General features: G+C 40.7%; 5 protein-coding genes across 11 annotated transcripts in view; 4 read left to right on the top strand and 1 right to left on the bottom strand.

The window, feature by feature from the left end:
- fgf12b (fibroblast growth factor 12b) overlaps window positions 1-2,313 on the top strand; it is a 29,348-nt gene extending 27,035 nt beyond the window's left edge. For both annotated transcript variants that reach the window (XM_026943400.3, XM_026943399.3), the window contains exon 5: window positions 1-2,313. This exon is cut by the window's left edge and continues 1,621 nt beyond it. The gene's annotated coding sequence lies outside the window, so the exon portion shown is untranslated.
- Window positions 2,314-9,321: 7,008 nt separating this feature from the next.
- On the top strand, window positions 9,322-22,338 carry LOC113544533 (interleukin-1 receptor accessory protein). Its single transcript, XM_034310621.2, has 11 exons — window positions 9,322-9,464; window positions 11,698-11,783; window positions 14,422-14,698; window positions 14,937-15,111; window positions 15,922-16,090; window positions 16,416-16,484; window positions 17,314-17,446; window positions 17,612-17,760; window positions 19,183-19,326; window positions 19,512-19,655; window positions 20,351-22,338. The coding sequence occupies exons 1-11, from the start codon at window positions 9,448-9,450 to the stop codon at window positions 20,845-20,847; spliced, it is 1,860 nt and encodes a 619-aa protein (XP_034166512.2). The 5' UTR covers window positions 9,322-9,447; the 3' UTR covers window positions 20,848-22,338.
- A 2,943-nt stretch (window positions 22,339-25,281) lies between these two features.
- On the top strand, window positions 25,282-25,953 carry LOC128320240 (interleukin-1 receptor accessory protein-like). The gene has a single exon (XM_053239931.1). It carries the CDS (start codon window positions 25,319-25,321, stop codon window positions 25,796-25,798), a length of 480 nt encoding a protein of 159 aa, XP_053095906.1. The 5' UTR covers window positions 25,282-25,318; the 3' UTR covers window positions 25,799-25,953.
- A 15,866-nt stretch (window positions 25,954-41,819) lies between these two features.
- Window positions 41,820-53,090, top strand: LOC113544631 (T-lymphocyte activation antigen CD80). Of its 6 annotated transcripts, none has more exons than XM_026943545.3 (8): window positions 41,820-41,912; window positions 43,888-44,074; window positions 46,259-46,302; window positions 46,485-46,817; window positions 48,662-48,952; window positions 49,068-49,190; window positions 49,748-49,784; window positions 49,918-53,090. In XM_026943545.3, the coding sequence occupies exons 2-8, from the start codon at window positions 44,058-44,060 to the stop codon at window positions 49,934-49,936; spliced, it is 864 nt and encodes a 287-aa protein (XP_026799346.1). In that variant the 5' UTR covers window positions 41,820-41,912; window positions 43,888-44,057; the 3' UTR covers window positions 49,937-53,090. The 6 variants fall into 6 exon arrangements, with proteins under 6 accessions (XP_026799346.1, XP_026799343.1, XP_026799348.1 ...); XM_026943542.3 differs by having other exon boundaries at window positions 49,923-53,090; XM_026943547.3 differs by having other exon boundaries at window positions 50,029-53,090.
- A 165-nt stretch (window positions 53,091-53,255) lies between these two features.
- On the bottom strand, window positions 53,256-63,237 carry fzd4 (frizzled class receptor 4). Its single transcript, XM_026943604.3, has 2 exons — window positions 62,727-63,237; window positions 53,256-59,595 (listed from the first exon to the last, which is right to left on the bottom strand). Exons 1-2 carry the CDS (start codon window positions 63,042-63,044, stop codon window positions 58,228-58,230), a joined length of 1,686 nt encoding a protein of 561 aa, XP_026799405.2. The 5' UTR covers window positions 63,045-63,237; the 3' UTR covers window positions 53,256-58,227.
- Window positions 63,238-72,089: the final 8,852 nt, after the last annotated feature.

The raw sequence follows: 72,089 nt of genomic DNA on the forward strand, positions 1-72,089 counted from the left end.
TTGTCTGTAGTGTGTGTGATTGTGCCCTGTGATGAGTTCGCACCCTGTCCAGGGTGTCCCCCACCTTCTGCCCCGAGTCCCCTAGGATAGGCTTCCTGTGAGCCTGTGTAGGATAAGCGGTACAGAAAATAGATGGATGGATGGATGGTTTGCAGCACCCTAGTGGGCTGTGTTGGAACTGCAGGCTATTGTATGTTCTGTTATTGTATTTTCTGAGTACTTCTGAGAAACTGGTGAGTCATTACTGGGGTTTTATTGGCGCATCAGTCGGATTATTAACAGATGATTAGTATGCATGTTAACAAAGATGCAGCATGTGTTGGCTTGTTGGCTTTGATTACCAAAGTCGGTTGTGCGTTACCGGTGTTGTTGGTTGTTGTGTGCTGCATGTTGTAAGAGCTCTGGTGTGTATAATTTATTCTAATTTTTTAAATGCATTTTGAAAATGCTCTTCTGCACTTTTAAGCCTCTGAATTTCATGAAAATATTTGAGTCAGGCTGCCTTGTTTAAATCCTTGGAGAAGAGGTCTAATCCGCATTGTGTCAATCTGTCTGAATTCTTCTTATCTGACTTTTCACTCATCACATCTGTCTTTGTATCTGATCTATCTCTGTCTGACACCTCTGGGTATTTTTCATCCCACTATAACTCGTCTCACCCCGTCTAATCTCTCCAGTCCGATCTCTCTATCTTGTTATCAGACTTATCACTGTCTTATTGTTTTCTAATAAGTTGGATCTAATCTCTCTGTCTGATATCTCTGGATCTAACCTCTCTGTCTGATATCTCTGGATCTAATCTCTCTGTCTGATATCTATGAATCTAACCTCTCTGTCTGATCTCTCTGTCTTATCATTTACTATGTGGTCTCTTCATGTTTGTACCTAATTTCTCACCATCTAATCTCTGTCTGTCTCTCTCTCCGTTTATAGCCTTTTCATGTTTGATTTATGTTCCTAAGCTCTCACCGTTTATTCTCAGCTTTATCTCATCTCATTGTCCGATCTTTTTTACGTCCAATCTTTTTTCTAATTGTCTGATCTCTGCATAAGTTTCTAATATATAACTGTCTGATTTCTCAACAGTATATTGCTCTGCATGCATCTTTTCATGTTGTATGCCTTTTTGTATGATTTCCATGTGTGGTCTCTTTAAATCTGATCAAATTCGATTACTCTTGTGTCACTCTTTGTAATATTGCTACATCAGATTTTTTTGTCCCATCCTATTTTTGTCCTGTGTATCCTTCCATGCCTACCATCTTGTTTATCCCAACATCTATCCCAGTGTCTAAACTATCAGAGACTGGGATAGATGTTGGGATATCATTGCTTCTAAAGTCTACATATCCAATCCTTCTGTCTGTCTGATCGCCGGGGTTAATCTCTTTCAGTCTGATTTCTCTGTATCTGCTCTCTTCCTCTCTCATCCCAGCATGTCTGATCTATATTTGTCCATGAACTTTTTATCTGATGTCTCTAATTTCACTCACTGTCTGAATTCATTGCATCTAACCTTGTCTTGATCAGATCTCAATCTTCTGTCTAATCATTACAAATGACAGATCATAGATCGTGAGAGATTAGATATGCAGAAATTCCCATTATCTCTTTTTTTATGTATTCTGTCTGTCTAATCTTTCACACTGAGAGACCAGACATGTCAGGGATCAGACACATAGACCTCATAGTGTCTATCTAATCTCTCACTGCCTGATCTCTCTTTCTTTAGTGTCCGATCTCACTGTCTGATCTCTAATGATTGTAAAAACTCTATCTGGAGTGTGTTTTCCTGCCAAAAGCACAGACTGCCCTTTAGACACAACCACCCACCCAAACACACACACACACACACACACACACACACACTAAGCTTGAATCTGATTTGCCACTGAGGTCACGGCGCATCATCTTATTGGTTAGATGAAAGAGTCACTCAGCAGTCCTTAGCCAATGGGGGCGAATTTTGTGAGAAGTCTTCCATTAGGAGAGCAGCACCAGCATCACTTGCACAGGTCAGAGGTCAGAGGTTATCGGGTTGGTGGAGTCTAAATAAAGATGTTCGTCTGGGATTGAGGAAAAGTTTTAATGATTATCGACTGCCTGAAGCTGACGACTGTCTGTTCGCAAAGCCAGAATGTTGATTTCATTAGTTAGTGTTTGCACTTTAATTAATTAACACATTGAAGATGTGTAATGTATAAATGTTTTGTGTGTGTGTGTGTGTGTGTGTGTGCGCGTGTGTGTGTGTGCGCGTGCATGACGCTGACCATCAGGATGACCAGATCATTTACATTAAAATACTGAAACCAAGTGCATGTGTACCAGTGTTTGATTATACGCCCGCACCACACAAACAAAACAGACTTAGCTTGCTAGCTATGTTTTCTCTGGTAGCTTATGAGCTAGCAAATAAAAAAACAATTTCTTCTTAGCAGTAAGAATTTTACATTTTAAAATAACCTTTTTTCAGGTATTCTAGCAAGCATTTATAATAAACATTATGTGCTCTTCCTGCACATAATAGTTTATTAACTAGGTGGCTAGCAAAATAAACATTAGCTATGCTTCTTCCAGCAATATATTAGCTAGCTTTTTATTAGCCAGTCGATATATTGGTAGGTTAGCAGCCAGATGTCTTTTAAAACCCTTTAATATGTAAATTCATTCTGAGTTTCTGTGTGTGAGGTTTTAAGTTCAGTCTCTACGTAACTGCTACTGTTAGCAAAGTGTAGTGAAGATAGCTGAAAGTAGCCTGTTTGGTGACAACGGATGTTTTCTGACTGAGGAAAATTCCCAGTTCATAATTATGAATAATGAATGTTATATGAATGGACAATACAGAGTTAAAGGTACTTTAAATAAGTACACTTTCAATATAGAGGAATAAAATGCCTACTGCAAGCAAATTGCTTACTACAAAACAACATACAGCACAGAAAGTACTGAAAATAGATACTCCTGAGGAGTCTCAACCCACAAGTGTGTCAACTTCACCTCAGTCTATATATATATAATAGCAAAATATCAGCTAGCATTTAGGGAAGTTCCATCTTCAGAGGAAAGCTATGCTAGCTTAGTTAATGCTAGCACAACAGAGTAGCCCTAAAAGAAACCTTTTTCTCCTTTTTTGGGCCGAAATTGGATGACTTCATATTCAGTAAACCATCCCATAAATCAAAAAGTGTTTTCAATTTAGCCTCATTTGGGAAATTGAGGTGTTATTCTAGTTTTAGCTTGATTCAGAAATTTAAAAAAAAATAGCTGGGACTTTACTTTGTCCAGGGGCTTGTCCCCTTTTAGGGTGTGTTGAGCTAATTAGCCACCTCGATCCCCTTTTTTTCTGAGCATTTTGCCAAATATGGAACATCGTATTTATTTGTCATGAACAGCTCTGCAATAAATAAACCCATTCAGTTAAAGCCAAAGAAAGTTTTGACCAACTTACTGAGTTAGAAAATACTGTTGAGAGTTTTTTTTATATATATATATATATATAATTATACCACTGCTTGCTAACAACACATTTGGAGACAGCACTCAGGAACCAGAATTAATTTGTTTGGCTACCATGGTCAATGCTATGACAGTGTCAGTAACAGTGTTGTAGTATTCGAGACCAGATGGTCCATATTTTCACGGTCTTGTTCTTGTCATGGACTCAGGAGCATTTGGACCCGGGAGCATTTGGTCTCGACTACAACACTGGTAGTAATGTAGCTGTAGACTTCTGACTAGAATAATTCAATACGCACTGCTCATTTCATTTACTGACTTTACACAAACTTGAATTTCTCACCTTCATCCATACTGACAATACTGTCCACTAAAAGGTGGTATGCAAGAGCTCAAGAGCTCAAAAGCACAAAAGTTACAGGCTACAATGTAAATGCTACAATGAAAACTTCAAGGCTGCAATGTAAATTGTAAATGCAACACAGTTTACAAAAACAAGGCTTTTTACTAAAGCTTTCAGTGCATATCCAAATATATGACTAGGATCTTGAAGCATATTTTACAGGTCAGCTGCATAGTAAACAGCTGGGTTGTAAACAATAATGGACAAGTATGGACAGCCCAAAGAGCTATGAGACAGCACTATGTTCATAAACATGGATCCATGCCTGGAGAGACTAATATAAATCCCACACACGGATATTTGCGTTAGAAATGCTTTCACTACTCATGGAAGTGGACTAAGGGTAAGTAAATGCATTTGGTGAAAATTACTTCACAGTGGTCATAATCCAGATTCTGTCAAAATGAATAGACCACTTAATTAACTGTTAAAAGATTCATTTTCAAAAATGACATGTACGTAAATAAATGCTAGTTGTTAAAAGATGCTCTTCTAGTTGCTGATAAATACTAGTATATAATTTCTCCAAAACTTAAATGTGAGGAATTTCCTGTCATTACTCCCACTTTCTTATAGCTACACAGCTCTGGAAATTTGTGACCAGTCAGAGCAAAAAATACAACAGTCAGCAGAGATTTGGAAAAAAAAAATAAGTGGCTTTCAGTACTTTCTAGCTACTTCTTCTGATCTGACCTCACTGTACTTTAAAACTTTTAGGTTTTCAGATACACAGTTGGAGAAGTTGGCATGGTCTCTTCAAGCCATTCTCTATGAGTCTCTCATGAGATATGAAATCACAATGGAATCATGGTACTACACTTAACCCGATGCACAGTAAGAATTCTTGAAGATGTAAGCTAGTCCTGAGTGGAGTAGGTAGTCTGAAATAGACTTGGCCCGGATTATCTGTAGCAGTTTATTCCCGAGTGTGAACAGTCCATGGGAAGGGTAAGAGAGATTTCCTCCTGATGCTGCAGATCTTCCTTATACACTGTTTGGTGTAGATGTCCTCAATGGGAGGTAAATGGGACAAAGTGATGGACTGGGCAGACTTCACCAAGCAGTTCAGTGCATTCCTGTCAGATACGAAACAGAAACATGCACATTTCAGCCCTTTTTAGTCTTGTTAGGAAGTAGATGTAGGTGTTCAGGGTCCTTCATATACACTCCCAGGAACCTGACGTTGCTCACTGTTTCTATTGTTGCACCATCAATGAGTAGATAGATCTCAGTTAGTCGGGTCCTTCAGACGTCAACAATGATCTCTTTAGTCTTTAGTCTGACATTAAGTGAGAGATTATTGTCAAGCAAGCTGTGTCATTGCTGTTGGTGATGAGGCCCATAATAGAGGTGTTGTCAGAAAAGTTGATAATGTGTTTGCTGTGATGTTTGGCAACACAGTCATGAGTAAGCAGTGTATACAACCTGGGGTGGTTCCGGTGTTCATGGTGGTGGAATGGGATGATGGATCCTATGCTGGATCATGGCTTTCTGAGGCTTGCTGCTCAGGAAAGTACACTGAATAGCTCAGTCTGAGCGAGTGGAGCTTGTGGAACAGTGTATTTGTGATGTTGCATGCTGAGCTGAAGTTGGAACAGCATTCTAATGTAAGAGTCCTGTTTGCCCATGTGGGATGAGGCTAGGGGTTTAGCAGAAGATATGGCATCTGTAGAGACATGGTTTTGCCGTACACGTACTGGTGAGGATTACCAGTTGTTTGAAGCGCTTCATGACTACTGGGATGAGAGCAGCAGGTTGGTAATCATTCAGTTTCGGACATGTAAACGTCTTTGGAAGATGGTGGCTGATTTGAAGCAGGTGGGGACAAAAGTCTGCACCAAGGAGTTGCTGAAGATGTCTGTGAAGACTTCAGTCAACTCCTGCACCCTCAGCAGGGCTTTCCTGTTTCCTAATGTCAGCCCTTGGTCACAGGGGAAGGTTATAATTCTTACTGCTATCTATGTGTTTGATGTTTCAAGCTGGTCTTGGGAGTCTTTTAAAGCTTCTGGAAGGGAGGCGTCATTGGCGCAGGCCTTGGATCTCTTGATGCCATGATGGTGAGTTGATTCTTGGTGTTTTCACGCATTGTGTGGACCTCTGTGTATGTAGACCTCTGAATACAGCCAGTGCCTCTGATTGGGCTGTGAGGTGACAGTGAAGGTGATCACAACACCATTGCTTATGTAGCCAGTAATCAATTTGACACTGTCCTGTATTTTGGACCTTTAGGTAGAAATGCCCCGAGCCGCATCATCATTTGGCAGATGTACAAAACGGACAAGCAGGGTGCAAACATCTGGCTGCAAACATTTCTCTGCTTTACGTGCAGTGCTCTAAAAATCTCTAACGGCATCAGATTCACGCCTTCCCACTGAAATTGAATCTTTTTTTAGCAGAAGTATCATACCATAATTGCAGTAGCTGAAAATAGCATCATTTAGACACAGATTATTTAGCTAACATTAACCACTTAATCTGTCAGCTTTACATTCATTTACTTAATTATAGCATATGTTCAGTAAGTACATCAATATCTCATCCGATCTGTTATGACTACCAAAGCAACAGGAGAGGAGAGAAAGTTATACAGAGAGAGACAGACAGAAAGAGAAAGACAGTTGAGCAGTGAATTAGAGAGACTGCATTCGACAGCAGCACATCTGCTATAAAAACTCCTGACAGAAGCTGTTAACATCACAGCTTTGTGTGTGTATGTGTGTGTGTGTGTGTGTGTGCAGAGGAACAGTATGACAGTGTTAGTGATGAAATAGAGGCAATCACACTCAGCCATTACTCTAACACACACACACACACACACACACACACACACTACTGCTGACTTAGGTCTGATTTGCTTACAGTAAATTACAGCTAGGACCTGGGTAAAGTATGTGTGTGGCTGATCTCTGTGTGAGATACATTTAGATCTATATTGGTCTGTGTATATTTGTGACTTACTGCCTTCTGGGGTGTGGCATCAGGGATATCCATCACTGCGAATCACAGACACCACAGTATTCCTGGGATAGGCTCCAGATCCACCATGATCCTGACCAGGGTAAAGTGGTTTCTGAAGATGAATGAACGAATCTGTGTGTGTCTGTGTGTGTGTGCTCACATTAGGGGTCGTCACAGTGGATCACTGGCCCGTATATTTGATTCTGGCACAGTTTTTACACCGGATGCCCTTCCTGAAGCAACCCTCCCCAATTTTATCCAGGCTTGAGACCAGCACTGAGAGCGCACTGTGGCTGGGGCTGTGGCTGTGGCTGGGGTTGGGGTTGGTTCCCTGGCTGGGAATTGAACCTGGTCCATAGCGGTGAGAGCTCTGTGGCCTAACCACCAGTCCTCCAGGGACCCTACTGTATACATTAATACTCCCCTGAAAATGAATGCCTAATTCTGACTTCTAGTATTTAATCAACATTTAATGGTTGAGTTGAGGGTGTTGAGTTGCCACTCAGCCTCATGTTAGGCCAAAAATAATTGCTGTACGCAGAGCAACTGGGAACTTGGTGATGTCATGCTGCCTTAGTGTTATATAAGAATTATGATAAATTTGATAAATAAAGAGTTATGATTGAATTTTCCTGACCTAGAAGTAAATTTAGTTATGAGTGGGCCTTGCTTACCAAGCTTCCCACTCTGTACCTACCAAAACCCTTTCATCATGGTGGACACGTCATCATGGTGGACACGGTTTGTATCAGTGATCAACTGAAACAAATGTTTTTTTGTTTTTTTGTTTTTTTTTTAATAAATGCAGCTTATTTTTTAAAGAACACGTGAAGGCAGGATCAATGCTCTTAAAAAACTCCAACTTTCCAAATAGTAATAATGACTTTTGAACGCCGAAGTCAGAAATTTCCACTAAGGCATAACTGTAGCATGATAACAGTTGACCATTGATACCCCACCAGATGAAGATCCCAACTGTTACTGCAATTTGCATTTCTTTACTTAATGAAATGTTTGTCCATTAAAAAACATAAAGGCCCTGTGATGGACTGGTGTCCAGTGCAGGGCATCGAGTGTTCCCAAGATCCAGATCCACCGCATCACTTGAATGAATGAATGAACGAATGAATGAATGAAACTACAAAACAAAACATAACCACTTCACATTGTCTTATATTTAGCCATCGACTAATTAGTAATGGTTAAGCATTAACAGGCCATTTAGTCATGTTAGCTGGACCTTTAAAGGGATAGTTCACCCAAAAATGAAAATTCTGTCATTAATTTCTCCCCTCACGTCATTCCAAACCCATAAGACTTTTATTCATCTTCAGAACACAAATGAAGATATTTTTAATGAGACCTGGGAGATTTCTGTCTCTCCATTGACAGTCCTAGGCATCGTAAAAGTAATCCATATGACTCCAGTGGTTTAATTCCAATTTTATGAACCGATTTGAATGCTTTGTGTGCGCAAAATAACTAAAATTAAGTCTTTATTCACAAAACATCATCTTCAGCATACATCTCCGACGCCCATTAACGAGAGAACCACGACGTGCGTGTTGTGTTGACGTGAGAGCGGACGTTCTCGTGATACAACCAGACCCGGAAGCGCTGCACTGTTTACAGCAGAGGAAGAGGAACGCTGTATGCAAGCTTCATTCATTACATTTTAAGATGACTTTGCATTTCCTGGATGCCAGAACCTTGAGAAACTTCCTCTGCTGTAAACAATGCAGCTCTCGCGTCAACACAACGCGTACGTGTCGTGGTTCTCTCATGAACGCGCGTCAGAGATCTGCAGGATTGAAGATATTTTGTGAATAAAGACTTAATTTTAGTTATTTTGCGCACACAAAGCATTCGGATCGCTTCATAGAACTGAGATTAAATCACTGGAGTCACATGGATTACTTTTATGAACTTTTTGGAGCTTGAAAGTTTTGGTTACATGGACTGTCAGTGGAAGAACAGAAATCTCCCAGATTTCATTACAAATATTTTCATTTGTGTTCCGAAGATGAACGAAAGTCTTATGGGTTTGGAACGATGTAAGGGGAAGAAATTAATAACAGAATTTTAATTTTTGGCTGAACTATCCCTTTAAGCAAGGAAGTTTATGTAACTGAACCTTTACAAATTTTAGTCTGATACCAAAATTCTTGTTTGGGTTCATGCTGATTTCCAAATTATATATTTATCCTGCATGCCACTGCATCTCTGGCAGTTTCCAGGAATTATATGAAATTCCATGAAGATACAGACAATGCTTTATTTATTTATTTATTTATTTGATATGTAAAAAGGTATATGAGGTCAACTTAAGGTATGATCAAGTATGTGACTATTTCATTTTCTTTTCGGATACACTTCCCTGTGTGGACTTGCATTGAGCTCAAATGGAATGAACCCCTTTCCAACATGGCGGACGCGTTGACGTAGCGTCTAGTTTGGCTTCCGTGTTGCAGGGCATTGTGGGAATTGCAGTCTCTCGCAGCACGGGGTTTTCCGTAGGAGGAGCCTGACGATAAGGGCGCTACATTTCCGTTCACAACTCACACTGAGCCGAAGGAGCCAGGACCAGTCCGGATACGCGTGACACGGAACCGAAACGCGCGAGCCCGTGAATGGAGCGTGTTATCCGGTAAGACGCGCTGCACTGAACACGCCGGCACGCGCTGTGCGTGTTTGCGCACGTGCGTGCGTGTTTAAGCAGCGCTCTATCTCTCTCTCTCTCTCTCTCTCTCTCTCTCTCTCATTCTTTTTTTTTTTTTTTTTATTATGTCGCGTGCTGTTTGTTATAAATAATGATGCGGTTTATGGTGCTGAGTTTGATCACGTGTGTGGCAAAATGAACCCTTAATTAAAGCAAAGGATAAATGCTAATTAATTTATTAACTATAACTAATTATAATGAACAGCTCTGTAGGAGAAGAGAGAGAGAGAGAGAGAGAGAGAGAGAGAACACACTGAGGTTGGAGCTAGTTTCATAAGAGGGATTGCACAATCTGTCATTTCCGTTGTCAAGTGTGTGTGTGTGTGTGTGTGTGTGTGTGTGTGTATATACACACTATACTAACAATAACATTTTGCAGTGTTATTTAATATTTCATTAAAGGTGTTGTTACTTAGCAAATTAAACTATATCCTCGCTGATATGATGAAGTTTTCCAGACTGAGACTTTAAAATGTAGTTTATTGAAAATTTGTGGAAGGAGTCTCCAGTGTCAGCGTCAGTCATTCTTCAGGACACAGAAGTTCGCTCTTGATAAGCTGCGTATTTTATGATGTTATGGAACAGGAACGCCTGTTTTGTTTTGAGGAACATTAAATGTAACTATAAATGGATAAAAAAAAAAGTATGACGTGTCGTACATAAACAAAATAATAATTGTAATCGCTGGCAAATCGCTGCGGTATAAGAGGAATAACGCAATGCGTGACGTGCTGTTATTGGAAAATAATCGACTTCGAGGTAGTCGGGTCGCATCACACCACAGCACCCTGTCGTTGATTATTTCAGTATGTAGCAAAGAAAAAACGTGAAATATTTGTGTAATTTATGTTATTTGTATAAATAATTTGATTTATCTAAATATATTTCTATATGAAAATGTATAATAATTATTTATATGAATATTTATGCAACTATATTTATACATGAAAGTATATGATAATTATTAAGATTAATTTTTATATTTAAAAAATATCTTTTTTTAAAGTAATATGGCCGCTACATCAAAAGGAAATCAGTGCGTATATCTGGTAACCTGTTTATCTTGTAATTTTGTGTTTATGGTAAATGAAGTTAAGACCCAGACAATTTAAACAGCACTCAGCAATTCAGTAAAAAAAATTCTAACAAATTGTTTAACACCTGATTTTGATTTGCATATTTTTTCCTCATTAAAATATAAATGTATGTAGGTTATAAGCGAGTCCACTACTTTTTCAGTGTGTAAGAAATCAGGGGTGCAGAAAACAGTAATGTCTCCACTTTAAAGTATTTAAATGTAAAGCTACCACCACCATGTTTCAAAAACAAACAACTTTAACAAACTAATTTAATATAATTAATATTACAGCATTCATAATGTAACAAAAATATCTTGAATGGATTCTCTGTTTCTTAAATACTGGGTTTAATGAGTGTTGTGTGTGTTTACAGTTGTGGTGTGTGTGTGTGGGTGTGTGTGTGTTTAGTACACACTGTAATTGCCTCTTAGATTGAGCAGCTTATTGATCAAACACAGAATTTGATTAATCAGTGTAGTGTGTGTGTGTGTGTGTGTGTGTGTGTGTGTGTGTGTGCGCGCACTGCCACAAACAAGAGGCCTCTAAGTGCTTTACGTCTGACTTGAATCAATTAAGTGTCCTTGTAGCTTTTGCATAATTGGCATTCCAGATTTCCCATAATGCTTTTCAATGAAATTAAAGCACACCATTATGGAGGATTTTGCGTGTGTGTGTGTGTGTGTGTGTGTGTGTCCGTCCTTCACATCCTCCTTTCATCTCCGCTCACTTTCTCCATCCTTACTTTCTCATTCCCTCCATCATCACTTTCTCTATCACTTTCTCAGTTGCTACATCCTTTACTCACTGACCATCTCCATGTGAGTAGTTGTGTGTGTGTGTGTGTGTGTGTGTGTGTGTGTGTGTGAGAGTGATGGATGCTGGATGCTGCCGTGGTGGCACAGGGGACCCATCGCTCTCATCCTCTCAGTGGATCTTCCATTACTGTCTGGCACACACACACACACACACACACACACACACACACACACAGATATCCCTGTCTCTGTTATTAAATCATCCATATCTCAATGAACCCTGTTCCTCTAATGCTTCTCTCTCTCTCTCTCTCTTTTTTTTTTCAGGATGTTCGTCTCCATTCTCCTCTTCCTTTGCTTAATGTGGGTGGTTCATGCCACCCTGTTAGAAGCCCCGCCCACTAGCCAATCAGGTAAGAGCTTTGATAAGGTAATCATAAATGTGGCTCCTCCTTCTCTTCATCCTGCTGCCAGTTTTAAGTTTAGCACAATCGCTAAAATGACTAATGTTTTAGTAAGGTTTAAAACAGACTCTCTTCCCTACAAAGACTAAATAAATATCATCGTTGTTCCATTCTGGATGTGTCCCAAACTACAAGTTCTTATTCAGTACAAAGGTTAAATAAATACTAGGGGTGTAACGATACACTCGGGTTATGATTCTATTCGATTCACGATACTGGCTTCACAATTCATGATTCAATTCGATTCTCAGAATGTTTGAAAAAAAAAATTTGAATGAAGAAAAATTTGGACTGAAAAGACTTTTTTTTTAAATTTCTGGATCATAAACAATGCAAAATAATGTCAAAAATAAATTAAAAATTGATATGAAGAGAGCTTTAATATTGTAAACAAAATATAATACAGGTTCACCATATCTTAAAAATAAATAAATAAATAAATAAATTCTCCCAAAAATTTGATTGAATAAACAGTGTCTCTGACCCAGGGGAAAATGATGGATTGAAACATAATGAGCTCCGTAGCAGCACTTGAGGCATCATTTTAACTGAATATAGAGCTCCAAAGTCAGTTAAAATGCCAGCCTTCTGTGGCCTCTTTTCCAGAAGTGCTGGGCTGGTGTTATTTGAAAGCTACTGAAGAGCTGTTATTAAATGATATAATGTAGTTGTGTAACAGTATAACTGATATACTGTCTGTCGGTCGTTGCGATCTGCCGCTATCGTCCAGCGTGCTCTCTATATATTCTGTGCAGATGCGTAATTAATAGAATGATGATATATACAACGTGAATTGTACATTCCCATGATGCACTTCACAATCGTGAAGTTTTTTTGCATTGTGATGCATCGTGTCACAATATATCACTACACGGCTAATAAATGCCATCATTATTCCACTCTGGATGTGGCCCAAACCACACTTCTTATTCACTACAAAAGCTAAACATATACCGTCGCTTTTCCAATGTGGGTGGACATGTTCCAAACCACAGACTCTTATTCAATACTAATGTCAAACAAATACTCATATTAATTTCACCGTAGACTTTTTATTATTTGATATTAACTGACCACTCTTGTGTTATTCATGAGTTTAGTGACACCTATTTGAAATTAACAATATAAAAAAATTTACATTTTCATTTGACTTTCACACACGTATTATTCAGGAAAGACTATAAAATGTCACACTCCCTAAATAGTGCACTACGTAGTGAACAGGCTGGGGTTTATGATGTACAGTGGGCCAGCGGCATACAGCATTGCAGTGTGGTTCTTCTGAAACACAGATGATCCGTGTGTGTGCGTGTGTGTGTGTGTGTGTGTGTGTGTGTGTGTGTGTGTGTGTGTGCGGGAAGGGGATAGTGAGTGTGCGTCATATATTCTGTTCTGACGCAGAATTGTAAATCAGTTATATTATGTGTGGTGATGTTAGCATGCAGACTGTACTAGCATAAACCAAAGCAGCAATATACCTGTGTGTGTGTGTGTGTGTGTGTGTGTGTGTGTGTGTGTATTTATGCACATGGTATGTAGGGGGAAAAAATGTATACAGTCTTTAGTGCACAATTGTAAATTCATTCATTCAGAAAGCCCTGTGTGTGTGTGTGTGTGTGCGCGCTAAGTTCCGTGTGTGTGTGTACGTGTGTGTGAATTTACACTGCTGTAATTGATTTTGGACTTTCTAATGTTTTACAGTACAGCCAACATTGATATAGGATAGAATATTGATATAATGTGTGTGTGTGTGTGTGTGTGTGTGTGTGTGTGTGTGAATAAATGTCCATGTCAGAGATGAGAGCGTGATATTGATTTTTGTATAGTTATTGCTTATTCTGTACACTCTGCTTCCAGCACTCATCACACACAGCCTGTTGTGTGTGTGTGTGTGTGTGTGTGTGTGTGTGTGACTATAAGACATATTGTACAGTCCCCATCAAAAGTATTGGAACGGCAAGGCCAGTTCTTTTGGTTTTGAAATACACTAAAGGCAAACGACGATAGATCAGAATTTCAGCATTCATTTTCTGATATTTACATCTAAATGTGTTAAACTTAGAACATGGCACCTTGTGTTGGAACCCACCAATTTTTCAAGTGATCAGAAATATTGGAACATGTGACTGACAGGTGTTTCTTGTTGCCCAGGTGTGTCCTGTTAGATTGATTGTTTAAATAATTAATAGCTCTGAATGTCTGCTCTTGGTCTGAGCCCTGGGTTTTTCCTGTGAAGATTGAATTTGTTGTTAAAAAGGGTAAACCAACATGTAGACCAGAGAGCCGTCTATGGGAGAAAAACAAGCCATTTTGAAGCTGAGCAAAGAGGGAAAATCTATCGGAATCTCAATGTTATGCTAAAATCATTTCAGAAATGAGTTAGCATTTGTGTGTTAGCATGCTAGCATTGGCATGTTAGCATACTTTGCACATCTCAGCATAGGACAATGTTTTAGAGTACTGTTTGTAAGCATTCCTTCTGGAGAGAATGCTAGTTGAGGAAAATATGGCATGTATGTTTGTGTTAATTTTACACTGTGATTGAAAATGTGATCATCTTCTGTGCGTGTGTGTGTGTGTTTTTCAGGTCCACAATGTATGAACTGGGGTGTGTATGAAAGGGAAAAGGTGAGAGTGTATGAGGGTGAAGCGGGGAGAATACACTGCCCGCTCTTCTCACACCCGAAGCTGTATAACTACGCTCAGATCCAGAGCACGGGACACACACTGCTCTGGTACCGACATACACACGAGCTGGAGGAGCCGGTTGACCTGAGCCTCCCAACGTTCGTCAAACACAGAGACGCACTGTGGATACAGCCGGCCAGCATGCAGGACAGAGGAGAGTACATCTGCATTCTCCGGTACACACACACACACACACACACACACACAGACACACACACCTAGTAACAAATATCTAACTTAACATTCTTTATTTGTATGTTACAGAACGATACACTTACCCGAAACACACTAACAACTAGGCTTAACTTGCTTGACTGCTGAAGAAGCATGCCCATGTGTGTAAACAAATTAATAAATGGATGTTACAGTTAGACTAATATTGAAATAATAATGCTGTAGTCCATGTGTGTGCAGGAACATGTCATCGTGTGTGAAGATCGGTGTAAGACTGGATGTGGTTCCCCGTATGGGCGACTGTGACGACACACTGCACCGTAACTTCTCCGTCCCATTGCAGAGCAACTACACACTTCGCTGTCCCAACGTTCAGCACCTACCAAGCAAGACGTACAACGTCGTCTGGTACCATGTGAGTTTGAGTGTGTGTGTGTTTGTGTGTGCTCTAAGGTTGTACAGGATACAGTACAAAAAAGTATCACAGTGGCAATTTACTGCCAAGAGTATGATATCGTAGTTTTTTTTAGTATGATACTGTAGTGTTTTGTTACGAAACCGTAGTGTTTTGTTACGAAACCGCAGTGTTTTATTACGATACCGAAGTGTTTTATTACGATACCGACGTGTTGTAGTACGATACGGAAGTGTTGTAGTACGATACGGAAGTGTTGTAGTACGATACCGACGAGTTTCAGTACGATACCGTAGTGTTTTATTACGATACCGACATGTTGTAGTACGATACCGCCGTGTTTCAGTGCGATACCGCCGTGTTTCAGTGCGATACCGACGTGTTTCAGTGCGATACCGACGTGTTTCAGTGCGATACCGACGTGTTTTTGTACTATACCGACGTGTTTCAGCGCGATACCGACGTGTTTCAGCGCGATACCGTAGTGTTTTATTGCGATACCGTAGTGTTTCAGCGCGATACCGTAGTGTTTTATTGCGATACCGACGTGTTTCAGCGCGATACCGACGTGTTTCAGCGCGATACCGTAGTGTTTTATTGCGATACCGTAGTGTTTCAGTGTGATACCATAGTGTTTTATTGCGATACCGTAGTGTTTCAGTAGGTTTTCACTCTTTAACTATTGTATCAGTGCTAGAATTGTGATAATGTGGTGATATCGTTATTAAGGTCAGATCTTTATTACCGTGATTTATTACTGTGATAACACTGTGTTTGTGTGTGTGTGTGTGTGTGTGTGTGTGTGTGTAGCACTGTAAGAGTGACTTTTTCGACCGCATCTACAGGGATGTGCGCAATCACGAGCTGATGATCTATCAGATGTTCTATTTTTACGTCGGCCCTTACACCTGTGTCGTCACCTACCAGAGCAACGGACACACACTCAACTACACACATACCATCACCCTCAGAGCCGTGTGTATGACTTAACGCACACACACACACACAAATACACTAATACAAATACTGCAATCATTCATCTTCCTGCCTGTCTTTAAAACAACTTCTCTGATGTTTTACACTGTACTGCATTCAGACAGCCTAGATATGCTAACTCTCTAATGCTGAAACATAACGCTAGCACGCTAAAACACTAGTGCAAACAAATAGCCAATGTATGCTAATGACAGCCTTTGTGTTAGTCTGTATGCAGTACTGGTCCTCAAGGATACTTATGTGTCTCTTTCTCTTCTTCTCTGTGTGTGTGTGTGTGTGTGTGTGTGTGTGTGTGTGTGTGAGAACAGCCAACGGTGAGGCCAAAGAGCCAATGATTTGGAATCCAGCTGTTAATGATATTTACACTGTCAGTGTGGGTGAGTCTCAGGAAATTAATCTGATGGTGGTGGCCTGATGTGAAGCGGATTTACTGTTATGAACCAGAAGCTTATGATTATTTTCTGCTTGTCCCAAAGTGTTTTATTCCTCTTACACCACAGCAGTTTGCCAGACATGAATGAATAAATATTTTTTCCTTATTAATGAACAACACCTCATACTTTTTATCCATTTATGTTTACGTTTAATGTTGGGGAACATCCATGAGAGAAGTTCTTTCACCAGCCTTTTTTTTTTTTTTAATCTGAAGTTATTCAGATGCATTTTATTCATTTTTTTTTAAATATTTGATTACATAAAATTAATTTCATGTTGTAATCAATATAAGAACCGTATCGTACAAGGATTGCCATTCTTTGATTTTAATTAATCCAATTTTTCATACATTTTTACTTTGATATTAATATATTTGAACAAGTGTTTGAACAAAAAAAGCTGAGTTTTTGTGTAAGTCTGACCTGAGCGTGTGGAACAGCGAGGAAAGAAAGCTATTTGTGAGTTTTCTGAAGCCATTGGGCTTCCGTTCTCATGCTGCGCACAGATCACGCTCCACTCGCCAGCTTGCGATTCAAGTTGAATTTTGAGACTTTGCGGGGGGCGGGAATAAGATGTTTGTTCCCATGGCCACGATTGGTCACTCTCAGCCTCATTCTCGATGGCCGACCTCGCACTCCCTATCAGTGATACCATTTAAACGCAATACGTTTTATTAGAGCCATTAATGTATGACAAAAGCTAGCAAAAGCATAGTGACTCCATCTATAGGGGTAATGTGCTAAGCGGTGGGTTTCTGTGGTAACGCTACAGGCAAGGATGCAAAGTTGGCGTGCCGCGCGTTCCTGCCATACCTTAATGACGAGGAGCCGCAGGTGTGGTGGAGCATCAACAATAAGACGCTGGAAGAACTGTCAGAGCCTCGATACTCCTCACCTGCAGTCAGGTACACACACACACACACACACATGTACCACCTCATCGACAGCTACGCACACATGGTGTGATGCTGAAGGCCTTCAAATCCCAGTATTTGCATGATAATTGTTTTTTAATCCTGTGTGTGTGTGTGTCTGTGTGTGTGTGTGTGTGTGTGGGTGTGTGTGCACAGGGTGCTGGAGGATGATTATGGTGACCGTAAAGTGGAGAGAATCTTGAATGTGTCACCGTTTAAAGAAGAAGATCTGCACAAAGAGTTTCGCTGCTCTGTTCAGAACAGCAAAGGATTTGACAGCAAAGTCGCCACACTGAAGGAGGAGGGTAAACACACACACACACACGCACACACACACACACACACACACACAAAAACATGCCAAGCTAGTAAACCTCAGAGCTGACACTATATATTTCCCAATGTCCCAAATTTCCCAAAAAAGCTTATGTTCCCAAAATCCTTTAGCACTTTTCCATTGGACGGTGTAGCAGAGCTCAGCAAATTACCCATAATCCTCCATGTTGTTGTTATTTCCACTGCCAAGCAAGCCCTACTATACCTAAGTACACTATATGGCCACAAGTATGTGGACACCTGACCATCACACCGGTATGTGGTTCTTCCCCAAACTGTTGCCACAAAGTTTGAAAGAAACAGTAGTAGAACGTCTCTGTGTGCTGTAGCATTACAGTTTCCCTTCACTGGAACTAAGAAGCTCAAACCTGTTCCAGCATGACGATGCCCCTGTGCACAAAGCGAGCTCCATGAAGACATGGTGTGTGAAGGTTGGAGTGGAAGAACTCGAGTGTCCTGCACAGAGCCCTGACCTCAACCCCACTGAACACCTTTGGGAAGAACTGGAACACCGACTGAACCCCAGACCTCCTCGACATCCCAACATCAGCGCCTGACCTCACTAATGCTCTTGTAGCTGAATGAACACAAAAATCTAGTGGAAAGCTTCCCAGAAGAGTGGAGATCTGGAATGGGATGATCAACAAGCACATCTGGATGTGATGGTCAGGTGTCTACAACCCTTTGGCTGTATAGTGTAGCTGTCCTGACTTTAGTTACCCTTCTTGCCCAGGTACCATGTGATCCAAGCCAGGACGAGTGGGTGGAGCTAAAAGAGCAGCACATCCATCATAGAATAATCCTGAGAACTTTCTCAGGCTGGAGTCACTTCTGTACCAGCACAAACATCTTCATTAGAAGTGTAGAATTTATTTCTAGAATTTCTTCCTCTTTTCTTGCAGAATGATGCAGCAACATCACAGTTTTATCCAACGCTTTAATGTTTGCATTAATTTTCATTGCAGTATTTACACACATTAACCTTTTCACGTCACTCTTTAGCTTGATTTTCGATTTCTTTCCCTTGATCCAAGTAAAATCCTCCATCTTTTAGTTGGGGTAAATGGTAAACGGATGTCTATTCCCTTCGTTTGCGCCATATGCAGGATATAACATAACGGCGCTATATAATATAACGTCCTCCCTCATGTGTGCTGTAGAAGGAGATTTGAAATTCAGGCACAGATGCACAGCTGGTAAGGTTTGCAGTCGAACATCTGTTTTGTGCACACTGAGAAAAAAAAGGGAAAGTGTCGTCGATCATATCTGATCTACTAGTTTGAATTATGTTCATTATGTAATGATTGTGTGTGCTGTCTTTTTTTTTTTACATTAAAATGTGTGTGTGTGTGTGTGTGTGTGTGTGTGTGTGTGTGTGTGTGTGTGTGTAGTGTACATTCCCTCTGTAGAGCTCGGCTGTGGTCTCGGTGTGACTCTGGTTCTCGCGTTGTTGCTCTTTGTGTTGTATCGTGTGTTCTGGCTCGAGGTGCACCTTCTCTATCGCTCCTGGTTCGGCACGGACGAGAGAGACACAGGTAACACACACACACACACACACACACACACACACACACACACACACACACAGATTGAGTGACACACCTTACCTCACAGGGAACTGTTGTTGAGCTTCCACTGCAGATGTGTTCCAAACCACATGCCCTTTACAGTACATATTTTGCGTGTGTGTGTGTGTTTGTGTGTTTATGTGTGTATGTAGATGGTAAGGAGTATGATGTGTACATCTCGTACGCACGCGACACTGAGGAGGAGGAGTTTGTCATGGCAACGCTGAGGCGTGTGCTGGAGGCGGAGTTTGGATACACAGTGTGTATATTCGACAGAGACAGTCTGCCAGGAGGAAGTGAGTACACGAACCCACACACACACTACAGACTGGGAGCGAGAAAGTGTGTTGAACGAGTTTGCCGAATGATCCCGTAACATTCTCAGGTCAGCAAAGGTGGTCGTGGTCAATTTAAGCATCTGACATACAGATGCTTACAGACAATAATAGTCTGTGTAATGTTAGCTAGCTAACCAGCTAGCTATGTTATAGTAGTCCAAAGTGCTTAGCTAACCATTTTCAGTTAATGTTTTAATTTAATGTTTACAAACCAAAGTCAGTTCCTGTTTTCACTTATGTTACAGCAGCTATAAAAAGTCATTTTTCCCACCGGGTCTCTCTTTTTCATTGTCATATAATGGCATATTTTGAAAAATCTGTATATTATTATTATTATTATTATTATTAGTTTAACGTATTATAATGAGCACATTAATGTAAACCTGTGATTTGCTGTACACCACTACACCAACACCACTAGACAAATTCGCTAGCATTTGCAGGAGCTGACATTATTTTTTTCTCAATTACTTACTAAACACGATTAATTTAATTGAGTAAAACCAATAGCAAAGTTCTGCTATATTGCAATTAAACTGATGTGGTGGTGATGTCACATGATTAGATTCGTTATTGGCTGATCATATTTAGCTCTGCAAAATCGTGTGTGTGTGTGTGTGTGTGTGTGTGTGTGTGTGTGTGTGTGTGTGTAGCTGTAACAGAGGAGACTCTGCAATTCGTAAGCCGTAGTCGGCGCTTGCTGGTCATACTGAGTGCATGCAGTGCATTTCGGGATGCCCAGGCTCTCCTGGAGGTTCGGGCGGGTGTGTCTGCCATGCTGCGGGGGGGCAGCGTGAAGCTGGTGCTGGTCCAATTTAAAACGACTCACACGACACGTGACAAGAGTCACAAACGGGACACACACAAGTGCGTGAAAGAGCTGCGCCGCGCACGTATCGCTCTAGCGCTAGTCCAGTGGGAGGGAGACAAGTCTACCTCACTGACGTCTCACTTCTGGAAGAAACTGCGGCTGCAGCTGCCCGTCCGCACACCGCCACAAACAACAAAACATACACAGGATACGTCATATACCGATGAAAAACAGAAATCAGAGAGTACATTGCTAATGCTGGAATCGTTACATATGCCTAACACACATGAGAACAACAATACACCCAAAGAACACACAGACACGTTACACAAAACATAATCACCATCATCCATCACTGTCGTGTGTGTGTGTGTGTGTGTGTGTGTGTGTGTGTGTGTGTGTGTGTGTGTGTGTGTGTGTGTATATATATATATATATATATATATATATATATATATATATATATATATATATATGTATGTATAAACGTAAATGCCATGTGGGCATATCCAAAAAGTATTGTGACTCAGGCCAAGAAAATGACCCTGTATAAGGGTTAATTGCTTTTTTTTTTTTTTTTTAACGCAAAAACTACTGTAAAATTATAAATTACATGTTATATAAATGTTTTCGCTGTATTTGTTTTCACTGACAAAAAATGTATAGAAATATGAGTTAGAGTTTCATTCATTAAAAAAAGGTAACAGGTAACGCCCACTAATTCTGAAATTACGCAACTAGCCAGTGTTACAAGGAGGAGCCGTTAGTGAAGCATGTTAGCTAAACATAATCAGGCCCTTTTCACAAATACCAGAAGTACGTAGTCACAGGGTAAAAGATTTTCCGCCTAATAAACAATGACATTTCCCAGTTCACTTGTAATGAAAAGAGTTTATCCTCTTCACTGTTGTCGAAACTGAAATTCAAAAATACATTAGGACGCAACCGGAATAAATAATAATTATAAATTCTTCGTGGAGAACTTCTTTCACAGCTGTCAGGTTAACGTGGATGATAACTAGCTTCGTAGTTACGTGATGTTGTTCATGTATTATATTTCATACGTTACCATTTTAATTTATTTGCATTACTCACTTTTACAGAATGATAAAATTGTGGATAGATGAAGCAGTTAGTTAAATATCGCTGATGGCATCTGTTTGCTAACATTAGTTCCTAGTTAGCTAGGACACTCGTAATGATTTATTTTGTTATTCCGCTGAATGTCTTAAAGGTCTGCCAGATTAGCTTCGTTTCGATCTCTAAATAGCTGAAGTTAGCTATTTTAATATTAGTTTTCTACAAAATAATAGAAAATACTGACCTGACTTTGGCAGTAACAGTAGCACCAACCTTCATTGTATTATTGAAAATAAATTTTCCCTGTGAAGGCTACGTCTGGCAGCAAAAAAAAAACCAGAAGTGTTACAAGCTTGCACATTAATAGATTCATAAAATACAGTATTAAATATAATTAGCTTGGTAATGTTACGCTGAGGAGTTAACACTGAGAGTTAACTGATTTGCTAGTTAGCTAATATCACTCTATACAAAAGTATTAAATAAGCCAGGATACAGGGTACTTTGGTAAATTAACAGTATAAATATACATGTTTTATTTTTCACACGCTAGCTTTTAAGTATCTAAATGTATGGGTTTTTTTTACACAACCTGAACATTAAGCATTTCATTGTGTGTGGGTGTGTTACAGTATTCATGTCATTCAGCCATTTTATACTGCTTTGATTTTGTGATTTGATTTGATTTTGATCATGTTTCATTTCAACTGTGTTATTACAGAAATGAATAAACATCATGTTCATATTCAACTGAGTCATGCATTTCATTCACACTCATAACAGATCACTATGTAATTCACATTCAGCTCATTCATACAGGCACCTCATGAGACAGCACATACTGAATACAGGAATATGCTAATATTCTAAAGTGAATGGGATGCTAGTAAAACAAATGCTAGTTAACAACTTGGAGTAATTTCATTTGTTAGCTACCAAACCTATAATGGTTACAAATGGAGTTATGAAATAAGTTTGGGAGAAAATACCATGTCAAAAGCTCTACCTTCTTTCTTTCTTTACTTCCTATAAATTTTCATCTCTCTCTTTCTTCAATAGTGATGAAGTTTCCACTTCTTCCCTTCTTCTCTCTCAATGCTCTCAGCCCTTCTCAAAACCCGTGTCCTTCCTTTCTCTCAAAGTTTGCAGCCTTTCCCCCTTTCCAGCTCTCTCTTTGCAGCCTCCTTTACTCTGAAGGATTGCAGACAGACTTTCTCTGAATGAATGCAGATGCTGTTGCTCTCTCTCTGACAGATCGCAGACTCTCTCTCTGACGGATCGCAGACACTCTCTCTCTGACGGATCACACACACTCTCTCTCTGACGGATCGCAGACACTCTCTCTCTGACGGATCACACACACTCTCTCTCTGACAGATCGCAGACACTCTCTCTCTGACGGATCACACACACTCTCTCTCTGACGGATCACACACACTCTCTCTCTGACGGATCACACACACTCTCTCTCTGACGGATCGCAGACACTCTCTCTCTGACGGATCACACACACTCTCTCTCTGACAGATCGCAGACACTCTCTCTGACGGATCGCAGACACTCTCTCTCTGACAGATCACACACACTCTCTGACGGATCACACACACACTCTCTCTCTGACGGATCGCAGACACTCTCTCTCTGACGGATCGCAGACACTCTCTCTCTGACGGATCACACACACACTCTCTCTGACAGATCGCAGACACTCTCTCTGCCGGATCACACACACTCTCTCTCTGACAGATCGCAGACACTCTCTCTGATGGATCGCAGACACTCTTTCTCTGATGGATCACAGACATTGTGTCTCTGACAGATCACAGACACTCTCTAAAAGGTTGAAAGCACTATTTTTCTGTCTCTAAGAATCACAACGCTCTCTCTCTCTCTCTCTCTCAAAGATCATAGACACTCTTTCTCTCTCTGAAGTATTGCAGACTCTATCTCTCTGAAGGATCACACATGCTATTTCCCTCTCTCTGAATCATCTCAGACCCTCTCTCTCTGAAAGATCGCAGATTCTCTCTCTCTCTGCAGAATAGCAGATGCTATTTTTCTCTCTCTGAAGGATCATGTACACAAACTCTCTTTCTCAATATTTCTCACTGAAGGATCGCAGATGCTATTTTTCTCACTCTGAAGGATCACAGATTAACATACCAAAGTATGCTTACCAACTTTAATTCATTTGTCTTAATTTCCAAAACATCAGAAATGCTTGGCATGATTATGAACACCTTAGCCTGCTAGTGAGTATAAGAAAGTGTACACACCCCTGTTAAAAATGCAGGTTTTTGTGATGTAAAAAAAATACGAAACCAAGATAAATCATTTCAGATCTTTTTCCACAATTTAATGTGATATAGCAATATCATTCTGAGGCTCTATCCCCGCGCTGTAAATATTCACTGTCACAACATCCCTTAGTGTCGCTCATCTCACAAAATGTGTATTTGCAGCAGACACATCATGGCTCGCTGCAAAAAAAAAGTGTGTGACACAAAAGCTTGAGGTCAAGTTTATTATATGATGAAACGCGTCCACAAAACAGTGTTGTGCTCGTGATGCTAATTCATCAAATTCGCTGATGTCCACTCCCTTTTCACACTTCATTATGTACTTAATGACCAATGACCACCTCTCCGAAGGTGGAAAGGATCTGGCAACATTTTTGAAAATGTAGTTTTTTCTCTTTTCCTGTGAACGGGAAAACATACTTTTCTGAATATGCTGAGGCTTTTTTGAAAACCCTGTACATGCCCATTGCATTTTTGCAGATATTATGAAAGTGCTAGGATTCTGTCTATCAAAGCTGCTGATACAAAAGCTTGTTACTTTGTAGCCAATAATTATTTTTATTTGATGATGTATTTGCATTTTAATTTCACTTCGTTTTATTATTACATCCTCATGTGGAGGCGTCAGAATGTTGTACGTGCTATACTGCTGCTGGATCCACCACTCTGGCACTACAAACCTCACTATGACCTGAGATTATTAATAAGACCCAAGTGTAGCCTCGTTGCTAATCACTGACCCTGACCCCGCCATTTTCTTTTCCTCTGAGACATGTGAAGCCAACTACCACATCTTTTCAAACTCCAGGGCCCCTGATCCAATCCTGAGTCCAATCGGGGTACTATCTTTGTAGATTTCTGTGCATGTTCTCCTCGTGTCTGTGTGGGTTTCCTCTGGGTTCACCGGTTTCCTTCCACTTCCCAAAAACATGCAGTAGGTGGTTTGGCTAAAATAAATTGTCCTTAAGAGAGAATGTGTGTGTGCATGATGTGTGTGCATGATGCCCTGCAATGGGCTGGTGTACCATCCAGGGTGTATTTCCACCTCATGCCCAGTGTTCCCAGGACAGGCTGTGGAATCTAAAGTTGCTTGCTTAATACACACACCTCATTTTCACCGACATGGTAGTATGTGTTGCTGTGGTACAAGTGTGAGACACAGCAGCTCTGCTGGGATTTTTAAAGACCTCAGTGTTACTGCTGGGTTGAGAAAGAGTCCAGCATGCAAGAATCTCCAGCCAGCAGGGGTGAGAGACTGAGACTGATGAAGGGTAAAGGATGATTATATGGAAAAGCATAACTATATCTTGTTAAATGGCCACTTAATTTATGTGTACTGTTAGTGTCCTGTCTGTATGTGTAACGATAGTGTCCTCTGTGTGTGTGTGTGTGTGTCTGTCTCAGACCTGGCTGAGTCCGTCCTCAGGTGTATGCAGGCGAGTCGGCGGCTCGTGGTGGTGCTCAGTGGAGCATGTGTGTGTGAGAAGAGCGTGCAGAAGCTGGAGTGCGGGCTGTGTGTGTACCTGCACGGCACGTGCGGTACTCCGCTCATCACGGTGCGTTGGCGACGCGGTCTCAGGGCACCATGCTGTCGCGAGCTCACCGAACTGCGCCGGTGTGCCATCTGCGTGCACTGGCATGGTGCACAATCCCAACACCCCACCTCACGCTTCTGGAAACGACTGCGGCTTGCGCTCCCGGTCCGGCCACTCGCGCTCGGCCCGAGACTCATCGACAGCACGTCGTCACACTCCGACCTGGCGGCGGTGGCGCTGCGGCACACACACACCCATCCACGTGCTCACCTGCACACAGGCGGCAAAAGAGCACGTGGCTGTGAGGTGTGTGCAAGTGACAGTAAACAGGTCAACAGCAGAGGGAACAGCAAAATACAGAGCACACACTGCTGACACACACACACACACACATATACACACACACAATGCATAGGACATTAACATTATACATATAAAGCAACAGAAAATATACACATTTCTGAATTATAGACCACACACTGTGAACACACACACACTGAACTATACAATGTTAGAAATCACACTTTCTTACTTTCTCACACACATATTTAGTCTCTCTCTCTCTCTCTCTCTCTCTCTCTCTCACACACACACACACACACACACACACACACACACACACACACACACACACACACGACATGCTGCAAAAGGGCTATGCAGTGCAGTAATAAATTGTGTATATTCTAATTTAATGCAGTTTAATGTCTTTACTGTGCTGTGTTTCCTCGCTCAGACACCAGAGGGCAGCACATTACTATCTCAGAAAGGACGTGCCACTGAGATAAAGGTAAATACTAAAAGCAAGTTAAAAACAAAAGTGAAAAAAAAAAAAAGTTTTAAGCTGATTTTTAGATGGAGCTGTATAATGTAATGTAGCAGTGCAGTGCGTCGTGTTTAGAGCCGTTTGCTGAATATGTGGCAAAGTAATAAAACTATATATTTGCTTCGTAAGCCTTAGGGGCAGAGCTCCATTCTGGGTGGGGGCGGAGCTAATTTCTGGGCTGGAAAAAATTGGCCACTATGGTATCTTGGAATTATATGAATTTTACCCAGGATTAGAAACTTTTTTAACTTGATGTTTAACACCAGACAATGAGGTTCCATTTGTGCCAATCTTATGTCCACTAATTTATGGAATGTGTATAATGTTAACTGCTGACATTTGTAGTTTATAAGGCTGGATTTTAGTTCAGAATTTGTTGTCATGTTGTTTGTCGGCATCACTCTGCTTCTTTTTCTATTGGGTTGCTTTCATGTCTTTTCGACACACCAAAGCAAATACAAGGCAAAGGACACAATAGACAACAAATATAATGACACACACAGAGTGAACAGATGAGAAAATAACACACTCCAGTGAGAGCTGTGGTTAAATGCAATAACAGCCAATGTAGACCAGGGGTGTACAGTCTTATCCGGAAAGGGTCGGTGTGGGGGCAGATTTTCATACCAACCAAGCAGAAGCCACACCTGAGTCTAGTGAAAGTCAAAATCAACTGATTAACAAGGTGGAATCAGGTGTGGGTCCTGCTTGATTGGAATGAAAACCTGCACCCAGTCAGGATAAGACTTTGTGGATAAGACTGGACATCCTTGACATAGACGTATTGTACAAAGCATTCGACATAACTGAGCTTGATACCAGAGCTAATTCATCTGAAGACAAATCAAGACTCAGTTCAAGGATCAACTTTGGGGAAATTCATCTGCAAAATGATTCAGGTAGAAAAAAAATTCCTGAAGGTTTGAATATTTTCCTCTCACTCTGCCGGGTTCACACATTCACACACAGGTGTGTGTGTACTTTTAAAAGGTCATATGCTAGATTGTTTTTTTCTTGAACATTTTATTTTACAATTTTACTTTTGTCAAGCATGAGTGTTTGAACATAAAAACATATTTTGCACCTTCAAATGTTAGAAATGCTGTGTGTAAATCAAATGGTTCCAATCCCAATGAAGTCCAAAATTATGTAAAAAATTCTGGGGGGTGAATACTTATGCAAGAAGAAGGGGAGTTACTGAACTTTGTTTGAATTTGGTATCTATTTATATTGGAAAAGGGAATGTAACCCTGTTTCAACCTATTTGACTCATACTACACCAAGAGCAGGTGCAGCTAACGCTGAAAGAGCCTACACAGAAAACTATATATATACTTATATACAAAATTACACACAATGCAGAAATAACCCTGCTACAGTACAGTACAGTGGATGTGTATAAACAGGTGTTAAATTGGGATTTATGAGGTAGGGAGCTGTACTTCTTTCATCTGTGGAAAAAAAGCATATGATTTGTATGTCATTATTTAAAGCTCATGACATTGATATAATGGAAAAACAAGTTTTCAATATTTCCGTTTCTGTCTTAAGGGCTTAACTGATGACTTCCGTATGAATCTTTAAAATTTAGTCAACTTCAAATCTCTTCCATGGACATGGTGTTCATCTCTATGTTTGCTCTGATGCAGCAGTGCTGTAGTCCTGTAGTCTGGCCAGCGCTCCTACCTCTTCTTGTGTACACTCTGCTCAAACAGATCAACTTCCAAAGCTTCGAATTTCATCCTAATATTGCCGACAACACCATCACGCTCATCCTCTTGTAGATCGCTAACTAGCCAAGCTGAGACTCTGCTGTTTTTTAGACAAAGTGAAAACATGTTTTTAGAGTCATTTTGCAAATTTATTAAAAAAACATTCACTCAAAAAACTGAAATTTACATTACTATTCCGACCCTTTATTTGGTACTTTGTAGAAGCACCTTTGGCAGCAATTACAGCTTCAAGTCTTCTTGGGTAAGTCTCTACAAACTTTGCACACCTGGATGTGGGCAGCTTCTCCCATTCTTCCTGGAATTCCTCCTCTCAAGCTCAATCAGATCGGATGGGGAGCATCTGTGAACTGCCACCTTCAGGTTTCTCCACAGATGATCTATGCGGTTAAAGCCTGGGCTTTGGGTGGGCCACTAAAGCACATTCAGAGACTTGTCCCGAAGCCACTCCAGCATTGTCTTGCCATTGCGTCATTGTCATGCTGAAAGTTGAACCTTCGCCCCAGTCTGAGGTCATGCACTCTGGAGTAGGTTTACTTCAAGGACCTTTCTGTATTTGGCTGCATTCATCCTTCCTTCAAATCTGACCAGTATCCCCATACCTGCTGCTGCAATGTATCCGTACAGCACGATGCTGACACCACCATGCTTCTATAGGGATGGTATTAGCCAGTTGTTGAATTGTATCTGGTTTTCACCAGATATAGCACTTGGAGTTCAACCCAAAAAATGCCTTTTACTGAAGAGTGTCTTCTGTGTGAAGTCACCAAGGTCCTTCTAGCCTGGTTACTGAGGTTGGCTGGACAGCCAGCTAGAGGAAGAGCTCAAGTCCTCGTGGTTCCAAACTTCTTTCATTTCACAAAGATGGAGCCTACTGTGCTCCTGGGAAAATTCGAAGCTTTAGAAATGGTTTTATACTGTTGCCCAGATCTATTGCTGCATTTGACTAGAGGTTGTACTTGTAATTCTTGACCTCTAACCAGGAAAAAACTGGTTCCTGATTCCTACTCGGGAACTCTGGGTGGTCTTCTCCACTCCATATTCCTCTGAGTTGAACTAGTGACATCAAATCAACATGGCTGTGCACAGTGTCAGCAGTGAACAAAATAGCACTTCTTACCTTTAAAAGAATTATGTTGTATATACAAGCATTTGCTTTGGATCAGTCAACCTACAGAATAGTCACTTGTTAAATCGATAACACTGACTATACAGTTTGCTGTTCGGAGGAACAGGTAGCTGTCTGTCTTGTTGCTAACAACAGACTGAACATGTTTTTTTTTTCTTCCCACTCCACAGCTTGAATGCATCGAGGTCAAAATTATGTCCAACTTCCCACTTCTGTGACCTTATATACACAGGTGTGTGCCTTTCCAGATCATGTCCAATCAATAGATTTTGCCACAGTTGGACTCCAGGCAAGTTCTAGAGACATCTCAAGAGAATCAACGCAAACAGGATGCACCTGAACTGAACCTGGATTGCCTTAGCTATGCGACTGAATCCTCATTTAAAAGACAGATTTCAGTTTTTAATTTTTAATACATTTGCAAACATTTCTAAAAACATGTTTTGGCTGTGTCATTATGGATTATTGTGTGTAGAATAATGACCCAAAAAGTAAATTTAATCCATTTAAAATATGAAATTATAACACAGTAAAAGTATAAATATGTAAAAACCGAAGGGGTCGGAATACTTTCCGAAGCCAGCATATTTATATCTCATAGGTTTTGTATGCAGTATATCAACTCCTACAGCTTCAGAAGCACTTTGCATGTACATCTGATGTCCTCTTTTTTCTGTCCACAACGTCCTGCTGACTGCTGTCATCACTGCTGTTTTCCATTGCTCCTTCTGACGACAGCATTGTGTGTGTGGGTGTGTGTGTGTCTCGCGTTATGGGAAGTAAAACTCAAAACTGATGTCTGCTTTTTTTTTTTTTTTTTTTTTTTATCACACCCGAGTGCTTCCAACTTATCAGAAAGCCGTGAGTAATGTCAAGCACTTCATGACCAATCAGATTGCAGTTTCAGGTGGGTTGGGAGTGGGGGTGGGGGGATTGGGGGATTGGGGGAAGCCAGGAAAACCAACATGGTAGACAAAGTGCTGGTAGAAAGAGATACTGTAATGCTGAATATAAAACACTACCAAGTCTAATCGTATCTGTTATATGATGAACTAACTGAAAAGGAAAAAAGCAGTAACGGTGTTGTCATTTTTGCGGTGTACATGTTACATGAGCCGCTTTTTTAACTCTCTGGATATCACTTTTTCTGTATTAAAAAAAAAAAAAACACTTGTAGTGTGAAAGCAGCCTAATCAATAATCTAACCTTAGCCTAATTAGTCAATAATCAATAACCAATCATAAAACACTCAACAGCTAATGAATATTGAAACGACAATATTACAATACATTACAAACACCTCGCTGTTATCAGTCGCATTAGACGTGATGCCAAGATAGCTGCCAGAGCTGTGCATCCTAGCATTTCGACCATATTTGGGGCTGAATTTCCCGCTTTGCTGTACAACATGAACACAACACTTACTCACCTTACTTCGGAAGAGAATAAACGGTAAACAAAGTCGTCGATCCTTACGCACTTGAACTTAAACTGCTAATTCCAGCTAAACTGTCAGAAAGGGGAAGAAGAAAACTCTGTCATTATAGGGTAAGTCGATATCAGCTAACTAACTTGCTTTGGCTAATGTTAGCAATACCTGACGGCGAGATAGACTTCTCAGTTGTCCCACAACGTAGCTAGTTAGCGATCATAGCTATGAGGCAGCATGACAGGGAGGATCCACTGCACTGCGGCTTGTTGAAGATGTAGTGTGTGTATGTAGTGAAGCGTATTAGTGTATAAATACAAGTGTATAAAAACATGAATCTTCTTATTGAAGCACAGACTCAATCAAATTGATGCTACAGAGTGATGTCACATGAAATGCAAGGATGTGTGTAAACACAAGTGTGTATCTACTAAACAACTCTCTCTACATTTGGGCTGCTTCCCATATGCTAGTGCTTCGAACACAAGTGTATGGTTTGGGACGATACACACGGCATCAGAGAGAAGAGACGTTAGAAAAAAACTTGAAGTATAAACCTACAATATATAAACACACACACTTGTATATATCACTGGTGTGAATATTGTGTAGATTATGGGCATGTGTGTGCGTGCATGTGTGTGCGTGTGTGTGTGTGCGCGTGTGTGTGGGTGTGTACCGAATCACTGTTTCTGTTCCAAAGAACCTGAGTTTAGATTCAGTACTGTGATTGTACATGAGATTGTTTTTCTGTAGTGGTGCATCTTGGGAAATGTAGAGAAAGACATGATTATTGTCTCTGCTGGTAAATGGACGAGGAAGGTGGAGCCAAAAAGAGCAAAACAGGTATGTGTTCTACTCAGAGAAAACCCCTCAGTCATTTCTTGCCTCCCACACCTTCACTTTCATACTTTCACACACACACACACACACACACACACACAAACATTCCACTGGCTTTATTATTAATTCAGATAATTAATACTATGACTACATTTAAATTAAACCCTAACCTTGATGTCAGTAACCAAATGGAAACCTTTTGGGTCTTTTAGTTTTTCAAATCAAAGCTGCAGTATACAAAAAAAAAAAAAAAAGGCCTCACGAGGTCACAATTGCCAGATATTCTTTATCCTTTGGGAACGTTTCTGATGTATATAAGCCTGACATATTTGCCTAATGAGTAATATTGGAGCAAAATGACTGTAAGGGGAAAATAAACTGGATTATGAATATTCCTACAGTATAGGTAGTGTTTTTTCATTTTTTTTTTTTTTTTTTTTGTAATTCACCGTTAATTCACATTCACTGGCTGTTTTATCATCTTACTAAGACATAATATTTTTCTGCTGCTGTCTACACTGAATCATTTTATTCATCTGTAGAGTTACAGAACTGCTGACTAAACAAGGCTAACTAGAAGGAAAATTCTGTGGAGTTGGTACAGTTGTGCATCATGGCATGAACAGGATAACAGAATACAAGTAAAGCCGTTACTTAAAACTCAAGTACAGTGCTAATTCCTGTTTATTAGCTATTTTAAAACCACCACACCCAGGCTTTCTCGAGAAAATGGAAAAAAAAATGTCCAACTGTTAATGTCATCAGTATTATGAACACATGCATTAAAAGAAGTAACAGATCATTTCTTGGCATGAATGGGACAGTGTGAAGTGAAATTACATTTTAATATTTCTTTGATATCTAATATAATAATATAATAGCACTGTGTTGTATTCTCTGTGTAAAGAAACTGTACATTTTCTTACATTTAAAGTTACTATGAGGGGAAATAAACATTCAGACACACTTGTTTTTGTTATATAATATACTTCCTGTGCATACAGTATGTCCGCTTCATATTTACACACACAATGCCTTATTACTTTGTACCTTCAAATATGAACAAAAAAGTATGTATTCATTTTCATAAAGAAAGATATGTTTCTTTATGAAAAGGAATAGGAATATGTTAAAATTAGTACTTTGTTGCAAAGCTGTTGTTGATAATTACAGCTTTGAGAGGTTTATAGTGAGAAGTAATTCACTTTTCGCAGCATTATGGTTCAATTTTGGACCCATTCCTCTTGGCAGATCATCTTTAATTTTCTCCAAGGTTCGGAGGGTAGCTCTGATGGACTCACAGTTTCAAGATCCTCCACACATTTTCAACGAGATTCCAGTCAGGAGATTGACTAGACCATGTGAAGCCTTATTTTGTCTTGTTGAAAGATCCATTTTCTCCCCAGATTCAGTTTCTCAGACAATGAGATTAAATTCTCCTCTAATATGTCATATATCTGGTACAGAGAAGCAGCCCCATAGCATGATGCTCCCACCACCGTGCTTCACTGTGAGTATTCTGTGGGTATTCTTGGGATCATCCGTGCAGCTCTTCATTTTCCATCAGTGACAAGCTGAATTATTGTGGAAGGGTTCTTCCAAAGTATGTTGTTCTCTGTGTAACTGCTGCTGCTGCTACTTTCAGGTTATCCTGCAACTCTTATCATTAGTCTGAGAGAACCCTGGGATATCTTGCATGGCTCACCTGTCTGGTGATGATTAGTTCCATGAACCTGCATATTATTGAACCAGTTGTACTGACAGGGATGGTTAAAGTCTTTGTTAAGGCTCTGTAGCTTTTTTCCTTAGAGTGTTGTTTAATAATTTTGTCCCTGAGAACTTTAAGAAGCTCCTTCACCTTCATCATGATTGCTACTTGTTGCGTAAAATCTTCCCAACCAATGACGACGTCTTTTATAATGACACTAGGTGCAATTTGCACTTTTTTTTTTTTTTTGCAGCTTTTATATGTAGAACTTGTTTTAATGTGACCTTTACATATATCTTTTACACCTACTACAACATTTTCCATTTTATTTAAATATCCTGTCTGAAAACATGCTTATGCTTATGAATACATACGTAATAAAACTTTCTGGTTTTATGTAAATAGTACAAAGTCAAAATACATTATGTGTGTAAATTTGGTGTTGTGTATTGAGTGGATATATGTTACCGTATGTAAGAAGTGAACTTGCTGATGAATGCTTAACTAGCCAAGCAAAAACTTTTCCCCACCTCGTGGTATTAGCATCTATAACGTTTCCCCCCCAAGTAATTTTCATGTCACGCAGGGAGTCTGTCTACTATCAAGTGAGATTTGAAGTGTGTGGTTTTATAAATAGTTTTGATGGAATTAATTAATTTTTAATACCTGACCGGAAAGTGCAATTTATTATTTTAGTGTTTTGTTAGAAGGAAATCATCAAGCGTACAAAATATGCCAGGAAAAAGTGTTGTCTATTCTGTTACCTAATGCAGGTGAATATAGTTTCTGAGAAAAAAGGTTTTAAAATTCTTATAAAGAAAATGAACCATATCGGAAAGGTCGATCTGTTTGAAATATTCTTGAAAGTAAGTAGAATTGCCCCAAAACAGAAGGCTAAGAAGCGTATTTTTCTTGGTTTAAAGCCTTGTGCAGTCTAATATAAGCGTATTTAACATTTTTCACACGTTTGATACAAATTTAATAATCTGATTTAAATTCACCTAGATCAGACTAATTAAATAAAGGTGCTTTATTGTATTTCTATGTCTTCAGTGCCACTAATGCTAGGATATGTTGTTTTTTTTTTTTTCCTTCTCCCAATTAACAGTAATACTCAAGTCACAATCCCGGCTTATGGAGTCATATAAAAGAAATTTAATTGCAAATTGTAAAATTCGTCCTTCAATAACCACCTGTAGGTTAAAGCTCAGTGCGTAGGACGTAGGATGTAGGATGTTTGGTTAAATTTGAGAATTTGAGTCATTTGAGAAAACAAAAAAAAACTAAAACCTGTTCTTGAGCTTCTGTGATTCGCTCTGAAACTTCAATAATAGTAACTTTCAATAATTCATAGTCAGAATTGACAGGTGGGAAATTTTGAATGGACACGTCATGTAGAAGCAGCTCAGATACGTCCTAGGTCACTGCACAGCCAAAGATTCGACCCAGTGACCTGTACGGCGAAACACAGAGCTGCAGGTATCGTAACGAAGAAGCCTTTTCCCCTTCGACAAGGCTTTACCTTCGAACCAGATAACATGCGAGAGACACAGGGTCTTTTTTCTTCCATCCTGCAGTTTAATTCAGGTTTCAGGTTTCTGCTGCTGTTTGTTCGAGAACGATCAAATTTACCTAAATTTTATTTTACATTTGATGTAAAAGTGTAACGGTGTTTTCCTTTAAAGAAATCTGTGAATGATGAATTCCCCTTAAAACCCTCTTATAAGAGGAGGATTGGAGCGTATACTCTGGCATGTGTGCAGGAATCAGTGCCCCTTCAGAGAAATCCGGATATTGGATTTCGTTCGCTTTCTTATGAATGAAGTCATAAGAAAAACCTTTGTAGGCTTTTAAAAAAAATTCAGTCATATGAGCTGTTACCAAACTATCTAGCCATTTAGCTCAGTAACAGAGCATCAGTTTAATTTTTGTTTTATCCAAATCATAAAATGTGGGTTTGTTTTAAACCCCAAAATTTGCTTCATGATCACATGACCATCGTTTAATAAACGGAGTGACTTTTATTTGACAGCAAACAAGAATACTCCAGTTAGCTTGCGTTAGTTCGACGTTACGTAAGATAGCTAGCATTGCTACAAGGGGCTATCATTGGAGTAGATTAGCTAACCGTGTTAAAATCTTTTAATTCTGATTGGTCAGAAGGTGTTGATTAATTTTCCCTAGCAACTGATGACATCCTTAGCTTGCTCTGGAACACGCTTTACTCGAATGAAAAAATAATTAACATAATGGCGACAAAGAAATGTCTTTTATAGCTATGAGGAGTGTGTTTGGGTTCAGACGTTTCTTTATTGTCACAAAAATGGTGTGTAAAAAGTGTGTGTGTTTGTGTGTGTGTGTGTGTGTGTGTGTGTGTGGGGGGGGGGGGGGGGGGGGGGGGGGGGGGGGGTTGGGGGGTTGGTAAATACCCAAATGTTCAGTTGAAAATAGAAAAGTGGCATCTCCCATTCTGAATGTGATGTTCTTTAAGGTCTTGTGTGTCATTGTGTACCCTTTGAACAGTTTTATATTGAGATCATTTTGTGTGCATATGTTTTTGTGTTATTTTCCCCTATATTTCACAGCACAGGTTGGGAAAGCCCTTTTTTTTAGCGAGAAGTAGTTCACACATGTTTGACTATCATTAAAGTGCCAGATAGAATAAGGTGTGTTACAAAGTACAGATATTGGATTCGGTCATTTTCTTATGAATGAAGTTGTAAGAAATGGTACAATCCTAAAGACCACCTTTAACCCTTGACCTTTTGTAAGTCTTTATCCAAAGGGATTCATCCTCGCGATTATCAAACTACTTAGCTGTTTGTGTTTAGCTCGCCCAGTGCCAAAGCCTCAGCTGAATTTTTAGCTAACAAGATCATCTTCAGATAATCTTTGATAATCTTCCATTATCAAAATATGTTTCTCGAACTGGTTTTCAATCTGACACAAGGGTGACATCGCATGACACTTGTGTAAGTGGTGTAGGTGGTTTCTGAGTGAAGCAGCTCGGCCGATGAAATGACAAACTCACCACACCACATGAACAATGACCTCACTGAAATCTGACCCTGCGCCAGATCATGTGCATAAGCATACTCTGGAGCAGAACAGTTGAGAAACTGACATGGTACAGATTTCAAAATGACACTTATATGCTTAGCCTTGTTTTGTCCTTACAATGCTATATACTGGGATTAAATTGTGTCTGTGTTATGTACAGTGACTTACATAAATATTCCCTCCTCCCCCTCCACACACACACACACACACACACACACACACACTTTGTAGCATTACAACCTGAAACTGAAATTGACTTAACTGGGAATACGTCATGAATCTACACAAAATAACCCATAATACCAGAGTGGAAGAAACACTAAATATATTTTTCAAAAATACTTGCAATGTGAGATTAATGTGTCATGTGATCTCAAATAAATAAGCCTGTTCTGGAAGAAACCAGAGTTTGTTAGAGAGCATAGACTATACAACCAAAAACAATTGTCTAGAACGTCTCTGTTTGCTGTAGCACAAGTTACAATTTCCCTTCACTGGAACTAAGAGGTCAGACCTGTTCCAGCTCCTGTGCACAAAGCGAGCTCCATGAAGACATGGTGTGTGTGAAGGTTGGAGTGGAAGAACTCGAGTGTCCTGCACAGAGCCCTGACTTCAACCCCACTGAACACCTTTAAGATGAACTGCACCCCAGAACCATGAACTATTGACCATGAACTATTGGCTATATAGTGTAACTAAACAAACAGCACACAAAGACCAGAGAGTTATCAAAACAAATCCAGGACAAAGTTCAGGAAAGGATCAGTCAGGTTTGGTTATAAAAATATCCCAAAAGAATACGCACAATCACGACTCTGACTAGAGGACACACACACCAAGATAGGTGACCTGGTAAAGAGACTGTCAATCAGAGAAGCAATCAAGTAGCCAGGGGTTTCTCTGAACATAATGCTACCAGCACCATGTTTCACTGTGTTGTTCTCGGATTGATGAGCAGATTCATGACATACAATCCCAGTTACGGTTGAGGTCAAAAGTTTACATCCCCCTTTCAGAATCTGCAAAATGTTAATTATTTACCAAATGAGAGGCATCATACAAAATGCGTGATATTATTTATTTAGTGCTGACCTGAATAAGAGATTTCACATTAAAGATGTTTACATAAAGTCCACAAGAAAAAATAATAGCTGAATTTATAAAAATGACCCCGTTCAAAAGTTTACATCCCCTTGATTCTTAATACTGTGTTGTTACCTGAATGATCCACAGCTGTGTTTTTTTTGTTTACTGATAGTTGTTCCTGAGTCCCTTGTTTGTCCTGAACAGTTAAACTGCCTGCTGTTCTTCAGAAAAATCCTTCAGGTCCCACAAATTCTTTGGTTTTCCACCATTTCCAGGGGGTGAAAACTTTTTGAATTTGAAGATCAGGGTAAATTTAACATATTTTGTCTTCTGGGAAACATGTAACTATCTTCTGTAGCCTTTGAAGGGCAGTACTAAATGAAAAAATACGATATTTTGGCAAAATAAGAAAATTTACACATCTCCATTCTGTTCAAAAGTTTTCACCAAAAGTTTTCACCCCCCGGCTCTTAATGCATGGTTTTTCCTTCTGGAGCATCAGTGAGCGTTTGAACCTTCTGTAATAGTTGCATACGAGTCCCTCAGTTGTCCTCAGTGTGAAAAGATGGATCTCAAAATCATACAGTCATCGTTGGAAAGGGTTCAATTACACAAAAAATGCTGGAAAACCAAAGAATTTGTGGGACCTGAAGGATTTTTCTGAAGAACAGCAGGCAGTTTAACTGTTCAGGACAAACAAGGGACTCAGGAACAACTATCACTAAACAAAAAAAACACAGCTGTGGATCATTCAGGTAACAACACAGTATTAAGAATCAAGGGGATGTAAACTTTTGAACGGGGTCATTTTTATAAAGTCAGCTATTATTTTCTCTTGTGGACGATATGTAAACATCTTTAATGTGAAATCTCTTATTCAGGTCAGCACTAAATAAATAATATCATGCATTTTGTATGATGCCTCTCATTTTGGTAAAATAATTAACATTCTGCAGATTCTGAAAGGGGGATGTAAACTTTTGACCTCAACTGTAAGTCTGTTTCAGTTTTGAGTTGTACCACTACAAAATGTGGAAAAGTTCAAGAGGATGAATATGTATGCAAGGCACTGTATCTTAAAAAATTCCATTTCCCTATTCTTTGCTAAGGAGTATGCAGTCGCAGATAAAACTTCCTTTTCTTCCCCCTTTAGTCTGGAGTGTACTCTCCAGACATCAGATTTTGCACGAAAAGCAGAAAACAGAACATTTTTAAAGCATTTTATTTCTGAGCGCACTTCATAACTACTTATTTCGTAACAGGAACGACTGGAGTGCAAACTCCAAAAATGAGGGGAACTTCCCCTCAATGAAAACTGACGTGCCATTAAGGAAAAACAGAAGAGATAGAAAAAGAAAGAGAGAAAAAGGGAGTGAGACCGACAAGGAAACAGGGAGAGCTTAGAAAGGGAAGGAGAGTGTAATTGGAAAAGCCCTGAAATTCCTCTCACTTCCTTCTGTCTTTTGGTTTGGCATATATGTGTGTGTGTGTGTGTGTGTGTGACGTGATGGTGGTGTGTATCAGATCTCTGTTTCTTTTCCAAGAAACTTTGCGTAGAGTCAATAGTCTAGGATTGGCTCTCCGTAGGCATGCATCATGGGAAATGTAGTATAAGTGTAGAAGTCTGTGTAGTATGCAGAGGCTCTGCCGGTAAATGGGGAGGGAGATCAGAAAAAACAAAAAAAAAAAAAAAAGGCAATACGAGTTTGTGTTCCCCTCAGAGAAAACCCCTCAGATGTTCAAGCCACCCACTCACTCACACCCACACACACAAAAACATATACATCATGCCTCTGACCTTTAAAGTATAACCTAGACGCAGTTCAAGGAATTACTTTAGGGAAGGGAAAGCATCTTTCAAGTGTACACTATGCTTTTTTCATCCAACTCTAAACCAATTTAAGACTTGTCGTCTCATCATGGAGTGTACAGGGATTTTTAAAATCATTACACCCTTTTCATTCCTCTGGGTGTCTTTTCATGGAACTGAAGCCAAAATAAAGCTCATTATCACCATGTTACATAAGCGTCGTCTTATCGTTGTTGACTCCACCCTCAAGACCATGTGTTCAGAAAGACTCCACCCTACAGGGATAGGACATGTCATTAAAAAAAAAAAAGGCTCTGCCCTAAAGTTTGTATCAACATCCCCTAGCTGTCATTTGAATTAAATTGAATTAAAAATGTAGTAACTTTTATTTCATAGCAAACTCACCTACATCAGTCAGCTTGGAGTAGATTAGCTAGACATGTTAAAATCTTCATTCTCATCGGTCAGAAGGTGTTGATTAATTTTCCACAACAGCATCTCTGACGGTAGTTTGGCAAATCACAGGTTTATATTAACGTGCTCGTTCCGATACGTTATCATTTCGATAGTAACAGCTACAGCATTTTTGGAAGGAGTCTCCAGTGTCAGTGCTTTGTCCCATTCAGAGGTAAAGCTGTAACTTTTCCGATTTTTTTCCGTAACGTGACGAGACTGCGTTATTTGTCTTATTCACGCCACATGTTTATATAACGTAAAAACAAAATTGATAAAACATAGCTAAATAAATATAGCTAATTTAAAAAAAATGAAAACTTGCTGTTATTTCGTGGTGCTAAGACTAACTCAGCTTTCCGTCAGGCCACATCACATCACCTCATTCTTGATTATTTTCCTATCACAGCATTCCGATGAGTGTTTTTGTTTTATTCCTTACATAGCTAACTAGTAGCTAGGAATGGTCATTGTACGAAATTCCGATATACACAATCACACACATCACCCTCTCTTTTACTCCAGATTCACACAAATACTACACTATCTGTGAAATAAAATAACATTAAGTGCGCTGCAGATTATCACTGCAGTAGCTAAACATTACCTACAATAACCTGGATGATGTAACACTGAAACTAGTAACACGCAGTGTTTATTGTAGCGGTAACAACTAACGCCTGATGACGTCATTAGTCTGCTGCTGGAATAAGCTCAGAACGCACTTTTGTTCCTGAATTTAAACAGTCAAGTGCGAAAATGCGCCCACAAAGGATACAGCGGCGGCAAAGGAATTGTATTTATAGCTATGCGGTGTGTGTTACATTTCACACATGTTGCGTTAGTGTCGTGAAAAAACAAAAAAGGTGAAAGACACTGGTAAGATGTGAGACAATGTGCAGAAATGTGATGTTCTCTAATGTCTGGTGTGTCATTGTGTATTCTTTGGAAGCCCCCAGATTTCACACACTGATTTCTGTAAAAACATGACTGTAGACTGAGAGGTTTTTTTTTTTTTTTTTAATATTCCCAGTTTGACTTCTGTTTTGGACGGGTGTCTTGTTGCTTGACATTTCATTTTCAACACTCAGGATACATTAGATCTTTAACCAGATTATCTCTCTGATTATCTCTCACATGTGAGACAAAGGCTTGTGATCTGTGTGTGAGAGAGATAGTGTTTGTGTGTGTGTGTGTGTGTGTGTGTGTGTGTGCGCGCGCTTCCTTAATGCTACAAGTGAAATTACTGATAAATTCCCCCGAGCGACTGATTAGCATCCCGATTACACATTAAAAACTCCGTCCTTTCTGTGCACTTTACTGATGTCCTTATATCTCTCTTTCTTTCTGTCTCTCTCACCATTTTTCTCTCCTTACATCTCTCTCTCTGTTCTCTGTTTATCTCCTTATCACTCTCTCTCTCGCTCCCTGTCTCTCTATTACTTCACTTATCTCTTTGTATATCTCCTTACATTTCTCTCTCTCTCTCTCTTTATCTCTCTCTTTATCTGTCTCTCTGTCTTTGTCTCTCTCTCTTTCACTTTCTCTCTCTCTCTCTCTGTCTCTCTCGTTCCTCTTGTCTCTGTATATCTCCTAACATCTCTCTTGCTCTCTGTCTCTCACTCCCCCTATTTTTTTTTCCTTACATTTCTCTTTATCTCCCTCTCTCTGTCTTTGTCCGTCTCTCTCTCTCTTTCACTTTCTGTCTCTGTCTCTCTCTCTCTCTCTCTCATTCCTCTTGTATCTGCATATCTCCTAACATCTGTCTTTCTCTCTGTCTCTCACTCCCCCTATTTTTTTTTTCCTTACATTTCTCTTTATCTCCCTCTCTCTGTCTTTGTCCGTCTCTCTCTCTCTTTGACTTTCTGTCTCTCTCTCTCTCTCTCTCTCATTCCTCTTGTATCTGCATATCTCCTAACATCTGTCTTTCTCTCTGTCTCTCACTCCCCCTATTTTCTCTGTATATGTCCTTATATCTCTCTTTCTGTCTGTCTCTCTCACCATTTTTCTCTCCTTACATCTCTCTCTCTCCTCTGTTTATCTCCTTATCACTCTCACTCTCGCTCCCTGTCTCCCTCTTACTTCACTTGTCTCTTTGTATATCTCCTTACTTCCCTCTCTCTCTCTTTATCCCTCTCTTTCTGTCTTTCTGTCTCTATCTCTCCTTCTCTCTCTCTCTCCATCCATCCCGCACCATCCCTCTGTTTCACAGCATTCCCATGGAAACGATCCATGAGAAACCACCCATCTTCAGAAGTGACACATAATTACAGGAAACTTGTGGCTCCTCCTCCCAAACACCCACACACACACACACACACACACACACAATCACACATGCTTTGTGTATCAGAGCTTCTCAGATTTTTGCCATTTCATCTCTGATACACGATTGAGGAAACATCACGCTCACAGGTAGGACCGATTTCTTTCACACACACTCACACACACACACACACACACACATACACAAAACATATATCACCCATAGGAATGTCATTTACTCTGCTTATTCTGAGTATGAAGCAGCTAACATTATTAGACTAACATTATTAGGGATTAGAGTTGAAGGTTAAGGGTTTAGGGACTAGGGTTGAAGGATTAGAGGTTAGGGATTAAGGTTGAAGGATAAGGGGTTAGGGATTAGGGTTGAAGGATAAGGGGTTAGGGATTAGGGTTGAAGGATAAGGGGTTAGGGATTAAGGTTGAAGGATAAGGGGTTAGGGATTGGAGTGGAAGGATAAGGGGTTAGGGATTAGGGTGGAAGGATAAGGGGTTAGGGATTAGGGTGGAAGGATAATGGGTTAGGGATTAGGGTTGAAGGATAAGGGGTTAGGGAATAGGGTTGAAGGATAAGGGGTTAGGGATTAAGGTTGAAGGATAAGGGGTTAGGGATTGGAGTGGAAGGATAAGGGGTTAGGGATTAGGGTTGAAGGATAAGGGGTTAGGGATTAAGGTTGAAGGATAAGGGGTTAGGGATTGGAGTGGAAGGATAAGGGGTTAGGGATTAGGGTTGAAGGATAAGGGGTTAGGGATTGGAGTGGAAGGTTAAGGGGTTAGGGATTAGGGTTGAAGGATAAGGGGTTAGGGATTAAGGTTGAAGGATAAGGGGTTAGGGATTGGAGTGGAAGGATAAGGGGTTAGGGATTAGGGTGGAAGGATAAGGGGTTAGGGATTAGGGTGGAAGGATAATGGGTTAGGGATTAGGGTGGAAGAATAAGGGGTTAGGGATTAGGGTTGAAGGATAATGGGTTAGGGATTAGGGTGGAAGAATAAGGGGTTAGGGATTAGGGTTGAAGGATAAGGGGTTAGGGATTAGGGTTGAAGGATAAGGGGTTAGGGATTAGGGTTGAAGGATAAGGGGTTAGGGATTAAGGTTGAAGGATTAGGGGTTAGGGATTAAGGTTGAAGGATAAAGGGTTAGGGATTAGGGTTGAAGGATAAGGGGTTAGGGATTAAGGTTGAAGGATAAGGGGTTAGGGAATAAGGTTGAAGGATAAGAGGTTAGGGATTAGGGTGGAAGGATAAGAGGTTAGGGATTAGGGTGGAAGGATAAGGGGTTAGGGATTAGGGTGGAAGGATAAGGGGTTAGGGTGGAAGGATAAGGGGTTAGGGATTAAGGTTGAAGGATAAGAGGTTAGGGATTAGGGTGGAAGGATAAGAGGTTAGGGATTAGGGTTGAAGGATAAGGGGTTAGGGATTAGGGTGGAAGGTTAAGGGGTTAGGGATTAAGGTTGAAGGATAAGAGGTTAGGGATTAAGGTTGAAGGATAAGGGGTTAGGGATTAGGGTGGAAGGATAAGGGGTTAGGGTGGAAGGATTAGGGGTTAGGGATTAGGTTGGAAGGATTAGGGGTTAGGGATTAAGGTTGAAGGATTAGGGATTAGGGTGGAAGGATAAGGGGTTAGGGATTAGGGTGGAAGGTTAAGGGGTTAGGGATTAAGGTTGAAGGATTAGAGGTTAGGGATTAAGGTTGAAGGATAAGAGGTTAGGGATTAGGGTGGAAGGATAAGGGGTTAGGGATTAGGGTGGAAGGATAAGGGGTTAGGGATTAGGGTGGAAGGTTAAGGGGTTAGGGATTAAGGTTGAAGGATAAGAGGTTAGGGATTAAGGTTGAAGGATAAGGGGTTAGGGATTAGGGTGGAAGGATAAGGGGTTAGGGTGGAAGGATTAGGGGTTAGGGATTAGGTTGGAAGGATTAGGGGTTAGGGATTAAGGTTGAAGGATTAGGGATTAGGGTGGAAGGATAAGGGGTTAGGGATTAAGGTTGAAGGATTAGGGGTTAGGGATTAGGGTGGAAGGTTTTTTTGGTTGGAGGATTAGGAATTAGAGTGTGTTTAAGGATTAGTAGTGTTATATATGAAATATATTTGTGTGTTTGTGTGTGTTAGTCTGTTGGCTCATGGAGCAAGTCATGATCCGTGAAAAAATGGCGCTGTATATCGGGGTTTCCCTATGACGCCATCGCCCCGCCCCTCCGTGACTGAAGACCGAAACTCGTGGTTCCCCTTTGCGTTGTGCGCGCGCGATACCGAGCGGCTCTCTCTCCTGTTCAGTGGAAATGCGGCGTGGCTATCTGTGAGTAAACTTCTACACACTTTCACACACTCACACTACACAAGCTTTTGTGTTTGTGTGGTTATTTAGGCTAAAGAAAGTCGTCTGAATCGATTTGTGTGTGTGGGTGTTTGCGTGTGCGTGCGTGTGGGTGTTTGCGTGTGTGTGCGTGTGTGTGTGTGTGTGTGTGTTTGGGAGTGTAAATCAGAACAAGGAAGAGAAAACCCATTCTGTCTCTGTGTCTAGGTTTCTGAAACTTGTTGGTCAGTAAAGGCATTTCAAAGGAAACAAAATATATGCACCAGTACACAAAAATGCGTGTGTGTGTGTGTGTGTGTGTGTGTGAGGGAGTTTGAGTGTATAAGTGTACTGTATCAAGAGTGTATTATGAGTCTTTTAATCAAAATCTCAATAACACAAAAACATGTACATAAACCTGGACCTAATGGAAAATTCAGAAATAATAATAATAATAATAATAATAATAATAATAAGGGTTATGTTTATACTAAATAGACAAGACATGACTGTACACGTTGAAATAATGCTCATCTGTACGGTGAGAAACTATGAGAAGCCTTGACTGAACTAAACCTCAGACCTCAGAGATTCTTGTCCACACTCCTGCAGAGACGTTTGTACACGTCAGTTTTTCATTACTTTAACTTTCTGTCCAAATCAGAACAATGTTTTGACCACCAATGACGCATGTTTATGAACATTTTCTTTTGCGAAATCATGTTTTCATGTTGCACTAGCAACCGGAGGTCTTACACAATGCTTTGGTGCAATGATTTTCACGTAGTATAAACATTTAATTCTAATGTACAAGACAAAATAGTGTTACAGTCTTTTTTCGTCATTTATCTTAACTGTCTTTGCTGGTGCGTAACACATCGGCGCATTTAATCATCTCAGGCGGTGTGTTTTATGCTCAACTAAAAATTCCTACACAATTTTTCAAAAGTTTCGCTGACTTTCTTCATAATCACGTCACAATCAGCCATAATTTACCAAGTGTGTTCATTTACGTTTAGTGATGTCCACAAAACTCCATAAAAAGGTGACGCTCACAGACAGCTCACTACGGCTAAACAGCGAAAGAGCGCCTCCTACAGGCAGCATGCACTAAATCTACCAATAATGCAGCTTAGCCATTGCAGCTACCATAGACGTACGCTAACTTTTCCTCATTTTATAGGGCGCCATTACTTATGTCCTAACAGAACACCTAGTCTTATTTGTCTTTATTTGTGGATTTGTTTTGAATTGATTTCTTTCAAGTCGTTAATAATAATAGATGAAATAAACAAACGACTTAAAATTAATCCGCAAATGAAATCACAGTAACCCGTCACTAATTATAAGATTTGATTGCGATTCACGTTAGTGAGTCTTCTTAAACGTAAATTTACGCATATACGAACATTTTTTCCGAACTAACTGGATTTTCACGATACTACAGTTATTGTGTGAAGAACTCCTCCTGTGAATAACTTACGAAAAAAAATGTTCGTATCCGGTTTCATAAACAAGACCGTTGTTCTCAAATGTTTGTGTATTAGTGCGGAGCAGAAAAGATCGTTTCATGCGAATGTGTTAGCTTGTGTTACTACGTGTTATTACCACGTGTGTAGTTCAGACTCAAAGCGTTTGAAACCCTATCGGAAATACTTTGAGTCCGAAGCGCACACACGGTAATAACACGAAGTAACATAAGCTACTAGATTCTTCGCAAGCTTTCTTTTCTGCATTGAGATTCTCTACGTACAGACGTTTTTATTTTATATGACTGTATTTTATATAATCTCTTGATAAAACCACACTTGCGTGTTCATTACAAAATGGCAACAGGTTAGCAACAGTGACTAGCAGATAGCATTTATAATAAGCTAGCTCGGGGAAGCGTACTAAAAAATCATCAGTATCTGTTTTAAATCTGTTCTTTTAGCTAGCCTGTTTGGTGTAGTACTAGTTTTATAATGCTAGTTTGTGGTTTGCCTGTTAACGATGATGCTAGGTTGTATAGTAGCCTGTTCACCATAATGCTGATTCATTGTTAGCTTGAGTACTTGAGTACTTGTTTACTCAAATCGAGCTCAAAGTGTTAGCTTGGGTATTGTAATGCTAGTAATAATAATAATAATAATAATAGGTAATTAGGTAATGATAATTTGCTTAATGCTAATTTTGTTAATATTTCAGATTCCTGTTTGTCGTCATCTCGGCGCTGCAGCTACTAAGCGCAGGTAAAACACACACACACACACACACACACGCACACACACGCACACACACACACACACACACACACACACACATGAGCTAGCATTGTAGTAAACACGCTAACTGTGAACTACCATCACGTGAAACAGTTAAACAGGTTATTCTGAAGTCATGTGTTACATCTGAGTGTTGCGTGTGTCTGCAGGTGACTCTCCTGTAGTGCACCATGTGCAAGGGTTTGTGGGTGGAAGTGCACATCTGTTCTGTGTGCTGGAGCGCACATACGACGTCTTAAAAAAAGTTAACGGGCTTTACTTCCAGAAGACAGCTAGAGATGGAACAGAGACCTTTATCAACGGGTTTTACACCAGAGAAGTCAAAGTGCTGCCTGAGTACAAGAATCGCACCATCATCAACAAGGAGGATCTCAGCATGGAGATGTCCGAGCTCTCTCTTGCCGATGAGGGAGAGTACACCTGTATCCCCTTTGTCAGTGGTGAGCCTCGGAATCAAACCAAGTTTCATCTCACAGTTACAGGTACACACACACACACACACACACACACACACAGAGTTATCTAATGCCTGATACTCGTAATGTGCATGATATAACACTTAAGTTCTTATAGAGACAGATCACCATGTATGGCAGCCCGGGAAAAACCTTCTCATGGCGAAATTAATATTTTCTTTTGCATATTGTGAGGTGTTAGTGTACACTCACTGGCCACTTTAATAGGAACACATGTACACATCCATCTGACATATCCACTCAGCCTCTCATGTGGCAGCAGTGCAATGCATAAAATCATGTAGATACAGGTCAAGAGTTAATGTTAATGTTCATATCAAACATCAGAATGAGGAAAGTGACCGTGGCATGGCTGTCGTTGCATGATGGGCTGGTTTGAGTTTTTCAGAAAGTGCTGATCTCCTGGGATTTTCATGCGCAGTTTACACAAATGGTACAAAAAAAAACAGACAACGGCTTGTTGATGAGAGAGCTCAGAGGACAATGGCCAGACTGGTTCAAGCTGACAGGAACTCAGACAACCACTCTTTACAACTGTGGTGAGCAGAAAAGCATCTCCGAAGGCACAACATGTCAAATCATGAGGTGGATGGACTACAACAGCAGAAGAACACATCGAGTTCCACTGCTACCAGCCGAAAAACAGGAATCTGTGGCTTCAGAGTGCACAGGTTCACTGAAACTAGATGGTTGAAGAGTGGAAAGAGACCAGGTGAACGTTCCAATCTTCAACTGTCCGGTTTTGGTGAACCTCTGCACACTGTAGCCTCAGATTCCTGTTCTCACAAGGATTGCCTGCATCTACAGTTTGTTTAATCTGTCTAGCACAGCTCTGAGAGCTGTTCCACCTGCTCATGCTAGGTGGCGCCCGGATCCTCATGACATTCATTTTCATTGCATTTATATCAAAGTGGAGAGGGTCCTCCTGTTTCACATTCATTTGCCTAAGACACACACACTCGAGAGTGAACGACTAGCTGAATGAAAAGTTTTGTGGACTAGCTAGCAAGCTAGAAAACCACTGATGGCGTTCTCAGCGAGGGAGAAACGTGGGAGAAAAGCCCCATGTGATTCTGGTGCCTGATCCTGACACATTTCTTCTGCTGCAACTCCTCAACCTCCAGAACCGCCTGATTCATCCTGATGTTGTACTTCTGCTTGGTGCTTTCTGCACTCATGACTCACCTCCTGCTGCTGGGGATGGTCCCATGTGGATACCCTAACGATTTCCACTTCCCAAAAACAGTTTAAATCTCACTCTTGCTTCAGTGGAATCTCACCTGGAATCTGTAGATTCGTACTAAAGAACTGCTGCTTTAATTATAAAGCCTGTCTCGTGCTCATCCCAGGACACAATCTGCTCATCCTGTAAACACTTTTAGTGCTGTTTAACTTTATTGAATACAGTTATAAAAGGGTGATGATTTATAATCTCACTCTCTGGTGTCAGAAAGTTAAAAAAAAAACATCTGGTGCTTCTCCGGGTTTCTTAACCAAACCACATCTGGGATCTAAGATTACATCTGGATTTCTATAAAGCCGTATTGTTACAGTGTGGATTGTTAAAAGCGCTATATGAATATGAAATGTGAGTTGAACTGAAGAGTACAAGCACAGAGAGAGTAAGGAACATGGTGATGACACCAAGCATCATCAGCCAGACGTGCAAAGGCGTGGTGTCCTGTACTGTGCTGTACCGAGCGAACTGACTGAAAGGGAACAACAAATGAATCTCGATATTTTTTTTTTTTTTTTTTTTTACGATCAAAACAGCTTCTCTGATACTCCTACAAGTTTTCTTAATCCTCCTTCCCAGTGAATTGTAACCGTCCTCTATGTTTGTCTCACAGCCAATTACAGCGTTCCCATCATAACCGTCCAGGGGTGTGGGAGTGGCCCGGCCTCCCACAACTGCGTGATCGAATGCTCCTCGTCAGGAGGATTCCCCCTCAGCAACGTAACCTGGAGCGCGGTTGGAAACGAGATGAGCAGCCTGCTGAGGGACGAAGGGGAACCTGTGTTTATGCAGGACAACCGCTCGCACCTTTGGAACGTGTCCCACACTGTTACGCTTAACTGCAGCCAGGAGCTTAAAATCACCTGCTCTGTGGGTGGAGTCATGTCACCTGCTGTCACTGTGTGTGAGTACTGTATACACACACACACACACACACACACACAGTCAGTCCAAGAAGTGTTTGAATACTAAATTATAAATCAATGTGTATGTGTGTGTGTGTGTGTGTGTGTGCACAGGTCTACCTGCTCGTACCCGAGATATGATCGTGCCAATAATTGCATGTGCTGTGCTGTTGCTGGTTTCCATTGCAATCAGTGTGATTGTGATCTGCACAAGGTGCAGAAGAACACAAACCTCAGGTAAACACACACACACACACCACACACACACACACACACACACACACACACACGCTGGAGCTATGAGATGGTATAACGTATAATGTATTCTTCCTAAACCTTTTTGCCGAATACTTGCTTCGAATTTTTTAATTTAAATTTCTTAGGGACTCTGTCATCAATATTTTGGTGATTTTTTTTGTAATGCTCTGTAAGAAATAAAAGACAACAGGAAACTTTTATTAACCTTGTATTTCGTGGGACGTTTCACAACATTAATACACCTTATAACTGGATAAAAAAGTATGATGTCGTTCTTTAATCAATAGAATTTGCTCTAAAGATTGAATTGGCAAATTGCTCTGTTATAAGAGGACTCAAATATCAACATTGTGGTGTGATGAAGCGTAGGGTAAAGAGTTACTACTCCAGAGTTGATTATTTTCCTATAACAGCACATCCCAAAGCTTTTGATTCCTCGTATACTTATTAGCGTTGTTATGGTTACAGTTTGATCAGAATTTTATTGACACATTTTCATTCTTCTGTCTGTTTTTCTCTCTCCGTTTGCTTCACAGCAGAGCACTCAACAGATGCTGAGCTTGTGTATTTAAAGTGAGTTTGTGTTCTTTTCCCACACACACACACACACACACACACACACACACACTGTGCTGTGATCTCACATAGGACAAAATGCTGAACAGTGCTGTGTGTGGCTGTGTGTGTTTCGTTTTTCTCCAATTAGCTCAGGTCAGGCTGGATGAACACGGCGCTTTCTGAAAACTTGAACTGAAGATCCATGTGTGTGTGTGTGTGTGTGCGTGCGTGTGTGTGTGTGTGTGTGTCTGGTGGACAGATGAAGGAGCAGACGGACTAAGAGTTTACACACACTCGCCAGCTAATGGACAAGTGCAGTTAGAAGTCAAACTGCAGCTCTGACGTGTCTGATCCGCTGGAAGAGACAGCTGCAGCACACGCTAATACAAGTTATGGGAAAAAAAAAACATTTCTTTATATTTTGTTTTAAAATTTGTTTTTCTTACTGTAGGAATGTTTATGAAATGTGTTATTTCATATCGAATACAGTGACATTTTCAGAACACTGACAAACCATCTTATCTTTCAGGTTTCAGGCTGTAACAGATACATGAGCTTAACATTAATTTAACATTACTATAGATTAGCATAACACTCATCCAGCCTAGCATTCATCTTAGATAGTTTAGCATTCACTGACTCTGCATTCGAAATGCCGTTTTCTACACGGAGGGATAATAATTTAAGTTCGTGTTAACCTATTGGCTTGCTAGCTAGCTACTACTGAAACACAGCGTAAACAGTTTAACCTTTTTCACAGTTACTGGAACTGGAAATCAGTTAAGCACTGACATATTAGTGTAACCATTCCAAGGGAAGAAAATGGCTGCCATTACTTAAAAAAAAAAAAAAAAAAAAAAGGAAAAAAAAAAAAAAAAGAAGAAGTATTAAGCTTTCTTAACGTTAAAGGGATGGTTTGAAGTCCAAAGGTAATGCATTCCTGTTATAATGTGATTACTTAGGAAGCGTTTCAAATTGTGTGCCTTTACTTTGTACAGTAGTGGTGAGATGTAGTGCACTATTTAAAAACGTACAATACCTCTGAGTATAAAGTGTGGAATATCGGGGACACACACACACACACACACACACACACACATCTATGCCTACGGCTGCTCGATTCCCGAGTCGACTCCAATTCCGATTCCAAGTCATGGGAATCGATGGGGGTTGATTCCATGAGACGATTCCTCGCAAAGAATTTTCTCAAATCCAAAAACTAATGCCGCATCCCAATTCACCTACTATCCGTCCTAAAGAGTGTCCGAGATTAGAATTAGAGCGTAACAAATCGTAGGATGTTGAAATAATCATGAAATAATGTTGAAATAATCATGAAAAAACATCCTGAAGGTATCCGGATCGTCGACTGTTTCCGGTAGATTTCCGAAATGTCGATTTGCGGAGACACTTTTCCGGCTAATATTAGCCACAATTCCTTGCGCGAGTGAAGGAGAAGGAGGAGTTTTGTGACGGTTTGCGTCGTCGAATTCACGGACGGATTTTCGAGAGGCGTAAATGAAATGTGGAAAAATAAATCTAGGGAATGTTAAATGAAATATAAATGATATAGTATAAATTAGGAATAATGAACGAAGAAAAGCTGAAATGCAACGAGGAGGATGTTGTTTACGGCGACGGTGTTAAGTGTTGCGTAACTAGGCAACAACGTTCTCTTGCGTTACATGACGTGTCAAAAGGATGTACATTTTCCTCACAAAATGAGATGCAACATAAAACGTAGAGAAAAAAGATCTGGCAAAATAAGTAGCGCGATATTAATCACGTGCACGATGCGGCTTCAAACCGCCGTTACGTGTTTCATTTCACAGGAAAAATTCCTCCACGTTGAATCCAACATTCGAAATAATTGGCGATAAATTTCAGCGCTCACTAAAAAGTTATCGCAGATCAACTCCTGAGATTAGCTAGCTACTACAAGTTTAAAGCGACTACGTTTTTGTCTAGTCTGTTGTTTAATTAGAATATTTGTGGTAGCGAAACTGACAGATGAATTAGCTAGCAAGCCAATTTAGAGAGCGAAAGCTAGCCAAATGAGAGTAGCTAACAAGCTAGCTAAACCATAACCGATTAACTTCTGACAGCTGCTTCGGCTGGATGATGTGGTTTGATAGTTTGCTTATTTTTGTTACAAATTGTACATTTTACTTTGTTCTTGTCCAGTCAAAAAACTGTCACTGGGTTTTGTGTGTGTGTGTGTGTGTGTGTGTGTGTGTGTGTGTGTGTGTGTGTGGAAACTACATCACTGCATGTAATAAATCCAAAGCTTTGGAGTTAACTGTCAGTTCCCCGGATGCCTGGAGTCAGAGCCTGTTTCCCGGATCGACTCCCAGCCCTTAGGCGAACCGCATCCGAAACTCAGGGAGCATTCTAGAACGTTAACCTGGTAGTGTTCTAGAACGCCAAACTATAAGTATTCTACTGTTAAACAGTGAATCATTCTAGAACACTAAACCAAGCAGTGTTCTAGAATCCTGCCTGGTTTACCTTTCTAGTGCGTTCTAGAACACTCATCGGTTTAACATCGCAGCACATTTCTTGGTTTTTAGTGTTCTGGAACGCCTCCTAGCTTAGCATTCTAGAACGCTAAAACCAAGTAGTGTTCTATGGTGCTAATCCAGCGAGTGTTCTAGAATGCTGATATGTTCTACTTTCAGCCTGTAGGTATGGCTAATGCTAGCATTTTTCTAACGCTAGTTCTCATGAAAATGTGTAAACACGTGTTCAGTCACTTTAAGAAAAGTTCTCGGGTGTATTTTTTTTTTTTTTAATGTCACATACGACACAGACGAGTGCTAGAACCTTCTAGAAGTGTGTGTCTGTATGTGTGTGTGTGTGTGTGTGTGTGTGTGTGTGTGTGAGGGAGAGGTTTGGGAATCTTTAGTATGTTCTACATCATCCATTTACTTTAATAATCTCTCACCAAGTCCTCTATATTATAAAACTCTTTCCTAAAGGAAAAGTTCTGTCAGTTTCGTTTTATAAATGAAATCTGCTCATTGTATTTATATACAGATGTGCAATAAAATTGTTCTTTTTTTTAAAAAAACATCTGTGTGTTTGACCTTCTTACACACACACACACACACACACACACACACACACACACACACACACGAATCAAATATCAGAAACCCAGAGTTTTAATTTCATCTTCGTCCCATACAAAATTGTTTAAATAACAAACGTTTTACATTTTGTTGATGCTTTTTTTTTTTTTTTTACAAAGATAAATTAGCATTTTTTTTTACAATATTACAACACAATTAAAAGCTACAAAAAAAAAAAAAAAAAAAAAAACACACACTAATCCAGAAATACTTCAAAGCCTTCTGAAAAAAAAAAAAAAAAAAAAAAGTGTGTGTTTCTGAGGCACTTTAGTAAGTAAAGTTTGTAAAATGACAAACATTCATACATTCACTTCAGCGATTGTCTTGCAGTTTACATTGTGTGTGTGTGTGTGTGTGTGTGTGTGTGTGTGTGTGTGTGTGTGTGTGTGTGCTTGCCCAAGAGGACATTTGTTATATCATCATTGTAAAAGTTCACTCTTAATGTTTAAGACCAGGAAGGTTGTAGAATGTCCACACCCTCTTTCACTACATAGTGCACTATTTAGGGAGCTTGTTGTTGTTTCTAGTCGTGTCTAGAAGCACAGTGAAGAACAGAACAGTGTCTTAACAAAACAATAAAGCCAAGAGCACGTGTTGAATATTTCGGGAATATTCGAGATTACGGCACCGTTTCAGACACCAGACGGCGTTCGGGAATGCGAAGCCTGAAATGTTCGGGGTTTGTAATCCAGTCTCTGCTTTGCTGCACCTGGTTTATAATAAACCTTTTCCAAAAAAATGTTAAAAAAATATCGGAGGAGTCATGTTCCAGGGCGAGGTGACGTGTAAACGTCTTTCCGTTTATTCATCCTAGGCTGAGAAGATCTGCGTTTTAATCACAGCTTTAGATAAAACTTAAGAAACCATGTGGTCAGGACAGTTGAAAAACAACCAGCTACTAAATCCCGGAAACTTTTAAGAGAATCTTAGGTATTATTTTGGGGGCAGTTTTATTGTTTTTCCGTCGCTAGCTAGCAAAACTCGCTATCGAACTACCTGATTAGCGGTTAATTCATTTTGAAATAGCTGTAGTTCGTCCTGTTTGTGTTGCGCATGATGATTAATCAATAACCATGGTTTAGTGTATCCACGATGTAAATAACATTAATTTTTGCGTCTCATATTGAGCTATTTGGACAAAAAACTTATTTACACGGAGTAAAATCATTTCCCATAATCCTGTTCATCCATGATGCCAAGACTAAACTTTGGAGATGTGTCTGGAATTGTTGGAAAACTCAGCAACGAAGGATTCCAAGCTGCATAAAAGATCTAAACTCTTCATGGAAGAATTCATTCCTAGCTATCAGAGTTAACTGATGAAGTAGCAAACCGATATTATTTATCTCATTTCAGTAAATTTCCATCATGTTACAAAATGATAAATGATAAAATGTGAGCAGGTGAAAAAGTAAAACCTTTGTTTACCGAGAGGATCCTTTTGCTAACGTTAGCGAACCGCATTTGTAGTAAATTCCGAGCTCGTGGCGAGAAAGACGAGTGTTTTTCTTTGTTCGGTGTCAAACGTAGACAACAGCAAGCCGCTATTCAGAACTACACGCTAGCAGTCAATGAGCTACACACACACACACACACACACACACACACACACACACACACCTGAGGTTAGCTTTAGAGTCTGTCAGATTAGCTTGGTTTATTTCTAGCCATTGCAGGTTGTTTATTAAATACTCTACTAGCACTAATACCTTTTGATTCCAATGAAGTTCTCCTTTTTTTTTTGTTTTTTGTTTTTATACCACTTCTCATTAATTGCGTTTGATTCTATTCGGATTTCTTTCACCACATTGTTTTTGTTCTAGCGGACGTAAAGGTTATCTGTGAAAGCTACTTCCAGAAGCAAAAACCCGGAAGTGTGAAAAGCACCTGAGGTGTTCAGGGTTGATAAATCTAGCTGTGTTACTGGTGTGTCAAGAAAAAATGAGGAACCACACACACACACACACACACACACACACACACACACACACACACACACACACACACACACACACACAGGATGGAGCTGCAGTACATGAACACGCAGATAGGACATTAGATATACAGTACTGTGCAAAAGTCTTGGCACCCCCACCCCCTTTTTTGTTTGTTTTCTAGTACAAACTTTGTTACAGATGTTTATTTTCTGACTTCTACATTATTGATTCAGTACAAAAACATTTTAGATTCCAAACATTAGTTTTCCGGCACAAAATGAAATGTTACAGAAAAATGTTTGTATGTCAGTAAAGAAAGCAGCAGATTCCATAAGAGACACTTTTCAGATAAAAACATAATGAAGGCTGCTGGGTTTCGCTGCAGAAATAAGAAGCGAGTCGACAGTCAAAGTCTCCAGAAGAACTGTGGCTGCTTCTGCAAGATGCTCAGTAACACTTCCAGCTCATTTCCTTATAAAACTGCACACACTGCACCTCAGATACTGTTTTTTTTAAAAAAAAAGCGAAGGATCGTCACACCAAATACTGACGTTGTTTCATTTATTACTGTTTACTGCTCTTTATAGGATTTTTTTAAAATGTAGAAACATTTAATTTCATTATTTTTGAAGGCGTCTTTGCTCTACAGCATTTCTTTGCACGTGCCTAAGACTTTTGCACAGAACTGTATGATAAGCATCATCAACAACCCACCTTAATTTCCTCTGATAAACCTAGTGTGAGCTTTGTAAAACCGAATACTGTATTAGATTTATAATTTAAGGTTCTCTAAATCGGTAGAATCTTCTGGGTCTAATCATTGAAATTTTTGCGGTATATTTTAGTAAAGTGGCCTTTTTTTTTTTTTTTTTTTTTTTTTTAAATTTACATTTACATTTGCATAACTAGAAAAAAATAGATTTCTAATCGGAAACACACAGATTTCCAGTAATCTGATTTCACAGTTTTGTTTTGTTTTTTTCACTATCAGGTCACCATCAACACACTGCATCTGATTTTTTTTTTTTTTTTTTTTTTTTTTTTAAACAAAGATGAGTATAAGGCTTCCTTGGTCTATTACTCACTTGAAAATGCGTATTAATTTCTATAAGACGCAGTTATCTGAAGTTTTCCCAGCTCCCTGTCACCAGGTTAAACTCATCACCTAACTTATGAGTCGTGAACTTCAAAGATATTTATTAATGTTTTTTGATCCGTCCTAATTTTACCCTGTTGCTAATATCTGGACCTCTGGCAGGGTTTTCCCCACCATAGAAAGGCTTAGATAGAGGCCTAAGTATTTTTGCAGAGCACCTTAAACCAAATGAGGCATTTAGGTGACTAAATATCAGAATGAAAGTTAAAACAACGGTGAGAGTTTTATGCTCTGACCAAAAAAGAAACAGAGAAGTGGCATGATCTGGGACGGGAAGGTAAGCTGGCAACAGGAATGAGCAATCAGTGTTTGTTAGATTGGCCTGGGGCAGAAACTCATCACAAAGCTAATCAAACAGCTGATTGGACATTTCTTTGCTAATCAAACAGCTGATTGGACATTTCTTTGCTAATCAAACAGCTGATTGGACATTTCTTTGCTAATCAAACAGCTGATTGGACATTTCTCTGTACCTTCACCTCAGGATGGAACCATCAACTCGGATAAGCAAGTTGCAAGCCATCACTATGGTAAGCATCAACAAAGAATAAATCAGGTATAAACTTTTTTTTAGGGATTTTTGTGCACGCGATATCAATATCGCACTATTGATAGCATATCAAAAGATACAACTAATGTTATAATATAATATAACTTAAGAAATTGCTAACCTAGCTAACTCACGTAGATACTGAATTAAGTTACGTTAGGCAGCGTAGCTAGTTAGATGACGTTAGATAACGATACCTCGACTGGACTAACGTTAATATCTAACGTGGCTTGGTAGCTAAACAAAGTTACGCTTTGTTCACACGTAACGTTTTTTTTTTTTCTGATGAAAACCGCTGGCCAAAGTGTTTTTTCATATAAAAAAAAAAAAAAGTTTCAAAATGCAGTTCAGAGCGTCCCAAATGAAGCTCAGGGCATTTTTTTTGAAAACGCGGTCTACTCCATTGGATTATTATGTAAAACAGGTGCTGACCGCTTCAAAAAAAAAAAAAAAAAAAGATGTTATCCTTAACACAAACAGCCTTAAATGCTTGCGGGTTGAGTGGCATTTCCCACAACTGCCCCTGACAGAAATAGTTTTCTCCCCCGTTCCTTTAGTGTAGTGTAAGAACCAGTCGAAATCAGTGATGCAAGTCCTCGTCTACCTCATCTCATCAGTCATATTGTGCAAGGTGCCTTGACTGCCTACAAAATTTGCATATTTCATTTTTGTAAAATTATTTGTAGCATATTTTGCCATTTATATATATATATATAAATATAAATGCAGCTCCACATATACGTTTATTAAATCTCCAACATGGTACTTGGTGAAATGAATAGACTTTTGACTATAAGTACGATAAGTGTTGCCAGGTTTTCTTCACAAATACGGCGTAATGGTCGCAAACAACATAAAATTTTTTTAAATAACTTAAAATTTCCTTCGAATAATTTCAAACCCCCAACCAGCACCGCGGCCCCGGAGCCCAGGCAGCACCTAAGCCCTCTGAAAGCCGAGGGAAAACCCTGCTCTGGTTATGTCGCTACCCAGGAAACAAGAAAAGGGCCTGTAATGGAGGACATCCAGTGCACACACAAAATCCCATAATGCACTGCATACAAATGATGTACTCCACATGTCCACAAGGGACTGATGATGTTCGAGGGGTTTTCTGTGAACTATGTAGTGAATAGAGTGTGGCGCTGAGGATACATCCACATTGGAGTGAGCTGCAGTGAAACAAAACCACTACTGAACATCACTCGATCTGTTTTTTGCTACATAGTGCTAATGACGGAAGAGATGGTGAGTGGCCATTTTGCATACAGCAAGAATCCGAACGCAGAGGACACATGGCTGTGGTCTTGATCCGAGGTAAATGGTGCTGTTTACTGAGAAGAGGAAAAACTCCATTTCCCAGGTGTCTTTGCTGCATTATAGATGAAAACTACCACAACGTGAAGAGTAGCAGGAGGTCTGAGAAACAAGGCACTTCAGTCGGCTCACTGTGCATTCACCAAAATTGGAGAAGCGGCCCTGCTACTTCCTGCCACGTCACAGCTTCCTGTCCTGACACAACTTCCTATTGTATCTTACTGCATGTTTTCCACTGCGCCATGTTGTCCAGTGTAAAAAAAAAACAATCTGGTGATATTTGTCGAGAGAGAACAATGATGTGCTACAGTGACAGCAAGTGTCCACCAGATGTCGCTCTGTCCATGTCACACGGTTCCTCACTGCCTCACACCACAGTCTCATTCCCTTTACCACCGCCGTTTTTGCTGGTGTGGGTCCGTCGCGTGTTGCTCTGTGGGCAGAGCAGGCGTAGACAGCGACGTTTCCAGGTCTGCAGTGTCTTGGCAGACCACACCCACATGCCACAAGTTACGCCCACCAGCAAGGACATGAAGATCCTGAGCATCTCAGCAGCGGCGTACGAGTCACTCGGCGCTCGCTGGAAGTCAGACCAATTTGAGACGCGGTAGAAGTAGCACGCCACAACGCAGGAGGCCGGGACGGTGTAGAGTACGGAGAAGACGCCGATCTTTACCATAAGCCGCTCCAGCTTGTCCGTCTTGGCGCCGTCCTTCTGCAAGTTGGACCGGATCTTAAACAGCGAGACAAGTCCGGCGGCAATGAACAGCGTCCCAACAGCCAAATAAGTAAACAGTGGTGCCACCACGAAACCAGTGAGCGCCTCCAGGTTCTGGTTGCCGACGTAGCACAGGCCGGTGAGGTCATCCGCATCGACCAGGCGCATGACGAGCACCACGATGGTTTTGATCGCTGGGATGGCCCACGCTGCCACGTGGAAGTAGGAGCTGTGCATCTCAATGGCCTCGTGTCCCCACTTAAGTCCTGCTGCTAGGAACCACGTTAGTGTGAGGATCACCCACCATACGGAGCTTGCCATACCGAAAAAGTAAGCTAACAAGAAGACCACAGCGCAGCCCGAGTTCTTTAATCCATCCCGAGCCAGGACGGGGACGGCAGCCTCATCCGAATCACATGACACGCGCTCACGTCCAGCTGCTAGCAACACCAGAAAGGCGGCGCTGTATGCGTTGTAGCACACACTCAGAAATGCAATGGGACGCTCCGGGTAGGAGAACCGTCCCGAGTCCAGCAGGAATGTCAACACTGTGAAGGAGGTGGAGACGAAGCAAAGCCCCGCCCACAGAGCCATCCAGGCATCAGCAAATGTCTTGGCAGAGCGGCTGTATAATCCAGAGTCGTAGCCACACTGCAGCACGCAGGAACCGCTGCGCTTTGACCACACGTAGCGGTCTGGGGGAGTGGGGTCATCTCCAGGGTCATGGTCAAGAGGGATGCACTCAGCGTCAAGGCCGTGGCGTGGCCGCAGCGTGCGCACCGATGGAAAGCGAGCGTCGTCCTCGTCCTCCTCACTCGGACCCTCCATGCACATGTGGGCGTGATCATTTGTGGGCGGGAACAAGCTGCAGTTCAGCAGGTCAGGCCACGAGAAGCCGAACTCCTGCAGTACGGGCAAACACTTCCTCTGCACGGACAGACACATGCTGCCACACGGACCAATCAGCTCCGGAACCTTCTCCGTACACATTGGGGCGTAGACTGAACACAGGAAGAACTAACAGAGAAACACAGATAGAGAAAGAGAGAGACAAGATTAATGCCAGTAAATAGTGATATTAACAACATTGTATTATTTTTGGCACACATGACTCTACATTCGTACGCACACACAAACGAGTACACAACGAAGAAAGAACTAAACACATGAAGGACTAATCTTTGAGGTGAGTGAAAGCAGGACATTTGGTACCTCAGTGTCCCTCAGAAAGACATTCTGAAACAAATTTTCTTTCACAATATCTTTTGGTGGGAAACTGGTAGAAAGTATTTTGTTTGTTACTTTATCGAAGAAAAATGTACTTTTGTCTGGGAATTTCTCTCTCTCTGTCTCTCTCCCTCTCTCTCTCCCTCTCTCTCTCTCTCTGTGTCCAGTAATGTTAAGTGGACGCATGTGTGTGTGTGTGTGTGTGTGTGTGTGTGTACGTGTTCAGTGCACTTTTGTACCATGCTGACTTGACTGCTTTTTTGATATTTTGTAAATTTTGAAATTGTAAATTTGGATATTACTCTCTTTAAAAATCTATACTTTAGCACAAGCAGTTCTGGTAAAGGTGGGACCAGGAACTTCTCCAGATGTATTCCCACAAGAGAAATTGTAGGTTCTGGGGTGAGTTCCAGGAACCTCTTTAGTTAACCTGCTTGAGATTCATGACATTTTTCTGCAGTTACTTGGGGCTTTCCGTTCTGAACACTGCTGATTAGTCAAACACAAGCGTAACAATTGATGGCCCTCTTACCAGACGTTTTTAAGAAAAAGAAATGGGATTGCTAAAGTGTAATTCCGAGCAAAGGGGAACAGATCCACCACGCTTACCCAACGCTTACCCAAGTGTCAGGCCAAAACTGTCTGGAGGCAGAAACAGCGAAAGACATCTTGTGTAAACAGACCTGGGTTTTCTGTCCTAACGTCTACACAATTTGCTTCAGGTTCTTTAATACGAGGTCATTGTTTCTGCTCTGTAGCGCAGAAACACAAACCAGGAACTCTTTCAGGAACTGTAGTGCTCTCATTCAGGAAACTTCTGAAACTCTTCAGAAAGTTCCGCCGTTTTGGTGAGAACACGTCCATAGCGCAACAAGTTTGTGTAAAATTTAATGAGGAACAGTATCATATCAAATTACTGGCATATTCTTCTAGCTTATTCAGACGGGATTAGTTCTGGAGGTGATGATTACTGGTGTGTTTTTAGTTCCTGTCCCTGATATTTAACACTGATGTCCCTGATATTTACAGACTCCGTGTTCCTGAGTCTTTCACTTACTACATCATGACTGACATCATGAAACTGACACGTGGAGACGTCCAGCTACAGTAACGTTTATTATCAGATGTGTCCTGAAAACGTGTTATCCACTCACATGACCTTAGTGTAATATACTCGGAGTAAGATATGATGGGACTGGTGCTATGAGCAGCGTGGCCCTGAGCTGAAATCACATTTACACTGCTGGTGTAAACTCTAACACACACTTCTAACAGTGTATACTGCACACACTACAAGCTGCATGCATGTGTACATAAGGAATGGAAAAACTAGAACAGGAGAGATATACGGAACAATGTGTCTTGCATTAACACACTCCTACTGCTGACAGAAATGAAACACACCTGAACGCTACAACAGAAATACAAGTGTGTGTGTGTGTGTGTGTGTGTGTGTGTGTATGGTAGTCGGTGCATATGTTTGGGTCTGCTGTGTGTGTGTGTCTGTGCGCTTGTGTGTATTGGTGGTGGTAGTTGGTGTGTGTGTGTGTTAGTGGTAGTCAGTGCATATGTCTGGGTCTGCTGTGTGTGTGTGTGTGTGTGTGTTAGTAGTTGGTGTGTGTGTGTGTGTGTGTTAGTGGTAGTCGATGCATATGTTTGGGTCTGCTGTGTGTGTGTGTGTGTGTGTTAGTAGTAGTTGGTGTGTGTGTGTGTGTGTTAGTGGTAGTCGATGCATATGTTTGGGTCTGCTGTGTGTGTGTGTGTGTGTGTGTGTGTGTGTGTGTGTGTGTTAGTGGTAGTCGATGCATATGTTTGGGTCTGCTGTGTGTGTGTGTGTGTGTGTGTGTGTGTGTGTGTGTCCATCTTTACAGACACTCTGAACAGATCTAAACATAAACATGGGCTACCTCTCAAACTGTACAGTGAAACACAAGATGGAAAATGATCTCTCTCTCTCTCTCTCTCTCTCACACACACACACACACACACACACAGACACACACAATATTTCTGAGGACCTTCTGCTGACATAATTATTTATAATAATCATGAAAACAGAATTATTTGCAGCTAGTTAATGCTATGCTACACCTGAACTTAACCCTCAGTAACCAAATGGAAACCTTTAGACCCCTTCAGCAGTCTTAAAGAAAAGCTGCAGTTTTTGTTTTAAAAAAAAAAAAGGTTTTCCATGCGAGGACAAGCTCAAATATCAGATATTCCTATCCTAGCGAGGACATTTGGTCCCCACAAAAACATAAACACACACATACAGTGAACTTAAACATGCACACTGACTCACACACACACCAAAACATACACATACACACACCAAAACATATACACACACCAAAGTATATACGAACACACACACACACACACCAACTACCACCACCAACACACACACACACACACACACATACACACACCAAAACATATACGCACGCACACGCACACACCAACTACCACCACAAACACACACACACACACACACACACACCAAAACATATACACACACCAAAGTATATACGAACACACACACACACACACCAACTACCACCACCAACACACACACACACACACACACATACACACACCAAAACATATACGCACGCACACGCACACACCAACTACCACCACAAACACACACACACACACACACACACCAAAACATATACGCACACACACACACACACACCAACTACCACCACAAACACACACACACACACACACACACACATACCAAAACATATACGCACACGCGCGCGCACACACACACACACAGCAGGTTTACCTAAACATAAACAATCTCAGCAGCTCAGCAAACCCACACACACGCACACACACGAGAGAGACAGAGAGTGTGCATGTGCATGTGTGTGTGTGTGTGCGTGTGTGTGTGCGTGTGTGTGTGTGTGTACCCGCAGCTGTTTGGCGCAGCCGTACTGGATGAGCGGGGTGAAAGTGGACAGCTGTAACTCGGCGTCCGCCTGCAGCACGTTGCCAACCAGGTTCGGCATGCGCGTGACGTTGTAGCCCAGGTCACGGCACATGGACATGCGGATCGGTTCGCACGCGGACTCCGACTCCTCCTCCTCCTCCGCGCCGCCTGTACCGAACGCGCGCGCCACTCCTGCCCCGCCGCTCAACAACAGCAGCAGCAGCAGCAGCAGGCGAGCGGGCAGCGCCAGACCCGAGCGCGAGCTCCAAGCCATAGTGCCGCGCGCGCACTCTTCCATCCCAGGAAAAACAGAAAAAAGAAAGACTCCAAGACAAGCAGAGAATTAATACCAGCGACGATGAGAATTATCCCGAGTGTGGCTTGCGCTCTGTGATGGAAAAGAACATCCCGGGATCCCGTCTCCTCTATGCACGTGGCGCTGAAACCCCCGGGTCGCGAGCTTCACCGGACTGGAGCGCTCGGACAGGCGCGCGGACTTCTGGAGCAGGAGGAGGAGTTTACAGCTGGAGTACAAAAAACGGGATCAACCAATCAGAGAGCAGACAGACAGCCCGTGGGCGGAGACACTGTCTGTGCGCGCTCATTATTATTATTATTATTATTATTATTATTATTATTACACACTCAGAAATGAAGGTGTTTTTCCTTGTGGCTGATGTGGAACCATTAAGGGTACACGTTTTATCCCTTTAGTTTTAATTATAAATAATTTAAGGTAGATTATTGCACCTTAGGGACTACTGATGTAGCTTTAAAGCGATAATCTAAAAGCTTATTAAACGTACAAAGCTACTAGGTCCCCTTGACCTGCCTGGTCCGTCCCGGTGCCGTACTCCTGGTTGGAGATCTCCTCACCCGGAAACCTCTCGCTGATGCTGAGGGTGACCTCCAACACGGCCTGCCTGAAGATCCACTTCATCACCATGAACATGGCTTTGGACTGCATTTGATACGAACAGATCTGCACTCAAGTCTCCATCAGTGACCAGATGATAAACTTCAACAAAATAGACTTTGTGTTAAACTAGAATCAGTTTCCTGGTTACACAACTGCACTATTTAAGCACACAGTTATAGAAGGGAATTATTATTGCACTATCCGGTGACGCCCAGATGAGGATGAGTTCCCTTTTGAGTCTGGTTCCTCTCAAAGTTTCTTCCTCATGATGTCTCATGGGGGTTTTTCCTCACCAGAGTCACCTCTGGCCTTCTCACTAGGGACAAATTTATGAATTTAAAAATGTATATCCTGAATTTTTATACTTCTGTAAAGCTGCTTTGTGACAATGTCCATTGTTAAAAGCGCTATACAAAGAAAACTGAATTGAATTGAATTGAATTGAATGGTGCCACCTCAGTGACCTCAGAAAAGTTATTTCTGAGAGTGTGTTATTAGCAAATATCCTCCTTTTAGAGTTGTGTTGCGGATTTTTGGTTTTATATAACTTGCATAGCTTTTTTAAAAATATCACAACTTCTCTCTGACATGTCAGAATGACAGCAAGTATGAGATGGCGCTGGATAATTGAAGGTCATTACGACTTCTAAGGTATAAAAACTTTTATTCTAACAGAAGAAAGTGACGTGTAGCAGCAGTAGTGAGAGAGACAACGCTGACTTGTCTCTGTACAAATCACTGCCATGGCAGAACTACATACACTCCATTTTTATACAAACTGTTTTTAATTTTATTAGAAATGCTTGTTGTAGGAAGGCGTGGCTGTGCAAGTTGCACTTAATCATCAGTAGGTCACGTGACCATGACATATGACATATATATATAAAACCTGGGTTTATTTCTACTGTTTATTTTAATGAATGTAAAATACAGCGTAATATTTCCAGATACGTGTGCATGTGATCAATCAACATACTGACTAAATAACTTTAAACAGCTACCCGCTGTGGGTGACATCATCCTAACATATACACATACTGTATAAACACAGATAGAGTGAGAGAGAGAGAGACAGAGAGAGAAAGAGAGAGAAAGGGAGAGAGAGAGAGAAGGAGTGTGCAGGCATGCTGCAAGTTTTTACTTTTTATCTTTTGTTTCCATTTGTTTACATCACAGCAGCATCAGAGGAGATAACAGAGAGACAGAAAGAGAGAGAGATACACACACACACACACACACACACACACACCACAAAGCACCACCCTTCCCGTGACCCCTGGGTTCGAGAGGTCAGGGGTAATTAGCAGGTTCGGGCTCACACAGCCAGAGGCAGGACACACACACACACACACACACACAACATGTCTGCAATGTAACCATGGATACACTGCACAGTTTATTTGATTATACTGTTTGCCCATAAAACTGTGTGTGTATGTGTGTGTGTGTGTGTGTGTGTAAGGACTTTGCACTCCTAGGCATTTCAGTCTCATTCTAAACCCTGTTAAATCCAGGCACAGAGTGTTACTTGCATGAATACACACACAAACACACACACACTGTATTAGCATGCTTGGCGTGAGAATTTTGAGATATGGTTTTGTGTGTGTGTGTGTGTGTGTGTGTGTGTGTGTGCGCATGTGTTTTCTCTGCCACATTCTTCTGTCTCCTGTCCCTCTGCGTGTGTGTTTGTCCAAAATCAACACGATTATGGAAGCATACCCGATTGCACCATCCTGAATCCCTCCACACCACATCCCAATCCTGTGTTAAACACTTCCTGTAAATGTCCTCTAGGGAAGAGAACTCCCTAATAACACCGCCCATTTAAGTCATCCAAACTATCTGAATCATTTCAAACCATTTCAACGTTTTCCAATTGCCCCAGTTAACTACTCTTTTTTCATTGTTCATTGTTGTTCAGAAATGGGAATGGATATTAGGAGGTAATACAAAGGGAAGTTAAGAGAAAAGGAAAATTGTGACTTATAAAAGAAAAAAATGCAAAGAGTGACAAATGTTTCCAGCAAGACAGAATCACAATCCAAAGCTCAAAATCAAAAACAGGCTAGGGTCAAACACAATAATCCAGAGTACTTCCAGAACCAGGGTGCAAATCCAAAGAGTTTTCAGGTAAACAAGGCAAAGATCAAACATGATATGAGAAACTCTGAATAATGGCTCAGAACTTCTCAAAGACAGGATATGAGTGTGACAAATGAGAATGAGTCTCTAATATTCAGGGGAGACTCAAATCTGGTAGTATGATGCTGATGTGTCTCTGGTGAATTCATGCAAAGTGAAGAAAAAAAATGTACGCCTTCTCAAAAGTGTGTCTTTTGTTTGCTTGGAAAGCTCATAAAAAGCTACTTTAACCACAATCTTACAGTTACAGGCCTGAGTGGTAACCTATTGGTTCTGTGCTACTGTAGTGAACTTCAAATATTCATGCCACATTTTGGACTGAAATTGCAGAACAGCAACAACAGCAACAATAACAAGTTTATTTATTCTTTTATATTCTCAAAACAGAGGTTAGTATGGTCAGTGTTATAGATTTAACCGAATACTGTGTCTGTATATTAACTGAAATAAAACCAGTGCTAAACTAATTTAAAAGTAGAGAAGGAGTAGTTTACAATGTTCACAGTGTGAGCAGATATGGCTTTTTCCAGTTGTAGGTGAAGAATTACAAGTTGCAATTTCACCTTGAATGCAGCATAACTCTCCACCACCACCCCCACACCCCAGAGAGGGAAGCTCCCAAAGCCCAACCATCCCTTTGACGGATTCTGCCCCTAGGTCTGGGAGCGGGCGCGGTCTGAGTGCTCTCTGTGGGAGTCCATGATGAGTAAATTATCCAAAATGTCTTTCGCTGGGACCCAGGACCTTCAAAGCCATAGTCCTCCCAGTCCACCAGATAGTACATTTGATAGTACCCCATTGCCAGGAGTCAAGTAGCACACTTATGATGTAAGCTGGACCTCCCTTCAGTTGTTGCAGTGGCTCAGCACTGTCGGACCTCTGTGGGTTCTCCATGGAAACAAGGGGGTTAGTAGCCAAGATCACATTGAAATGGGAAGACAGAAAGCATGTTAACCAGACCATAAGATATGACCAAGTATCCGTAGTGGCCTGATGTATTTATGAACGCTGTCTTCCATTCACACTTTGCAGTATTCTTCCACGGCTTTGGGATGGAATGAGGGTTTGTGCTTCTTGGAGGCAACTAACCAGGCAGTAGGTCAGGTAGCTGAAAGGCTTTTACCTTACTGAAAGCCTCTTCCAGATCAAGGTGGGGCTCAGGAATTTCTACATTAGGGCTTTCAATCTGCATAGGAAAGAGATACAAGTGTTAAAACAATCCAGGACACGAGCTCCCCTTCTTTTCAGAGATCAACAGGTTATGGGTGGTGAGCCAGGGTGACCCCAAAATAGTGGGATTCTGTGGGGATTTCATGACCATGAATGAGAAGATTTCCACTCTTGCCTCTGCAGGGGAATGGTACACACGGTTATTTTTCCATTACCCAGTGGTGATCTATCCAGGATGTGCACACTCAGGGATCTGTGCAAGGAAACAAGAGGAATCTAACATTCTGGCTACTTCCTCATGCAGGAAGTTCATCACTGCAGTTGATGAGTGCTGGAAAGTATCTACATTGTGAGCAACAAGAGATAATACAGGAACAATGTGTTTCTTTGGGTCTTACAATGCAGTTGACTTGAAAATGTAAATTTCCCCCCACAGCACAGACATAATCCTTCCTGGTTTCGGCACTTTTTCTCTTCCAGGGTGAGTTTTACATGTCCTCCTTCAATGCGCTCTACTACAGGCATGGCTTCAGGTGTACTGGGCTGAGTTCTGAGTGATGAGCATGGTTGTTGTGCTCTGATCAGTTTATCACTATGAATAGCTAGTTGAATAAACTGGTTCGGAGAGAGAATGAGTCATCACAGCATGCAAGCTCTGTTTGTAGTACCTAATTTAAGCCCCGGTGAAACACAGTTTTAGTGTTGCTTCATTCCACCCATTTTCTGCCACAAGTGTGTGTGAAACATCAGCACATAATCCATTGTTGACTACAAGAGTAATCTCTCATATGCCTCATTTCCAGAGACGGGATGATCAGTTACCCCTCAAAATTCCTTCTTAAACTCTGTGAAAGTTTGTTGTAGCTTTGTCTGATCAAAGATGGCAGTCACCTATGTTAGAGCTCTTCTGGTTAGAAGCAATAGCATCGGTCTGATTTTATCCACATCCCTAGGGTAAAGTGATGGAGAGCTTGCAAAATGGAGAGAGCGTTGCGTAAGGAAACCCTTGCATTCCTGGGAGAACCATGGTATTTGTCAGGCTGTGCAATACGAGGTTGAAGCAGACTTACTTCCATTGTGTGCTTAGATACTTACACTAGAGCCAGGAAGTTGCTGTTGCATGTGACTGTGCTGTGACTCCCCTCTGCAGACTCAGATGAGTTCCTCCAAAGCACATGAGATTTAGTAGCGTTGCTGATCATGAGCACCTAATAATTGGCCTTGAGATGCCTTCGCTGAACAAAGAATCAGAGACAATAATCAACAGTATTTCCAGAACCAGAGTGCAAATCCGGAGTATTCAGGTAAACAAGGCAAAGGTCAAAGACTACAGAATAATGTCTCAGAATTTTCTTAAATGAGGAAAATTGGCAAGGCTTCGCAAAGACCTGCGTAACCATTTGCTTTATATAGTTTTTGAACAGGATATGAGAGTTACAAATGAGGAAGTGTTTCTAGAATTTGGAAGAGGGGACCCTCTGGTAATGTCCCTGGCAGATGTGACACCTGCTCACACAGTTATTATTTTTGTTTTTATTTGCCTGCCATATTTTCTAACTTTTTAACCAGGCAGTTACAAACTATAAATGAATTCGGTCTTTGTTTTATTTACTTCATATCTGACAACTCTTGCTCACGTGACCTTTTAGTTGTGTCCTGCGGGATCCCAGTCCTGACACATACGCCTAGTCTCAACCAGCTGCCCTGAAGCTTTTTAAAAGATTAAAAACTAGTGCGTCTTCTATTCGTATCTGTATTTGTACCCATTTAGAACACATTATCTGTTCAGTCTCAGTAATGTATATGTATTTGGTTATATCCCTAATAATAGGGGGTGGTATGGCCAAGGATTTTGAGAATCACTCTCCTAGACACCTAGTATTGCAGGATATTGGTTTCCTGTTTCCTTAATTTCCTAGCCTTTCTCTCTTTCTTAGTCCAGTGTGTCAGCTGAGCAAGTGTGTGTGTGTGTGTGTGTGTGTGTGTGTGTTTGTTTAGGTGCGTGTTTGTGTCCTTCGGATATATTTGTTGTGTACATTCCTTCAGCACAATGGAAGCAGGAAATCTCTCTATGACAAGAGGATGGGTGTGTGTGTATGTGTTTGTGTGTGTGTGAGTGTGTGCATAATTTCAGTCTATTGTCCCCTTTTTCTTCAGAGAGAATCCCAGCAGCAGCAGAATCAGCTGACCAATAACAAACGACCCTGATCCAAAACTTACTCACTACTTAGTGCATGAGTTTGTAGTCTTCTCTGACAGCATAGTGTGAACTATTATCAGTGCACTCGTGAAAATGCTTTACGATAAGTTAGTGTCCAAACCACGCACAGTATGCAGGACTGAATCCCGCCCACTCTATGGGGTCTAGGCCACAACCAACCTGATTTACTAAGAGTGAATTGAGTGTTAATTTGCATGGGCTTTCTGATAGATGATCCACCACGTCATTGTTTTAAGACTACATGGGAAGCCTAGAGTATTAGGTGCTGAACTACATTAAGTAAAACATCACCTGAAGGTGGTGGGATGGGTCAAAAAACTATGACATAAACTCTATGAGATAAAAGAGTTTAAACATGAGTATGTGCTTGAAGGTCTTTCATGAAATATCTTATAATCCAGACCCATACGCGTGTGATTCACATGCTCTTTGAATGCAATTGGTGTCAGATGTGAATGTGAGTCAAACTTTACTGCTGCAATAAGAAGTCATTGAGACATAATTTCAAGAACAATGGTTTTAATTTGTCTTCAAATGGCAAAAAATGAGTTTATGCAAATTTAATACCTGCCCGGTGGAGGCTGAAGTGACTTTTAGGCTGCAGTAAATCACACTGTGGGTTCTGAATTCATTTGTTTGCAATGATGTCATCCTGTATTTAGGGAGTAAAATTACCTTTTTATTGAGGCAAACACACAAAACGAACAAGATGTACTATTTTACTTATAGTATTTGAGAGACCTTGTTGGGAAATACACAATTCTTTTGAGAGTATTATTAATTTTCCATCCATCCATCCATCCACTTTCTGTACCTCTTATGTTATCTTATTCAAAATAAAATGGATTATTTAAAAAAAAAAAAGATTATATCACACCCTGTTTGCCTGGCATACAGATCGAAGCTCCACTATCTTTAAGATTAACATTAAGTCCTGTTAGAAATATTATAATTACACCGAATAATTAATTACATAATTATACTCTTATTTTTGGGAGTGTGTCAATAACAACCAGTCGTAGCGGCCGGTAATATAAATGTCACCAACAGCAGACAGTAAGATTTAAATGGTCTTTTTGCATGTTAAGTCTTTAGTACAGTTGTTGTTTGTATGGTTTTCTACAGTACGGTTTTAGTTTTGTTCTCTTTTTTTTATTTTGATGTGGAATAGAATACCTACCTCTACCACTTCCTCTGAACGGCATCTTGAAGCCCCACCTTGACATTCTGGCATGAAGTCAGCCATTTTTATGCATTAATATACCAAATATTATCATTATAGCTTCAGGATCTGTCAGGAACACTCAGGACAATCAGGCCCGCCCACTCTTTGATTGATGTTTAGGCTCGGCTTCAACGTTCAAGACTAAGCCAAACATTTTTACCGTCCCACAGATCTTTATGTCAGTGTCTAAGTCCCGCCCACTTTACTGCCTCACCCAGTTCGTGATTGGCATTCTGGCCTTGTTTTTGTGTATTGAAGATCTTGTGTATACACAGTGACACAATTCAAAATATTTATAATTGACTTAATGACTCAATGCACGGAGAACTGACACACACACAAACACACACACACACACACACACTGGCTTTTAGCTTCTCCCAGTAAGAGCAGACATGTGATTTATTTCTGCAGCCAAGATGTCCAAGTGTTTTGTGTGTCCTGTGGTTTATGTGTGTGTGCGTGTGTGTGTGTGTGTGTGTGTGTGTGTGTGTATTGGGGAGAAAAGTTTGATATAAACGACTTATTCATGTAGTCCAGTCTGTGGGATCCTCCTGCACATTCTCTCCATTCCACACACACACACACACACACACACACACACACATACACACACACACACACACATACACACAGACTAATGCAGACAGGATTTCAGCTTTTCCTGCATTTGTGTAAAATCCGTACCAGCCTGCTACTGGTCTGAGCAAACACACACACACAGACACACACACACACACGGTAAAGATTATTAAGGCATTACGCAACCACAGTTGCTTTTTATTGTGTATTTTTTTTATTGTACTGTGGTTACACATTATTTGTGAGTTGTGTTATATCACTGCACCGTCTTAGTGTCTGTTACGCTTCTGTTATTTATCATACCTTTTTTTTCTTCTTTTTTTATTGATCTTTAATTAAATATCATTTATTATGACCAGCATCACAACTCCAGGGTTCCTGGTTCGATCCTGAGCTCTGGTTACTGTCTGTGTGGAGTTTCACACGCTCTCTCGTGTCCTCCACCTCCTACAAACAATGTAGCTATAAATGGATAAAAGTATTCGTTGGATTGCTGTGGTATAAGAGGAAAAAACACTTCAGGATATGCTGTTATAGGTAAACATTCAACATTGGGGAGGTACCATTATCTCTGCTTTGCATCCTCCATCCTGATAAACAGACATTTAATTAACTGTGTTTCCTAGCACACACACACACACACACACACACACACACGCACACACACACACACATGCTTATACTGGCATGTTCTGTATCATTGCCCTCATTAGCAGGCTCGTGTGGAGTTGCTCTAATCATATGACTCCCAACACAAATATTCTCATTTGTGTGTGTGTGTGTGTGTGTGTGTGCGCGTGTGTGTGTGTGCGCGTGTGTGTGTGTATATGTGTGTGTCCTTGTGTAGACGCCTGTTCGTCTCTCTGGCACGATCTCATTGCCCGGTAGTTTGAAATGCTCATTTGAATTTCCAGGCTGTTTTTCCTTCTGGAAGAAAAAGAGAGAAAAAAGAGACACTTGCAGAGAGAGAGAGAGAGAAGAGAGAGAGAGAGAGAGAGAGAGAAGAGAGAAAGAGAGAGAGAGAGAGAGAGAGAGAGAGAGAAGAGAGAAAGAGAGAGAGAGAGAGAGAGAGAGAGAGAAG

Source organism: Pangasianodon hypophthalmus, chromosome 14 (genome assembly GCF_027358585.1).
Source record: "Pangasianodon hypophthalmus isolate fPanHyp1 chromosome 14, fPanHyp1.pri, whole genome shotgun sequence".
In the NCBI taxonomy this organism is placed as follows: Eukaryota; Metazoa; Chordata; class Actinopteri; order Siluriformes; family Pangasiidae; genus Pangasianodon; species Pangasianodon hypophthalmus.

Excerpts from the sequence above, each read along its gene's own strand:
- LOC128320240 (XM_053239931.1), top strand. The coding sequence starts at position 25,319 with ATGCAGGCGAGTCGGCGGCTCGTGGTGGTGCTCAGTGGAGCATGTGTG.
- LOC113544533 (XM_034310621.2), top strand. Across the intron at positions 11,784-14,421 it reads CCCGCCCACTAGCCAATCAG|GTCCACAATGTATGAACTGG; the intron begins GTAAGAGCTTTG and ends TGTGTTTTTCAG. Across the intron at positions 17,761-19,182 it reads CGCCACACTGAAGGAGGAGG|TGTACATTCCCTCTGTAGAG; the intron begins GTAAACACACAC and ends GTGTGTGTGTAG.
- LOC113544631 (XM_026943542.3), top strand. Across the intron at positions 46,303-46,484 it reads GCTGCAGCTACTAAGCGCAG|GTGACTCTCCTGTAGTGCAC; the intron begins GTAAAACACACA and ends GTGTGTCTGCAG. Across the intron at positions 48,953-49,067 it reads GTCACCTGCTGTCACTGTGT|GTCTACCTGCTCGTACCCGA; the intron begins GTGAGTACTGTA and ends GTGTGTGCACAG.
- fzd4 (XM_026943604.3), bottom strand. The coding sequence starts at position 63,044 with ATGGAAGAGTGCGCGCGCGGCACTATGGCTTGGAGCTCGCGCTCGGGT. Across the intron at positions 59,596-62,726 it reads GCTGCGCCAAACAGCTGCGG|TTCTTCCTGTGTTCAGTCTA; the intron begins GTACACACACAC and ends TTTCTCTGTTAG.